A 68,180-nucleotide genomic window follows, 5' to 3' on the forward strand; every position below is an offset into this window, starting at 1 on the left:
CCCTTTAGTTAAACACTATATCAGGGGAATTCCCTAACTATAGATTGATAAATAAAAGAAAAAAGTCAGTTGATTTTCCCCTAATGTTCGTTGGGTAATTCCCTGTACTTAAGAAAAGTTTTGTGTTTAAATGATGTCACACTTATTGGTTTGATATTTGTATTTTTTTCTGCCTTGATTGAACGCTACATATTATGTTTATGTTTTTGGTTTACAGTGTTTCATTATTGTATCAATTGAGAAGTACTTCGTTATTTCAAACTCTTGTACATATATCGATGTACAGCGTTGTGTTAAAATAAAATTTTTGATTCATTTTAATTCATCATACCAAATCAATAACTGTTTCAAAACAATTTTGGGAACATGGTTTGACAAAAAGCAAATATCACACTCTCGTTTGATAGGTTTTAAGGGGTGGTCCTTAGTGAATTTCCTTTGAAATCACTTAGTATATTTCATACTAACTGTCAAAGGGTGGTGGTGTGGCCTCTTTCCTCCAAAGAATCACTTAGTAGGCATGATGTCTTGTACTAACTGCTTGACCCCCCCTGTTGTATGCATTAAACACTGGCTGAATGTCAATGTTGGCCTCCCATGCTAGGAGGCCTTCTGCAAAATAATTGTTGACAAAACAAGAATATGGGTCACGTTTTAGAAACAAATGCTGATCTTTGTCTGGTGAGATTGATAAGTAATATTCATATGTTTCATAATTTAATCCTAAAGAATCCAAAATTGTATCAATAGATCCAATTTCAATATACTCAGGCTTATCAGGATCCAAAATGTTTCTCTTTTTAGGATGCAAATTTGTGTCTATATACTCTTGAATAGTTTGGATCACATTATTTCTAGCAACTAAAATATCATGTTTTTCAGTTTCAGGCAAACCTTCAGGAAGCGGTTCAGACAAAATAGTACGCTTGCAGAAAAGTTTTCCAAATTGAAATCGGCATTCATTTTTGCGATATTTACTACACGTTCTTGAATGGGAGTGTATTTGATACTTAGTGACTAAATTCCATAATTCAGGACTTTCTTCTCTATCAGGAACATTAGCAGAAATAACACTATCTATGTGGTCAATATACTTTTCTTTTCCATCTTCAAGTTTTGGGACATCTTTAGCCCAAAGCAAACAATGATCATGTGGACTACCCCTGAAAGTAAATTCTACTCTGAGAGCATAGTATGTAATTTTTCCAAGTTGGCCATCCATTATAATCTCTTTGAAAAACAACTCTTTTCTATATTGATATTGACGCACAAGCACAATAGGATTGCTATTAAGTAGGGCACATCTAGATTGGTAATCAAGAAGTTCATGATCAGACCGTATCAGCATCCCCGCTTAATTGTCTGATAATGGTAACAAATTCCTCCCATCGTAAATCTGCACAAGAGAGAGTCATAAAGTATGTTGGGCATGGCATGGACCAGGGGTTTAGGTACCCCCTAAGAAAATAGGTACCCCCTGAATTTTAGGTACCCCCAAACAACAGACGTTAGTAGGTACCCCCTGTGATTGTTACCCCCTGTGACTTGAGTATATGTCAAGAAATGAAAAAAATTGTATATTTTTACAATTAAAAAGAAAAATGATAGTTAGATAAAAGCAAGATAAAATATAGTTCCCAAGCCCCCAGACCTTACTGCATAAAAGTTAGATACCCCCAGAAATCATAGGTACCCCCTGAAATTGAAAAAAAAACCAGCCCCCAGCCTTTTTCAGGAAGATTTTGGTTGTAGCCCCCCCCTGCGGGCTGGGGGGGGTTCATGCCATGTTGGGACACCAAGTTGTTTAACCATTGCAAGAACATCAGATAACATATGTTGCCAGTATGCAGGGGTTCCTTTTATAGTACTCATAAACTTGTATGCATTATCAGATGCTACGCAATTTTGAATTGTATCATTAAAATTATTTGCTAATAATCCCGCAGTCAAGTTGGAATTTGAAATTCTCATTGCGATATTGATTTTACTTCTAAGATTAAGCTGTAGTAAAGTTTTGTGAGCAAAAAAATGTAATCTGAATCCGAAGCAAACTTTTGAGTGTAATTTAAAAGACATTGATTAAAGTACTTTGTTGGGGACAATTTTATATCTCGCTCTACGTTATAACCAAATTTCCCAGTAGGAAAAAGATGAGGATGGGCTAGCTCTTCACAGAACTCATCTTGTGTTAATGAGTTGGGGGTTTGACCTTCACCTGGAGCTAAAATTGCATTTTCATCATCTAAAAATAATGTTTGGCACTTCTGATACAATAACTGTTTCACATGTTGGTGTCCGATACGCACTGAGTGGATCATCAGAATCAAATTCATTCTCTAATTGCTCTTCAAAAGGCTTGATTAAACTAACTGTTGTATCATCTACAAATCTTATATCATTGGAAGAAGCGTTTGATGTGGAATCATTATTTGATAAAACTCTTTCAACATATTCATCATTATTCATTTGGTCAATTATTGACATATCAATATCTATATCATGATACAAAGGATTATTATGCACTAAAAAGTCCAAAGTTTCAAAAACTTTTTGTCGTCTTACTTGCTGCGAAATAACAGGGTTTTTGTAGGATATCTTTCTTTTTAGTTCAACATTTATTACACCGCTACTATCACTTCCTCTAGGAAGTACTTTGCATACACCTGGTGTTTCAATTGGAATATTGCATATTGCACCTTGTAATTTAGGGAATTCTCCTTTACGCATTATCATGACTTTAGAAAATAAAATTCTTTGAGCCACTAAGATTCTTTCCAGTTTTCGTATATCATTTAGATTATCTGGGAGATCAAAAATTTGAAGCTTGTTAGTAACAGACTGACATGGGATTTCTCCCTTCGTTAATTTTCTATGACAGGTTGTGCATACATAGAAATTACCATCAAACGAGGTTACAGGATTAAAATTTTCTATTTCTTCAAAGTTGATCATAATGAGTACTTTTGTTCATCAAAACCAAACACAGATTTTTTAAACATACTGCGGTTACACATCACACAGATGTAAGAAGGACCCTCCTGTTTTTTCTGCCGGAAGTTTTCGACCCTTTTTCCTACATTAAGTTTCTTGTTAGCTTTGTAGACTTTGCGCTTTTTTCTTTTTTCTTTCTCGTGTTTTTCTGATCCTTTATTTAATTCCCGATGCTTACGTTTTAGTTCTTTTTCTTGCTCATGTTTTTCTGATCCTTTATTTAATTCCCGATGCTTACGTTTTAGATTTTTTTCTTGCTCATGTTTTTCTGATCCTTTATTTAATTCACGATGCTTACGTTTTAGTTCTTTTTCTTGCTCATGTTTTTCTGATCCTTTATTTAATTCCCTACGGTTACGTTGTTTTTCTTTTTCTTGCTCATATTTTTCTGATCCTTTATTAACCCGAAACATACGCTTGTTCTTCTTTACCTGTTCATGCTTATCCGTGCCTTGGATTTTTTCACGTGATCTTTTCTGAACAACGTTTTGTTTTTCCAATAAATCTTTATATTGATCAGTACCTTTATTTTTTTGTCTGCGTGATACTTGCCTTGATACAATACTTTTTATACTTTCCTGATCATGAAAATCAGTTTTGAGATAAATGATATTGAAAAGATTTATGTTCTTATACTCAGATCTTATATACTGTTTAATTTCTTGTAAGTTGTCAAACTTTAAAAGAACTGAAGTTCCAATACTGCCTTCAACTTGATGGCCTTCGGCGTCTCTGCTATGCGAGTCAAAAAAAAAGTAATTTTTGTTACAGTGCATCACAGCTAGGCAATTTCCAGCTATCACTAAAACTGCACCAGAATGTTGCAACAAGAGTTCCTCCTGAACAAAATTTACTGAAATGTTACCGGTCTCAAAATAGCCTTCAAAAATATTGAAATTAAAGTGCACAAGTGCTGTTTCCTATTTCAATTACCTTAGAAAACTCTTCAATATATGGGGACTGTCCTGTAATACCCAATTTTTTGAAATTCAGATCACCTTGATCTAAAACATAATCCAAATCATGAGTCTTCCATAGCGACAATTTTCTAAATTGAGCATAGCAAATAGCAAAAAAACAATTCGAGGAACATTGTATACCTGCCGTCTTGCCAAATTTACTGTTGCCCTGGTGAAATGAACCTTGAACAGTTGGGCCTGGGTTAAGTTCTACATCGCCTGATAATAAGAGTGTGTAATTAACTTTGAAAAAAGTAAGGTTTGGATCTCCCGCTACATTGGGATATTGAACGAAAATTCCATTTCTTGAAAGATTGAGAAATTCTAGAGGTGTGTAAAGCTCTGTTAGCTCAAACGATTTTGGAATTGCAAAACATAGGAGGGTAAAAAGTGCTATGAAACGTACAGGTTTAAAAAGTTTTGAGAATGCATTATTGGAAAGGTCGGAACCAACAATAATAGATTTAGCGACACATTTAACGTTTCTCTGAGCTGTAAAAGCAAAACTTCCTATGCGTGCACGATATAATGCAACAGATATCATCTTCAATTAAGTACAGAGTACAGTCACAGATAGAAAAACTAACTCTAACTAAATATATGACAAAGTATATCTGGTAAAATGAAATATTCTTGTTAGGATAAATTAAATATATACTAGTACTTGCTGACAATGCAGCTTTATGTATTTGATAACTGACAACGCAGTTGAATTATTTTTGAGCTGACAACGCAGTTGAATTCTTTATGAGCTGTCGATACGCACAAGCTCGATCGGTCGCAGGCACAGAATCCACACCTGTCCTGGCCACGGGTCAGATTCACAGGTGAGTCTCGACCTTGAATCTGAAGGGCGGGAAAAAAAACCACAATCAGATTCAGTGCAGTGAATGATGAATCTGAAAAAAAGTGGCAAAAAGAAAAGAAAAGACGCCTCAATCACTTTTTAGGTGAAGAGGGGCAAAAAAGGTGCTTTAAACAGATCCACTAGAAAAATAACTCTATGTGGAACTGGAAAAGCAAAGTTGAAAGTCTATATACTTACTATTTCTTTTGAGTTAATAATTTTTGCTTTGAGAAGAAGTGTAAACACAATGAATTTGCTAAAAATCGATGGATGCAAACCTGCAAACTGCAAACGCTTCTAAAAATGAAATTCCTCCTTGCCTTCCACAAGAGTATGGTGCCTTACGCGTCAGACTGTGGAGCTAATGACACAATAGAGAGAATGAACCGGAATGAACCTGATCATCTCATTACCTCCACAATTTTTTTTTAAATAGCAGTGTAGAGTCTTCTCTAATTAAAATTCTGACGTTAAATAATAACACTTTTTTAATCAAAATGATATACAACATGAGTCAAATATATTAACAAACATACTTTTGTATAAATTGTAAAAAAAGAGAACAATGAAATACCTGAAAAGACCAAAATGATGAAAAACTGAAAAGAAACCCTCGAAAAAGTAGCCTATGTAATCGTCTAACCCACAACACTCAAACATGCAAGGACGTCAAAATTTCCGTCAGTCTGGAGTCCTTCAGTGCCGCTTGTTCTGGGGTAAACGAACGACTCGATCGTTCACCTCTCAGGCAAGCAACCACTGATCGGATCAAAACGAAGGAAATTTTGCGTCGTATGCCATTCACAACCTCACTTTTCGAGCATTTTTGTTTTGCCGAGATTTTATCAGCTAACCTGCTCATAAAAATTGAGCATTCTCGGGCTACACCACCTGTAGCACCAAATACTAATGGGGTGAAAGTCCCTTTCTCAACTTGAAGAATCCGTTCGTTATATGCTCTCTTCTTTTGCTTTTCAAGGGAAGTGAATGTAGTGCCAATAGATTTTATGCGATAGCTCGGAGCTAAAAGGTTGCAAACCTTCACGTCAAAAAATGCTCTTTGATACCGCTGCCAAAATCCATTAGCACTAACATCCGCCCTAGCTTCATTCCCAGTAACAGATGAGCGTGGTAAATCGACCTGTTCACGAGACAAATCCATAAGCTGGGGCTCGATCGACACGTCGTGACAGACTTCATTCATCATGGTTGCCAGAGTATCGCGAACGTTGTTATGTCGATGGATAACGTAGCCGCCAAGATGGCAAGATAGCGCATGGTCGATTGTGAAGTTGGCTGAGCAGGCACATTTGATGGGCAGTCGCTTCATTTCCCAGCCATACCTCATGTGGAGTGCGTCAGCGAATTCACGTTTATTCAATACAAAATTCTCTTCTTTCAGTGGAAGAGTGGTCAGCCACGAGGAAGCACCTTGAGATGAAGCGATTTCCAAAGCTTTTTGGTTGATTGATGGGAGTTGTTGAACGATTTGATCGAGTGATCGTTTTTGTTCTCCAATTCGTTTAGCGGCTAGTGATTTCAACATCTTTTTCGATTGACTTGGATCAATTGATTCATTTGATTGTGTTATGATGCGCTCGACTAGCACTTTAGTTGCCAAACGACTTGTTTCGTTTTGAAATTTAGCCTCATCCTCGATGTTGATGATTCCAAGGCCTCCCATCTTGATCGGAAACGAGAGGATCTTCCTTTCAATATCGGAGCACTGTCTGCCATCACATATGGCTGGTATGAGGTGAAAACGGATGACATTTTCGATGGGTCGAAGCAATTCTGATATATCGTCTAGAGTTCGGATGATATAGTTGAATTTTTGCCGGTAGCCAATAACGAAGGCGACATACGCAGCTTGGGGTTGAGTTATTGCAATGTCTGACAAAGTTTTGATTTCTTTAACCCAGGTTTCGACTTTATTTGAAACGAATTCCTTCTTGTAGCTTTTTTCCCCAACAGAAGCACCGAGATGTTTATGCCCCTTTGCTGTGATCTTTATAGACGTACCTTCGAATGTGTCGAGTGCCGTTTGATACATTTCGGGTTTTACTATCAACCATGACTTAGAAGGTTCTGGGTAGTAGCCGATAGTTGGACCGAGTTGCGTTAGGTCATCCCACCACTTGCGTAGTGCAACAAGTTTACCAGCACCAGTGATGTCGTCAGCGTACGCGACTTGTTTGGTATCTGGTACGTTTCGGAGGGTGTCAGTCAAGGGAAGCAAACATATGCCGTAGAGAGCCATAGCGATCGGATCTCCTTGTGTTGTACCTTCAGAAGACGACAGCTCTGCTCCTCCAATCGCAAACAGACGGACGTGGTTCGAATAGCAGTTGGTAGCAAACATCGCCAAGGTTGGACAAAGGATGTTAATGTTGTGCATCATAACTTCACGATTTATGCTGTTAAATGCATTTGAAGCGTCGACCAGTAGAACACCGTCTGTGTTCTCGTCGTTGTAGATGTCTGCCATCGCGTGCACTGCAGCCTCACATCCACCCAGCTGACCAGCGCACAGTTGGAGATTGCCAGCTGCTTCTTGTATTTCATTCCTCAGGAATGTTGTAACAGTCTTTCCAACGATGCGTCTAAGAACTTCCCCGATGCCGATCGGTCGAATGCCGGGGTTCTTATCCAAAGGTATCAGGGTGCACGATAAGAACGCCTCCATGTCCCTACCGGATTCGTTGTTGCATTGTTCAGTGCACATGATTCTCGTCATCCTTGCAATCGCCTTGCATAAATCACTAGAACGATCACCGAAGTTTTTTGACAAAAGGATACGTTGCCACATTTGTGCATCGATCTTGGAGGGGCCGGAAGAACCTTTTGTTTTAGCTGCCATACTTTTTATGAGTTCTTCATCGATGGCTTCAAAAAGCGTGGGGTCGATTTTGTTGAATGGTCCCTGAACAATCAGCTCGTCAATCTTTGGTTGACCTCTAGGATGCTTTTGCTGAAGAATTTGCAACGTGGTATCGTTGATTGGTACAATTCCGTGTGAATTCGTTGAGTTAGATAAGAGTTTGATTGCTGCGTTTACTTTGCCTTGAAACATCAAATCACTAAATCGTTTCGATATTGATGTAACTCGATCAGCAGCAGACTTTGAAAATTTTGATTGTAGCATTCGGCTTTCGCGGATCAACGAGTCAAAATCGCCTTCTCTCCAAAGATCCAGACGTCGCTGTAGATGTTTCGTATGTTCTCTCGATTTCGATGTCTTTGATGGTTTCTGTAAAAGGAGCGATGGTAACACGGACAGGGCTTTCAAGGCGACATTCGACAAAGGTGACAGATTGTTCCATAAATTTATCAAGCGAGTGATTTCCTCAACAAAGCTTTTACCGACTGCACCACTTGGGACGTTGAAGATATTCTTCCGCCATTGACTGGTTTCATTGAACGCGGCAGAAAGGATCTGATCGATGTCATTCACTGTGTGATTGCCCCATACTTTTGGCTGGAAATCTTTCGGATTTATCGGTTCTGACGACGATTCTTTATTTAGGCTAAGTGATGTCACTTTAAGGTTGACAGTTTTTTTCGATACAGGATCTTCGAATTCTTTAGTGTGACTTTTAAGCGGACATTTTCTTTCGTGATTTGACCTTCCCGATGGCTTTGAAAATGACCTTTTGCAACCCCATTTACATTCGTATTGAAGTTCGTTCGGTGGTTCTTTAGGTGGTTCTTTCGGAGGTTGAGAGTCACGGTACACGGGCACGGTAGCTAGGTCAGGAACGGGTACATTCGCCACCAAAGATTCTGATTGTACAGCACCGGTTGAACTGTAATTTTCAGGAAAAAGTTTTCGCATCAATTCTTCCATCTTTGGTGTAAACTTTCTTCTGCTTTTAAGCACTGTTCACTAAGCAAAGAGTTAAAATTTCTGGAAAATCAGTACCGTAAGTTACAGATTGACGGTTTTGCGTCCGCCATCTTTGCCGTTGCGTACCTCCACAATACCGAACTAGTATGAGCTAATATGAAAGATATGACGTAATCTTTAAAAAACCCGCGAAAATTGCCGTGGTTAAACGGAGCGTGCACGTGCAACTAAAAATTAAACTTAGTGAGTTCATCCACCGTATCGAGTACTTTCGTTTTCTAATTTTTTTTCCGATGACACCAACACCGCCGCCGCGAAAGGCTATCGTAATACTTTCGCTAGGCGAAATTAAAAAATAAAGAAAATGAAAGCATATCTATTGAGAGAAACTATCAACACTATTGAAAAAGATTTTTGAAAAAGAAATAAAAAAGCTATTAAGCGCTTTTCGTTATAAAAACCACTCAGAAAAATGCACAGCTTAATAAATAAGGTTTCCAGAAAACTCAAACCGTCGCGCTCTACCGTGACATTTTCTTCTGTTAGAAAAAATATTAAAAAAATAATAATTTGGCTAAGAACATTGATCTATGCTTATAAATAGTGATTCTTATAGATAAAGATTCGTTTTTCAGCGAAAAAAATAATAAGTGTTTACAGAAAACTCAAATCATCGCGCTCTAAGGTGACATTTTCTTTGTTTAGAAAAAATAATAATAAAATAATAATTTGGCTAAGAAAATTGATCTAGCTTATACTTAGTGATTCTTATAGATAAAGATTCGTTTTTCAGCCAAAAAAATAATAAGTGTTTCTAGAAAACTCAAATCATTACCCTCCACCGTGACATTTTCATCTTAAAAAAACTAATAAAAATAATAATAATAATAATATGGCTAAGAACATTGATGTATTCTTATTAAAAGTGGTTCTTATAGATAAAAATGCGATTCTTGAGCCAAAACATTTTTTTTGCAAAAATCTGCGTGAGCCATCTTTTAACTATGATTGTACCCTACTTTCATGCTAAAAATCAGAAAAAACTAATGATCCAATTTTTTCACCCGTTTTTAAGCCGTTTTTTGGCCCAAATTTGCCCCCCAATTTTTTTTTTCGAAAATCGGGCTCCGTCACATTCGAGGGTTTAAGGTCATGCACCTTTGTGTCAAAAATCAGAAAAAACTAATGAGCCAATCTCGAGAAAAGCTGGTAACTAACTAACTAACGAACATGGGTTAATTTATAGGACCTCCACCCCACCGGGGTAGGTCCNACGTCAAAGGTCACTTTTAGAATTCTCAGCTAGAGTAATTTTCAGCCACGTGCTCAGTGGTTCTTGAAAGCCACATCAGGACTCGATTTGGATGTTCTCTACGGTGGAGAGAGCAGATAAACTCGATAATCCAAATTTATCTGGTCGCCGGTCGTGGTCGCTGGTCGTGGTCGCCATTTCTGGTCGATGTTTAGAAACTCCCACTTTATGGCTTCACTTTTAACAAGAGTGACGCAAAAGTATTTGAATAATAATATGACCTCCTCTTTGAAGTTGCCTTCCAAAATATTTCTTTCCATTCAAAAAAAAATTCTCAATTAAAGCACCCTCAGAATTTTTCACACAGTAGCACTTCATAGGGAAAAAAGTTGCCTAATAAATAAAATTTTATCAAAACTGTTGGTGAAAAAATACTTCCTTTTTTTTAGCAGAAAATGTTTTTCTTAAAATTTTATCATTGAGTATATGTATTTATCGTCACTTCATACAACATCAGTCACAATATTCCACATTCACTCAAGTTAACAACGTAAATAAAATGTAAACAGTTCTTCTTACAGCAGCATATCCATACCACTGTAAAAAATGCCGCTATGTCCATCCATCACGAAACAAACTGGTAGATGAAAAATATGTTCAACTGTTCCCAAATCATAGCATGTATGAGGACTTTCAAAAAGGGTGCAGAGATATGTAGCTTCAGAGTCGAACCATGCCAGAAGCACAAAAAGACAAAGTCCCTTGATCGATGGTTTGATCTTAATTTTCAATGATAGCCAGACGGTGTCAATCGAGCGAATCGAACGCCGAATCAATTGAACGCAATTGAACGCAATCGAATAATTGCAATTCGATTGTCGAACGCAATCGGATATTACCTAGGATTTGCTGTTCGATTGCTTCGATTGCTTCGATTACGTTCGATTGTATTCGATTACGTTCGATTGATTCAATTATATTAGATTTTATTCGCTTTGGTATACGGTACTTAAGCACTCGGCCGCCCGCTAAAAAGCCCTAACGGAGTGATCCAATTTAATTTAATCAAACTCATCAAACATAAACCAAATCGCACCAAATCGAAGATTATTCAACAATCGAACATACTCAACTATCAATCGAACCAATCTAACCTTACTCAAACACAATCGAACACAATCGAATATTACCCAGGATCGAATCGGCCGTTCGATTGAGATTCAATTACGTTGGACAATTGAATCGCAATTATTCGATCGCGTTCGATTACGTTCGATTGGTTCTATTGCGATTTTTGTTCGAAGTTGTTCGATTGACACCGTCTGGTGATAGTCACAGGATTTTAAATTTAATAAAATTAATGTGTCCTACTGCTACTTCTTCAACATTATTACCGTAAGTCCAGATGACTTCAGCCACTTTTGACCATTTTTACCTTCGTTTGCAATAAATATTGATCGTACGAGCATGAAACTCCTTATACATCATCTTGAAGTCCTTTAAATTAATGTGTTAAAATTTCACAACCTAAAAGTATTTCCTTCGAAAGGAATGACCCAAAGAAGCCCAAAAAGTAGCAAAAGATAACTTCGGCCAGCCTCAAAATCAAATATATGAAAATATATCTGTCTGTTAGTAATTACGGCTCGTTAATTGTTCATGTATATTTACGATTACTAGGCAGTAAACCGGTTTGGTGGGATCGTGTTAAGTAAAAACGTGCTTATTAATTAATCGTTTTTCCGATTTCATTTTTAGGCCCTGTCCTCTTTGGAATCAGGATGGATCAAGAAACAATATGATGCTCAGAACCAGAGTTTTTCGTTCATCGTAGAGTTACTTTTCACTTCATTCCAGACGCCCGCGCTCGATAGGATCGATCATCGGAACGGCTCGATGACGGATCAATATGTGATCGATGGATTACTTAACGATCCGGATAGGAGATCGATGGAAGATTCAGCCATTAAAAAGTCTTGAGTATCGATCCTTCCTTGATCCATTATCGAGCTAGTATTTCAATCGAGTATATCGATTCGTCATCGATCGTTAATCGATTCGTCATCGATCGTTAATCGATATTTGTTATCGGTCGTAAATCGAGTATGAGTCGATAGTGTCGATAAGATCGATAAAAGATCGATGATAGATCGATAAATAATCGATAACTAATCATAAGCTTAAAAAATCTTGAGTATCGATCCTCTATCGATCTCCTATCCGCATCGTTAAGTAATCCATCGATCACATATCGATCCGTCATCGAGCCGTTCCGATGATCGATCCTATCGAGCGCGGGCGTCTGGTTCATTTTACTTGGTTCGTGCAAAATCTCATGATACAGTGCTTTTGTCGAGAAAATAATATCCGCGTTCCATGATTCTATCGAAGTATTCTGAAGTTATGTCGACTACAGTCTCAAGAGTTGATTTTTCAAGTCATTGGATGAACAAAAATGTCCCATATTTTGAAGTACGAACCATGAAAATCTTCTTTGAAAAAGGCTTTCTTGTCTTGATGAGTTTCATTCACTTCTCAGATCCATATATGCACACTTTCGAGAGAAAATAGAAATCTCTTTCTCCTCTTGAGTGTTCAAAATTGACGACATTGTTATTTAACTGAAAGAAGCAAGAGAAGAGATAGTTCTGTATAAATTAGTTAGCAAAAGAATTCAGCCTTGTTGGAAATATCTTCTTGTATCTTCAGCATCATAGAAAAATAAACATTGAAACTTTGCACAAAGATGAATAAGAACACTTCATGATTTTGATAATATAAACATGCTATAGACACCTGAAAGTATATTTAATCAGTGGTAAAAATATAAACATTTCACTGATCAAATTATTTCGCTTCCATTTTGCTTCCACTTTTGTTCTTAGTATTATAGTATTTAGTTTATAGTATTCTGCGGAACGACATTTTAACTAATCTGATAAGCCCGATAAACCCGATAATCCGGCATTGTATCCCGGCAGTTTAACCCGGCAGTCTGGTTCGACGCTACGACCCGGCCGTTCGACATCACGACCCGACCCTTTGATATTACGACCTGATCTTTTGACATTACGACCCGACGGTTCGACCCGACGACCTGACTTTTTGAGATTACGACCCGGCGTTTCGACCCGACGATCTGACAGTTTGACATTACGACCCGACGGTTCGACCCGACGATCTGACAGTTTGACATTACGGCCTGACGGTTCGGCCCGACGATCTGACGGTTTGATATTACGACCCGACGTTTTGATTTTGACACCGATCTGACTTTATAGAGCATAATCGTAATTTTTTAATCGTAGGGCGAGCTTGGTTACAATAGCATACATCTCTTGTTTCTTTATACCTCCATGCTTTTAATAATAAAAAAAAAAAAAAGAACAAAAGCTCCTGTCGCTGTGATGTTTTTTCTAATGATCCTCGCAACGAAAACTGTCAAATTGAATCGCCAACTAATGGTCGAAACTACCCTGTTGATACAAATCTTTCGTGTTCCGACCGTGGTATATAGTATATAGTATCTCGTGTTCGTGTTTGTCCCTTTACGTTGGTAAAACTAACAACCAAATTCAATCAAAGATTTAAAGAACATTTTCATAAATCAAGGACTTATGGAGTCTTTAGAGCACTCTAAAATATGCAGTGCGGGAAAGGAGAAATCCGACTTTGCTGTCCAATATTTGCAAAGCATATATTCTAGAGGGAAATATTCCCCTATCTGAGAGAGAATATCTTTGGAATGAACGTTTAAGGGGTGTACTTAGCCTGGGAATCCAAGCGTTAAACTTTTTTCACAGTCTAGTTTATGATATTTTTGCTGCTGGTTTAACGCTTGGTGCAGGTAACTCGCCTGCAGGGAGATTTTTCCCTGCAATGCAGGTTCGGCCTGATTGGCCAGCTTTTGGCGTATTACTTAGCAGTACTTTCGCGCGCATTTTGATATTTTCGATGCGCACGCATAATTTATGGAAAAAGCTGACTCTGCAGAAAAAAGGAAAACAAATGAAAATGAAAACATATACTAATTTCAAAACAAAATGGCTGTTGGCTGGAAGTCTAAATACATGTGGCTGATGTTTTGATGTAGTTTTTAGTAGTTTTAAAAGTCTTTAGAGCTTGTGAAAGAGTTTTTATGGTAAGTTGATTATGTGTGTTTACCTGGGTTTCCAAAGTTCAGAAAGTCTGTCAACAAGGGTTCATACACAGACTGTTTATAACATTCTGTGTCAGACTAATCTACCTGCACCAAGCTCTATAATTTTAGAACTTTGTGAGGTGAGGTATTTTTTGTTTTTTCTAAAATTATGAGCTTGGATTCCCAGGCTAGGGTGTACTCAACATTCAGTTTGGTTTTATTTGATCGTATATTCTGTATTATATCTGATATCTGTTTTAATGATGCACATTTGATAACCAATTTTTATTATTTTTAGAAATAAATTACTGAAGATGATATAAAATATCGAAACATGTTTTAAAATAAAAATTGATATGCTTTGGTTAAGTTACCCGACTATGCTATATTATTGACTTTGTCTTGAACAAAAATGTATGAAGAGATCGTGTTATTCGTAGGCGGTGCTGCAATGGTTGGAGCAGCTATTTACTTTATTCCCGCAGGCGGTGTAATTTGCTTACAAAATATTGTAATGACAGAAGGTGTATCGATTATGTATGACTCTGCGAAAGGGCTGATAACAGGGAAACCAAAAACAAAGGAAGAATATCTAAGTGACTTGGTGTGGACAGGTCTTACGGCAGCTGCTACTGGTGGACTTGGTACATTCATGCCCAAAATTTTGAAACGATGGGGTGTTTCTAGAAAAATTATCCCTGCCATAGGCACTGGGACAAAAGCGATTGCTTTAAAGTCATTACAAGAATTGAAATCTTATGGTGGTAAAAAAGTTGATATTGACACAATACAAGTCGATATTGACACATTACAAGAAACATTTTACAAAGAAATGGGAGGCTCTTTTTACGCCATTTCCTTAAATATACAACGTCGTTGTGAAAATCAAGGAAGTTTTGATAATTCTGCTGCTATTATGGAGCTCGTCATTGGTTTATGGTTAGAAAAAGTTAAATCAAAGTTTGCTGAAATTAAATACAAACCGAGTGTTGATCAAAACGATGTAGAAAAAACCTCCTGAAGACAGGAAAACACGAAGGATACAATTTATGTACGTTCAAATGGTCATTCTTCATGTAAATTTTATTCTAAACAATATTTCGACCTCCTTAGTAGAGGTCTTCATCAGGTTTACAAACGTTCAGTTGAGATCATTAGCGAGATTATGTCGGATGACATCAATGCAATGACCTCAACCTGATATGCGAGAGCATTGGTTTCCAGAACCTAGACGAAGGATACAAATAAGTTAGATGCAATTTTTCGTGAATTTAGACTAAAGTTCAGACCATATTCAGACGTTACGGTTCCGCTCCAAAACGGTTCTGAAACAAGTGTGAACGTCAAAATTCGAAACGTCAAAAAAGAAGACGTTACAAAGCAAAACAGATCAAAACGGTTTCGCTCCACTTTTTTCATCGGAACAGAACTGCTAGGTTTTCTTGCTCCGAAACGTTCCGAAACCAATATGAACACACTCGATCCGTAACGAAAATCATACCGGAGCGAAACGGAACGGTAACGTGTGAACATGGTCTCAGACGTTACGGTTTCGTATCGCTCCGGTGTGGTATTTGTTACAGATAGGAAGTGTTTATACTCATTTCGGAACGTTTCGGAGCAACGAAACGGAGCAGTTCCGCCCCGATGAAATAATACCGAGTTTATGTATGTGTGTTATTCAGCGACGGAGGCGGTAAGGTTCTAATTTGAGTACATCGTGACTGACTGAGGACAACGGTAAATAAGCACTTTTACTGTCCTCGATTTTGCGGGTCATAACTCCGGGTTTTTCCAAATCGCTTCAGTTACTTTACCGTCCACTCAAAAGTGTAAATACATAAACTCGCTAATGAAGTGAAACTGTTTCGATTCGTGTAAGTGCTTTGACGCAAATTCGATGTTTTTGCTACTGCAGGAGCCTCGAAAGTTTAAAGTGACGTCAAAAAATCTCAATCTAGAGCCCGAAAACCTGGGCTCAAAACATTCGAAAAAGTCGCAAAGTGGAATAGACATAAATTGCGTAGAAAAAACGCGGGTGACGTCTAATATAGATTATTCACACAGTGTTTGGACACCGTTTTGTTTTGGAACGATACGGAACCGTAATGTCTGAACATGATCATTCTTGACATATTTCCCAGCTGCTGAAATCTCTATATACTAAAAGAAATTCATATTTTGTGTCTGTCACGCTAAAATGGTAGACCATTCAGACTGAGATTTCTAATGATTTGTCATAAATACTAAAGTGAGAATCTCAAAAAGAGTCAAATAATCAAGTAATTCACTGAAAAATACCTCTGCCCGGGTGGCTCTGGAATGATAACAGAAATTGAAAGAATCGAGCTGGTAAAATATAAAATTGCATTTCTATGATCTTATATATCTTATTAAAAAGATAATAACAACAGCAGCCGCGCCTTAAAAAATTATTATTATACTGGTTGTTTATCTTAGAAGCCACTCTCACAGTGAGTTCGACTGAAAATTTCTACATTGATAACATGCATGCGTAATTTATCGTTCTCCAAAACCATAAGTCGTCAATCTTCGCATTAAACAAAGAGAAATCAATCATAAGGGTAGACAAGCTTTCCAGGCCTAGTTTGTGGATGGCGAAATTTGTCGTTCTTTCTTTTGATCTATTTTTAGCAAATGCAGGAATCGTAACGTTTAAGCCCTCCTCGGGTACCCCGGTTAGGAATAATCGGGATGATTGGAAAAATAGCCTGACAATTACCTTAAGGGAACCTATTTTGAAGGGAACTAATTTTGGCGAATTCGGCAAATTTAACAAAATTTATTCTCGCCAAAATTAAATGTTTTGGTATTTTGCCTAAATAACTTCTTGAGTTCACAAAAAAAAAGCTTCAAATAAGGCAAAATAGAACAAATTTATACGCTGTCATTCGCCGAAATTAGTTCCCGCCAAAATAAGTTCCTTAACTAAAAGCCACTAAACCCCTAGGCTGCGCACATTCCCAGAATTGATTTTGATATATCAAAACATATCAGAGAGGATGCTTGCAGCCTTACTACTAAACCCCTCCCAAATCGGAATATCCAATGAAATCGAGTGAAAGTACTGAAACCGCCGTTCTCGCCCAAACTTTAAACTCTGAAAAACATTAACATACCTAAACGTATCATTAAATCATGAACCTGGTTGTAGATAATCGAACGTGCACAACGCACTTGGCTTAGCTTCAGTAGTTCAAATACACCTTTTCGACCTTAGCCACCAATATTTACCATGCGGGCAATTTTTTGTCCGTTTTATCCTACTAAAACCGTCCCAGTCCTTATTTCGCACCAATAGACAATAGAAAAATGCGTCAAAAAAAGATTGGGATGGTTTTAGTGGGATAAAGTGGACGAAAAAAATCCCGAGCGACTACGGTCGAGAAGGGTGTATTATTCAAAGGCCTAATTGTAGCAAATCTAACAAAAAACTACCCTTTATAGGGAAGAAATCTTCGCGGAATTTAATTTCAAAATGGCAAATTTCGCGATTGAGAAATTTCAAAATAATTTTTTTAACAGAGAAAATGTTTTTCATCTTTTTCATCGATTTAAAGACATATTTTATTTCCTGTTTCCGTTTATATGCTACGAACTCTGAAGAATAAAGAAATTATCGACATTTATAAAGATTTTATCGATGCACATTACACAAAACCTGATGAAACAGCAGTTGTAGGATACCATTACGTTGCCTCTCCCAAAGAGCAAAGAGAATCGCAAAAGGAAACAAAAAGAGACAGAGTGCAACCACAAATATATGTAAAGCCCGAAGGGCTAGATAGGCAACTTTAAGCTTTCTTCAGCAAAAAAAAGTGAATATCAGAAAAAATATTGTTGCTATTGTTTTCCAAAACCCGCGAAGCTTCTGATTGGTCAATCGCTGAAATTCTATTGTAATGTCACGTGACTCTGGTAGGAAATCCTTCCAAAGATGAGCTTCACTTTTTGACCAAGGCTGCTTATCTAGCCCTTCGGGCTATACTATATCATTGACTGCAACGAAGTCGTCAGAAGTACTTAAAATCAGAGATATTCGTGTTTATATTTGTTTATATTGAATAAAAAATACACGTTTATATGCTTAAAAATCAATTGTGTCCATCTTTTTTGGTAATACCTGGTCAAAAACAACAAAATAAAAGAAGAAAAAAAAAGGCAAACTTTACGGAATTTAATTTCGCGAATTACGCCCAAATTCGCGAAATTAAATTCCGCGAAAACTTCTTCCGCGAAAATTTCTTCCCTTAAGGAGCCAAGGCCCTAAAAATCAAAATTTTTTGAAAAATGAAAAAAGATACCCCCAGATATTCACCCAAGGAAAAAGTGTGCCTAAATTTCAGGCACATCCGACCATTTTTGAAGTCACCAGCCTGCCCCGACGTTTTCGGACATACATACATACATGCAGGCATTGTCAGATTCTAGCTCAGCTTAAGTTGAGAACACGATAATAGACCTTATCGGAGTTTTTGATTTTTCTAAAAAAGCGATGCATTGTGGGATTGTTTCCCTCGAGGAATTCCTAAGAGATTTCTATTGTAATGCACTCAAAACAATCCCACAATGCATCGCTTTTTAAGAAAAATCAAAAACCCCGATAAGATCTACACGTTTTTTTTTCTATAAGAATACACCTTATAAGAATGTCCATGATGAAAATGGCCAAAAAATTAAGAATACGGTAAGAATATCACCATCATGGAATTTAGCAACTGAACCTAAGAATGGTGCCATTTTTAATGCATTTTAACCGGTAGATTGCCAATTTCGATCTTAACCTAAGAATACCGTAAGAATTATTTTTGGATGATTTTCGCCAAAAAGTTAAGAATATCCATGATGAAATGAAAAAACACCATTCTTGTAAAAAAAGAGAAGCGTGTATTGGAGAGATTTAAAATTGCACCTTGCCATCCAATGATGTACCAGGTCACCAGAATCACAAAGTCATTTGGTTGTTGAGGTTGTTTGTCAACATGGAGTTATTTGGTCTTCTCTTAATTGTACACGTGACTGAACTGCAAATGGACTTTTTTCAATTGCGTTTTCATTCAGATTTAACGTTCATCTGTCATCCACGCTCGACATTCCGTTGATATTGCAAAAGAGATTCTTCTGTATCGAAGAACTTCAAGATTATCCTCTTTCTGTGTTTTTCTTTCATTAAAAAAACAGATAAAAAAATTCACTCCATTAAGAATTAGTGAATAAGTTGTTCTTATAGATATACAACTAAAAAGAAGGTGTGGTGGTGAAAGAAAATCCCCCATCACAACTGGGTGATTGGGGGTGATCCACCACACCAAGCATCAATCAACAACACATGATGTAAAGAGCAACACAATGTGGTGAAAGAAGAGCTGTTCGTCTCAACGGAGGATTCGATCGCTGGACTACGTCTGCCACTTTTCCCCAGAGAAGAACATTCAAGCTCCCGGACTCTTTGGTGTCGCGAGCCAATAAGACCGAATGCCACAAAAAGCGAACAAAACTAAAACAACTGATATAATTTCACAAAATGTCAGAGGACTGAAGTCAAAAGTTAAAACCAAGGAACTGTGTAAGCAAATCAATAAATATCGTATCTTTGCTGCATGTATTCAAGAGACATGGCTTAACAGCCATTCTATTGTTGAGCACGATAACTGTACTTTCATTCACCATGGTCTTGATGCAAATGTTGATAAAAGTAAACGCGGAAAAGAAGGTGTTGCTATTGTTCTGAGCAAAGAAGCAACGAAAGCATGGAATGCTTCTGGTAGAACAGTATTTAATAACTTTGGTAGTCGGAGGATTGTGGCTGTTCGTTTAATTTGTCAAGACGCACGAGGAAAAACGTTAGCATTTTATTTGATCTCTGCTTATGCTCCAATTGGCGTTGCAAAAGACAATGTTTGGAGAGAATTCCTTGATAATCTTGAACAATGTATACGTAACAAAGCAAAGGAGGATATCTTGTTGATAGGATGTGACTGTAACTCATCTCTCGGTATTAGCTATGAGAGAAAACCTGAGGAGGAAAAACCATCAATCGGAAAATTTGGCTTACCGCATCGCAATGAAGCCGGTGTTCGCTTTTCTCACCTTCCTCGAAACGTTGAACCTTGTCGCAATAACAACATATTTCCGAAAACGAAATTATGCAACTTGGACTCATCCACGTTCAAAGCTACCACATCAAATCGATCATCTTATATCCGAAAAATCAGACTTTTGCCGTTTTACCGATGCATCAGTAAGACAACCGTTAGTTGATAGCGATCACCTTGCGATTCGATGTAGATTGAAAATTATGTTGAACTTTAGAAAATCCCGACAATGTAATCCTCTGAGAAAGCTCGATAGTAATGTTTTACTGAATGACATTGATGCTAGTAAAGATTTCAATCGAATAGTTCATGATGGAATACAACACTCGAATCCGCTTGTTGATAAATACGAAGTTCTCACTACTGCTATGACTTCTGCTGCTTCAACTGTATTGCCACAAAAAGCTCGTGTTAGTCCAGACTGGTTCACCGAAAATGAAACTGAATTGTCAAATCTGATTGAAAAGAGAAACCTTGCTATACTATGTAAAATGAATCGTGTTACAAGAAGGACCACTGAAAACCTTCGTGTCGCTCGGAAGCAGTTGAAATCTGCCATCTCAAGGGCAAAGAACAATTGGGTTAAAAGTGTCTGTGATAAAGTAAATCAAAGAGACACTATTCGTACCGGTACTCAGGCATATTGGGACAGCATTAAACTTTTAAAAAGGGGAATGGAAAAACCTCCCCCAAGCAAGCAAACGATGATGATGAAACCGAACGGTGACAGATGTACCAGCCCTGAAGAAAATGCTAATGTGTTCCGTGACCATTTTGAGAATCTCTACGACAGACCAGCTACTTTCGATCCATCTGTGTTAGACCTATTAGAACAACGACCGATTTTTCCGAATATTGATTATATCCCAGATGACAATGAGATACGTAAAGCCATCGGTCGCCTCAAGAACAAAGCACCGGGAGATTCGTCTCTTACACCTCAAATGTTCAAAACTCTACTTGAGGACAACGTATGTTTTAATCTACTTAAAGATATTATCGTTGATATATGCGAGGATATATGGGTGAACGAAATTTGCCCTACCGATTGGAACACTGGTCTCCTCAGGATATTACCTAAAAAGGGGGATTTAAGAAAGCCCGGGAACTATCGAGGCATTATGCTCTTAGAATCCTCTTATAAAGTAATTGCTATCCTGATTCACAGTCGACTTCAACCACTTATCGAGAGCCTAGATCATGAAACCATAGTATAAGAAAGCCGCGGCTGGAATGATAACATCTGAATTTCTGTTGTTCTATCTCTGTCGTATTTGATGACTATTTGTTGATCAAGAAATCAGTAATTTAGCATATTTAATAATAAATTTTATTGGTTTGTCGTTAATAATTACTTCGCAGTGCGTTTTAGACGTTAATGATATGCCCTTGATAATACACTTGCATTATAATATCATTGTGCAGGAAAGATCAACAATAAGAAATTTAAACAAGCACAAAATGGCTTGGCTGAAAGAACTCAAAAATTAATAAGGTGCCTCGAAATGCCTTCACAATATTTCAGTGAAATCTTTCTAGAAATCAATGAAATAGTACATCAAGATAATTCTGTGAAGATTTCAAGCCAGCACCTTCAAAATTTTTCATTCAAACTGACAGGAAAGTTGTTATCTTAAATATAGTTCTTATAATTTTAATTTTGGCGAAAAACTATCGTTTCCACAAAATATGTCCAAAATCAGTTAAAGTGTTTCATTGGGTACAGATTCAAAGATATCTAGAAATAAAAAATCTTCTTGTGAAGGAAAATAAGAGAAAAATTTCAAAAACTATCTACCAATAATAAACTGACAATCTTGATGTTCTTATAAAGCTCGGAGACAGAGATGGAACAGCAATTAACTGAAAAGACAATGCGGTACATATTCCAGCCGCGGCTTTCTTATACTATGATGAAACTCAATGCGGTTTTCGAAAAGATAGGGGTTGCGTAGATGCGGTGTTTTCTGTCAAGCTGGCAATAAAGAAACGCAGAGAGCATAATCAAGAGACTTGGATACTGTTTCTAGACCTTGTCAAAGCCTTTGATAGGGTCCCTCGCCAACTTCTATGGATGGTCCTTGAGAAATTCGGTACGCCAAAGAAGCTCGTTTCGCTGCTCAAATCACTTCATTCATCCTTCCAAGTGAAATTCGTAGTCGACGAAGTATCCCACACGCTGAAATGCACAATAGGCGTCAAACAAGGAGACATATTAGGACCGGCCCTGTTCACCATCTTCATCGCTGCAATCATGATCACCTGGAGAAAGAAAACGAACCGACCACTCTGTCTTTTCCACACAAAAAATGATTTCCAGATGACGGGTCGTCGTTACAATGCCAAAGGTTCCGAATTCCCAGTCGAAGACTCCGAATATGCAGACGACACTGCAGTACTTTTCGAATCTCGCGAGATTTGGCTGAGTACTCACCGCTACTTATTGAACATTTCGATCTTTTCGGTATGGAAATCCATAAAGGTGACCTAGAACATCCAGACAAACCTGCGAAAAACGGAAGTTCTATTCGTATCCGCTCCTGAGAAATCTTACCGAAACGCTGCCACTTTTGATGATACTGATCTTTCAAATATCAATTTTGGTGGAAGTTATTTCTTCCCTGTAGTTGAAAAGTTCTGTTACCTCGGCACCATGATTACCCGCGACTGTAAAGATAGCGAAGATGTATGTTGTCGAATCAAAAAAGCAGGTAATGCCTTTGGTGCATTACGTCGTAGTTCTTTATTCTCAAACCCATCGATAACGTATGAAGCCAAAGGTGCTGCCTATTGTATCCTCATCCTTCCCATTCTTCTATATGGTGCAGAATCTTGGTGTTTAACGGAAAATCTTTATAATCAATTACGAACATTTCATCATAGATGTGCTCGTTCAATGCACCGAATAAATCGTCGACACGTTTATTTACACCGGATAAGTAGTAATGAGTTGCTTGAAAATTTAAATATCCATTCGATTGATGTTTATATTACAAAAAGGCAATTGTCGTGGCTCGGCCACGTGTCTAGAATGTCTTTTGAAAGAATGCCGAGGAAATTGTTATCTTCGTGGGTCAAAAATCGTAGACCAAGGGGCGCACCTGAATTTACTTTTGGGCGTGGAATATATAAAGCACTTCGTCGTGCTAATATCAGTAAAGATAATTGGTTTGTTTTGGCGCAAGATCGTTGTGAATGGCGTAGAATGATTAATAGTTTTTCATAATGTCTATTTTTTAGTGCTATATTGTTTTGCTTTATTCCGCGTAGTAATTTCCTAGAGATATTTTATTTAATATTTAATTTTTCTAGGCCAATTCCTAATGATCTAGGATGGTTCACTCTCTCTCTCTCTCTCTCTTTCATTATTTTGTTGTTTTTTTGTTCTAAAATAGTTTAAAATTTTTTAGCTTTAATTCATGATATTGCACCATTGCGATGTCTTCCACCAGAGGAATGTAAAGAGATGGAAAAACAGCTTTTCTGATTACTCAAAGTTCAACGATCACTTCTATTGAAAATTCTATTGTAAAAACGTTGATTAGGTCATTAAATGAAAGTCTAGAAAAGACGGCTTGCCATACAAATCGGACGGTTTCTACATGATTTGACGATAAAAATGAAAATTAGTTTTCCTTTTTTGCCGATTACTAGTTCAATTTTTAAGAAGAAGGAGCAATATTTTTACCAATGTATAACAAAAGAAATTCTTAACGCAATGATATTAAATTGGTTCTTGTAAAACTGTCAGAAGTCGAGTAAAATCAAGATGAAGTTATAATTTTCTCGAGCTCTAGCTTTCCATATTATGGTGCGGTCATGATGCGGTTATATCAGTAGAATCGCTAGGAAATTCTGAGCAAGAAGATATAGGTACATTTTCGTATAGGAAAGGTGTACCCAAAATATAAGCCCTAAAAGTTTGCGCATAATCATGCAGGCTTGAAACAAAATAATTTTGTCACAACCCGCTAATTATGCAGATTTTTTATAGCGACAACAAAAGAAACCTATAAACTCCCTTAAGGTCAAGAGACCTGGTATATGACGAGCCGTTTTTCCATTGTTTTCAAGAAGCTGTTTTTCCATCTCTTTACATTCCTCTGCTTCCACGGACCTAACAGTGAAGGTTTAACTGATTTTACGTCACTTACGATCAATCAGCTGTTGGACCCGTGATGTAATGTCAGAAGACATTGGATTACAATGGAGCATATCATGAATATCTAGGTAAATCACTGTTATCGAGGAAGACAGGCCATTCTCAAATTGTCTCTTATTCATGATATGCACCACTGGAGAGTCTTCTGAGAACTTTAAAAATTTTCCACCCAATACGTCACTTAAACAATAGAAAAAGTAACGTATTGGGTGGAAATTTTTGAAAATTCTTGAAAACCTCTCTACTGTTGCATATCATGGATACTATCGTGTAATACGATGAGGATGTTTTTATTTGGCTAACCTTAAATTTTGAAATCCCTCCTTTTTTCAATATTCTCAAAATTAAACGCTCAGCTATAAGGATATCATAAGATACTCAGCTTTCTCCGTCGGGCACTAATTTTATAAGAATAACTCTTTTGTCTCAACAACAGCGACATGCAACTTTTCCTGCTGAAGGCTCAAACGACTTTAAGGTTCAATCTCATCATTGATTATTACCTTACAAAATATAATATTGTTTAAGTCTGTGTCAAAAAGGTATACAGTGTTTTCATTTTTAACTATAACTTATCTCATAAATATCATTCCAACGACAATAAACTTTCTTTTTACGACAACTGATTGCAAAAAGTTATGGCCAAAAATGAAAACGTTGTGCACCTTTTCGACACCAATTTTAAGAGGTTCAGACTAGCAACTTTTCATACACAGTAAAGAAAGAATCAAAAGCCAAAGCCAAAGAAAATTGCATTGGGCTCTTCCAGAAAATGTCCGTACATGGGGGTGGAGGGTATATTGTCCGGGGGTAGCAAAAAATCATCAAAATTTGCCTTGCCCGGGGGGTAATTTGGGTTGTCCGGAGGGTCAACTCATGCTTGTCCGGGGGGTAAATCACTGAAAATTGTTATATCCTCCACCCCCCCCCCAATATTCAATTTTTTTCCATTGACTACTTTACAAAATGTAATATTGTTTTGAGTCTGTCAAAAAGGCCTACAGTATTTTCATTTTTGACCATAATAGAGAGAGATGAGAGAGATGAACCATCCTATCAGGGGAACTGGCCTAGGAAATAAACTAAAAATATTAGAATATTCTAGGAAATCACCACAAAGGAAACACATCACAGCAAAGGAAGAATCAAAGTTTTCGTATGATAATAAGCCAAAGAAAATTGCACTTTCCAAGGAAACTTTAATACAAGCTTTTTTTTATAAGCATGGTGTAAATCCATTTCATCATGGATATTCTTAACTTTTATGGGAAAATCATCCTAAAATATTCTTACAACACTCTTAGGTTAGGATTCTAATTGACAATTTATAATTTAAAATGGTCTAAAAATGGCATTCTTAGCTTGACTTGCAAAATTCTATGATGGTGATATTCTTAGCATATTCTTAATGTTTTGGCCATTTTCATCATGGACATTCTTATAAAGTGTATTCTTATAAAAAAAGCGTGTATCGAACCACCAATCAAGTGAATGTCCAATTTATAAGATTCCCTTGTTCTATTTCAAACTCTCGGTCTAAAATATGTAAATGCAAACACCAAAGCTACAATTAACTCTCACTAATCTAAACTCTAATATAAAATCTAAGTTCTTAAATTACATGCAGATACAAACTATGTAGAGAATTACTTGAAAATTTGAAAATATTAGAATAAAGGTTTTTTGATAATGAGAGCTTAAGTATACTGAGAGTCAGCTGTATTGCTGCACACACTTTATTCATGACCCAATAAAACCATCGCACACTGTCCAACTTAAAGAACAGAGATCTGATACAAGCTTTTTTTATGAGAATAACTGCTATAAGAATATCAGGGTGAGAATTCGTAGTTAGAACAATAGGGCTATTTTTTAAAACAAAAGAAAAATAAGAACAATGCTCACCCTCCAAAAGACATTATTCTTATAAAAAAAATGTGTAGCCCCTGAAAATAATCTCCATTGATATTACCGGATCATTAGAGTCTTGGATTCCCAATGACAAACAGATACAAAAAATATACACGTTTTTTTATAAGAACATCCAAAATTTTTGAAGCCTTCGGATGTTCTTAACTTTTTGAGTTTTAAGCCTAAAAATGTTCTTAACATGTTCTTATTTTGACCATTTTCCTAAGAAATAGGGTGTTTGTGAGTCCACAAAGCCTTAAAATGATCTTAACTTAACTTGTTCTTAACATTTTGGCCAGCGAAACCTTATGTTCTTATATAGTTTGTTTCCTCTTGGTTTCTCCAAGATTTTTCTAAATGTGGACGTTAGGAAACAACTAGTCTTTTATTTAAAACATATAATAAGGGGTATAAGGAAAATGTCTTCGAAATTATCCTCTTTTTAAGTTTACAAAAAAATGTTACCAACCTAACTAATAATCTGTAAAATTATAAAAACATTAATTTTGAAGCCTCGCTCTTTCAAAGTAATGTAACCTATATATTGGATCTATTTGGTCATATTGGTTTTATTTTTACATAAGTGCTCCCGTTTCATATCAGACACATATTTCATATCAGGACAGTGTCTGCTTATTGTTATGTTGTGCTGATTAAAGCAAAAAATGTTTTTCTTTTCCTCTTTCTGACCAATATTACTCCACATTCTTGTCAACTCTATGTGAAAAAGCTTGTTAATTAAAATTGATGAGTAAGCAAACGATATCAATCTTATTTAAAAACAAAACCTTCAATATTTTGATGAGCTTGAAACTTTTGACATTTTCACTGGACAGGAAGATTTTTCAGCTAATATAAATTATCCAGAAAGTAAAGACATGAGCGAGGCCCAGGTTCGATGCTACTTTACAAAAAAAAAATGGTGTGATTTGTTAAAAAATAATAAAATTAGTTTTTAAAACGAGTTGTAAATACAAAAAAAAGTTATTTTTTGGAATTTATAATTATAACAAAAAAGTTGCTTAAGTACATAAAATCAAAAAGTTACCTCCAAATTTTTTTATTTATAGAAATTTTAGAAAAAAATAACATAGAATACAAAAAAAAACCTATAGAATTAGAGAATTAAAAAACCGGCGTCCATTTTCTGAAGGTTTTAGTATTCAAAAGATAAGTCTGGACAATTAAAGCGATGTTTTTTTTAGAGTTAAATCGATTTTTGAAATCGATAATAATCGAATCGAAAAATTGTCCGAAATCTTGCAAATCTATATAGAGTCGAGTCTCTATGACTTGAACCAACACGGGAACACAAAATGTTCGAGTTAAAGAAATTTCGAGTTATGGAGGTTTGAGTTAAAGAGACTCTACTGTAAAATTAAACCTATATATAAAGACCAGCACATCACATTAGAATCAAAATCCCTGGATTATAATGTTTTTATAAACAAGAAAAAAAGTAGAATATAAAAATATTGTTTTGTAAATGTAAAAAAAATGCATCTGCCAAAAAAAATCTAATGGGAATCAATATATTTTTCTTGACAAAGTGTAAATAGGGTATTATCCAGTATTATCCAACACCATTCATTTAGGGTATATACACACGAAGAAGTCTCTTTTTAGTCAATGTCACTAGGTAACCTATTTCATTGATCTGAGATTTTTGTTTTGAAAATGCAATCCAGATATTTCATTCACCAATCCACCAATCGGATAACATTAGCCCATTAATCCCAGTCTCATGTCCTTTTTAATCAACAAATGCCATATAAACATCAATTGCATCCATCTTTTTTTTTATGAAAACTTTGCTTATTATGTTGAGATGGTAGTGTGGATATCAATCATTGCTATTCATTTGTCAACATCCATAAAAAACATTGAGTCATTCGAAGATTTGTAGATTCGTTTTCTTTTTCGCCTTCTAAACGAAAGTGGAAGTATCTTCCTCGTCCCCTGTTTCTTCTTCGCTGTCCGATCTTTTCTTTTCTTCGTCCGAATAATATGATCCGTCTTCATCCGAATAATCCGATCCGGTTTCCGAACCGGTATCACTGTAATCCGATCCGGTTTCACTACCCGTTTCGGAACCGGTTTCGGATCCAGAATAGGGTTCTTTCTTCTCCATTGAGCTTTGACTTGAATAACGTGGTGGTGGAGCATCATGATCTTCAGGCTCGCTGGCTCTGTTCAAAGAAAAAAAATTGCAGTGTCAATAAACGAGGCCTGGAATCTTCGCGTTAGCAATTTTCGAGTAAGTTAACTTAAGGGCTCTGACCATAGTCGGAAAATTGATTTTAGTATTTGAACTTAAAAGTTATGTTTTAGGTTCTTTTACACTTTCAACAAAGAATTGCCTTTATAAATTGCTTTTTAATGAAACCCCTTAAGAGTAATTAAGAATTTAATTGCAAGAATGACGTTATGAACTTTAAAAAGACGTTAATAATATGTTGCATTACCTTCTTTTATAAAAAGTGCTAAGTTTTAATGGGTAATTGACGTTTTTGTTTCGAATTTTTTTCAAACTGTCCGCAAAGAATTGAACTGTTTTAAATTCTTCGGAAAATTTTTCTAAATTAATGCATAAAAAATTATGGCTGTTTTTCTATGAAAAATTGGAATGGAAAATTGGTCAAAAAGCACTATTTTGAAGCAAATAAGCTTTTAGAAAAAATTTTCCGAAAAAATAATTCTAGTTCGATAAAAAAATACACCATCTACCACATAAAACTTTTCAAAATGTTTTTTCTTCGCCGAAACTAAACTCTTCAAAGTTGAAATACTCTTCTTCGCAAAAGTCTTCATTTACTTTTTCATCAAATTTTTTCATTGCGATTCTTAAATTTTCAGACTCACGGATAATTGGCCTAACAGAAAATGTATATAACATGCCACAGTTTTGTGGGCTAAATCAAGTAGAACTTTATATTTTGTGAGTGGCAAATATAAAAATTCACTACGGTCAGAGCCCTTGAAATAATTAATTTTAACTCGAAATTCCTTTTACGAAAATGAAAAATTGACTTAGAGTTGAGTGTGTTTAGTGAGTCAAAAATTCGCAACTCGGAAATTGCTAAGATTTCGGGACTCCAAACGAAAGTTTTTACAAGAATCAGTAAATTTTGGCTCGGCCCTTCTCATTTCTTCGTGATTTTCAATGCAAAATGTTCTTAATACGCTTATTAACTCAGCACTTCCAGATTTCCGAAATCTAACGCTGGGATTGTTTTTATATTTTTTAAACTTAGAACTTTTAAAAAATGATACTATAACTCAAAACTGATCAGAAACGAGCATCTTTCAACTTACGAGACGTTTCGGTCATAACGATCGTTGGAGACTGCAGCAGCAGCACCAGCACCGTACGCCACACCGGCGCCCGACGGTTGAGGTGGTTTCGATTGCATTGGCATCGAGGAGCCGTTGTATCCACTGCCGCCAGTATTGTAGCCGTTGTTGTATTTATCTTGTTTCGTCTCTGCAAGACCTGAGAATAAAGAAAAGATTTCCGCTTATGAGAAGTACAATACATGAAATGATGATAAGGACTGCAGGCAAATTTCCAGGTCTTTTCTGCTACCGGATAACGGTGCCCGAAACTTGATCTTTGCTTGAATTTTGAAACTCAATCCTAATTCTTGTACATGAGTAGCCATGAGAATCAATGCCATAGGCCCTTATTAACAGAAAAAAGCCCACTTTGAGGGCAATTCTTTGTGTTTTAATAGTTCCCAACAAATTAAACAGAGCCTGGGTTGATTATTTTGTTCTTAGAACTGAATTCACACTCAATCTTTCAAATAAAAACCCTGAAAATTTGCCAAACATTTGAAGCCATGCGAGTCTCTCTAGACCGTTGTTTGGTTATTTAGTTCTTATTTCATTTTTGTTTTCCGCTTTCCCTTGTTTGTCTGTATCAGACCTTTTTGTTATTCGTTACAATGTATTGTTTTTTTAGCGATAAGCTAAAACCTTTATTCTTATGTTTATATATTTGTTCCGTTAAAAACCTCTTATAACCAAAGAATTCTTTGTTATAACTTATTGGCCCTTTTTACGTAAATGGCATCATTGACGTAACAAAGGCTGGCGTAACAAAGGCTGGCGTAACAAAGGCTGGCGTAACAAGGAAGGCGTAAGGAATCGGAATCGGAATCGGAATCAAATTAGGAGTGGGCTAAAAATGGAAAATGATTGAGCTTTGGCATAACAAGGGCCGGTGCTAAGTTAGGGCCAATATAGTAGATAATGTGGATAAGTTAGAGTTTTTACGAGCTCTTGTTTGATTTGGTTGGTCGCTAACCTGCAATAAAAAAATTGTGTTACTTTTTCTAAAGAACGCGTCATCTCTATTACTTAAAATGACCAATTAGTATCTCATAAAAACTCCAGCTCATCCCGATAAATGAAGACAGTGTCCACACTTACGTCTGTAGGTCTTAGGACCACCTTTGAGGAGAAGGATGACAGTGATCATGGTGATGAGGATGAAAAGGGTACAGAGAGTGATGGCCACAAACCAGTTGCTTCTCCACCATGGAAAATCTGATGCGTGCGCTTGCGGTTCTATACGAATGAGAGGAAAGAAAAATAGAAATTACAGTGAAAACTCATTGATTCGAGCTACTATTGGGCCATTCCATTTCATATCCATACAGGGGGTGGATGAACATTTCTAGAGGGTAATCGGAGAAGAAATTTTCAATCTTTTAAGGGGTTAAAAGCTTGATCAAAAATTTCCAAAGGGTGAAAGACTGATTTTAGTGAGCCAACCTCACTTTAAAGGTAGGAAAAGAATTCTTTCAGAGGATATTTTTGCAAATTTTGCCATTTTCCAGACACATTTTCAATAATTTTTTTGTGCCTTGAAAGGGTTCGTCTACCCCCTTGTATGATGTTTTGGAATGGAACAGCCCATTATTCGAACCTTTCTATAAGTCGATCAAATTCTCAGTCCCTGTCAAGGGAAAACATCCATAATTTCTTTGGAATTCGAATCTCTCAGTACTTTGAACAAATCATATTTCCCTTACGAGTTCGAATAAGCATCCTTATTTAGGCCTTATTCAGGATATGCGTGAGGTATTAGCGAGATTAAGAATAGTTAGATAATGCCAGGCGAATTACCTCTAGCCTTCATTCACGTTAAAGAGCTTTTCTACAGGCTAAAATTTGTGGAAATTTGTTCTAGGAGCAAGGTTGATTCCTTTGCGGGGTGAGTCTATCTTAGCCTCTTTTGGTTTGGTTTCTTTTAATTTCTAAGATTTTAAATTGGAAAAAAATTCAATTTTGAGACACAATAAAGTGTGCAATGCGTTTGATTCAGTGGACATTAAGTTATATTCCAAAGAAACAACAAAAAGTGTCTCTTTTCGCAGAAGTGCGTTCGTGTTGGACAACGCGTCAACTTACTCAGTTTGCGTAATGGTTGTTGTTCAGTGACGTCACTGGTCTCACTCTGCCCCATATCGTTCACGCCAACTGTCCAGAAGTCGTACACCAAAAAGTCTAGACCTGTCACCAAGATCCATGCTCGTTTAGGGAACTCTTGTTTTAAGATTTTAGGGACTTGGTAGTATTGTCCTAAAAAAAAAAGTTTCAATAAAATATCACTTAGAATTCTTCTATATGAACATATACAGTTGACACTCTCTAATTCGATCTTCAAGGGGAATTGGATTTTCATCGAATAAGGGAGCTTCTCGAATAAGGGCCTATCGAATAGTAGAAAGTCGAATTAGAGAGCGTCAAATGTATATATTATAGCCCAATACCTCGTTTTATAAAAATCTAAATTGTCACGTCAGATTTTGAACAACGAAATAGCTTTTTCTTCATCTCTGTTTTCTTCAACAGAGGCAGTCGCAGTGCACACTTAAGAAACTGATTTTTAAGAGCAGGCTCGCTTTATTCAGTGATCCAAGCAAGACGGAAACTGCCTAGAAAGGCGGAAAATGGATTCTACACAGCTAATTAGCAGATTAAAATTTTGGCGAATTACCTCTAACATCGTAATTTCTACTTTCATAGCGAATTTAACTCCTCATTCAAATAATTAATTTTCAAGTGCTTTTTCATAGCCAAATTCAATACGTTCGTAAACTATGCCAGCATGCCTTTTATTTAACTTATAATTTATTTATTATTTTAGATTTATAACAGGACCAAAGGTAATATCAGATACTTGTAACTGTTTGCGTAATCCTGTATAAATATTCAATAAAAACTAAAACTAAAAACTAAAAAACCTTTTCATAAATTACGTCATAAACATCACTTGCCTCGTATTCAAACAAAATCCAAGTTGATTATGTCTCTTGAGACATTAAATGAATTTTTATGAATAGGAAGTAGTTTAATAATAAATCCGCTGGGAGTTAATCACCATGGTAATAAATTCAAAATGGGGCAAGTGGTGTTCGTAACGTAAGAATTTCGAGACGAAAAAGTCTCTCTTTAAGAACTTTTAAACACTGTTTATTTTGCAAAATATATGAATTGTTCGATTACCTCTTGGTCGGTAGTAGACTTCGAAGTATTTCGGCAATCCTCCGTACGTTGGTCGCTGGAAAGTGATATTGATTGCTGTGTCATCGAAAGGTTTAGCTCGTGGTGCTCCTGGCTTGCCAGGGACTGAAATATTGAAGAAAAAACAATAAAAATCGTACCATCTTTTTTTTTTTTGAAAATAGTTTTTGGAAACATCAATTTTTCAAAGTATGGTTCACATTGGGCTTTTCCAGAAAAAATCGTGCACCCCCTTTTAAAAAATAAGCGGAATTCTAAAGGGGGTAATGAATTTGTAAAAATTCGGAATTCGGAATTCCAGAGGGGTATGATCCTAAAACTGCCTGGAATTCCAAGGGGGTAGGTCAAAAAAGGTTGGACCTCCTCAACAGGATGTGCACGGTTTTTTTCTGGAAAAGCCCATTACATGACAATATGAACGTATTCAAAGTATTGAAAAATAAAATCTTTCGAAGACTACTGTAAGATTTAAAAAAGTTAAAATCTGAACATTGGAATATGAGTGGAATTTAGATTAACGCATGTAAAAACCTACGATCGACAATGGCTATAAATCAAACGTGTGGCAAGAATAAGCTACTCTGTACCAGAGTGGACCTCGGGTTTATCGCTTCGTAGTACACTCTGTGCGCATTGTCTGTTTGATAAAAAATTCCCCCTCTCTCACCAACACTTCATCGCAGCGGTCGGTTTGAAAAATCTCAAATGAAAAAAGACAATGACAACAGACCCTCTATGGCAATGAATTTTAAAATTAGCATAGATACTGGGTCTATGTACAGACAAAAAATAAGCTGGTAGCGTAATAGATACAGGGATAAAGACTTTATTAAAACTGTTGAGAGAACTTACTGTCCGGGTCACTAACAGTGAACAGGATACGTTCCCATCGTTCACCGTCACCGACGCGATTACGGGCGGACAGCTGTAGATCGTAATACGTGTACGGTTGGAAAATATCGATCAGGTAAGCTTCGCGGGAACGTCTGTCTTTGGTAATACGGGTTCTGCCTTGCGTTTGACTAACACCAGCATCTTGGTTATATTGCCATGAAACCTCGTATTGTTCAATATAGCCGTTAGGGTGGATTGGCGGTTGCCAGTTGATATGGGCGGATCGCCCGTACACTGAGACATGAACGTTGGACGGGATTCCGGGGATACGGGGCTCCGTTTTGAATGAAACAACATTCGATTCTTCCTCATTCATACCGCCGGAGTTGATAGCGGTAACGGATGCAAGAAATTCGACTTGAGCGGTCATGTTGATCAGAACGCCGAAGTTTGGTTGGTCTGAGTACTGGTATTGGTAAACGATAGGATCGTTGGCACCACGGCGAGATCGGCCCCGAAGAGCCTCGGCATCAGTGACATTCCAATATTTGATCTGAAAAAATAAGCGTCAAAATGTCAAATATCAGAATAGAATTCAAATATGAAATCTAGAGAATTAAAGCCCAATTGATCTCCCATTGTACAAAATAATTCCGTTGCTTACATTAATCTCGTATTTGATAAGAAAAATATAATCTATATAGTTTCGCGTTTACCCTGTATGATGTAGCTCTTTCGACGGGATCCCAGTTCAGTTGGACGGAGAAACGCGAAATATCTGTAACGCGAACGTTCCTTGGTGGATTATCCGGTCCTAAAGTAAAACAGAGAAATAGTGAGTGAATGTAAACGCAGTCTTAAGCTATAAAGGCCGGTCTCCATTTTCGCGCGACATGAGCGAAAACTTTTTGACGTTTTTGTAAGAACATTGGTCGGTTGAAAAATGAATTTTCCATTGGTCAAAATTGACGTAACGGTTGAAAAAAGTTGAACTTCCTTCAACTTATTTTTTGTTCGCGCGAAACGACGTAATCTTTTCTTTTGGCAAAAAATGTTGAGAAAAAAACTGTCGCCCATTTCGCACGAAAGTGGATACCGGCCTTAAGTAAATGAACGTCAGAAAAAATGTTTATCTTCCATTTTCTTCAATTTTTTCTTTTTTGATAATATTCCACACTCCGGAATCTTTTTAACGAGCACAGAACCGCTAACTAATTCAAATTCTATCAAAAATTATTGAAGTTTGAAAAAACACTGCCAGCTAATTTGAAATAGACTTTAAAAAGCTTTTACTTTAGGAGAAAGTAAAAAATATGGCTGGTTTCAGGGCTCGAGGCTTAGCAACCTGGTTGCTTATAAAGAAAAAAATGTCCACCCGTCCCCACAACTGTTCATTCAATTTGGTATTGGATCCTTGATTCACCAACATTTAGTTTACTCAATAAATTAGCTCTGGAATGTTTTTGCATAGTTTCATAAGGGGCGATAGGTTAAATATACAAATAAAGAATTTGAGAAGGTATGATAAACAAAACTAGATAATCTGACCATGATGAACGGTAGCCCTTGACCCAATAAGTAAATAAATTATGGTACAATATAAGGGGCGGTCAAAACAAATTTCTCAGAAATTGAGCTAGAATGCTAAGCAAAGTCAGCCCTGAGCAGAAGATTGGGGTTGCTTATCTAAAAAATTTGTGTAAGGTGATTCGGAAGGCCGCACACAACTGATACAATACGGGAAACTCAAAGTGTCAAGATGAAAACGGAGAATTCTTCCACAAGTGGAAAAAAATAAGAAAGAATGAAATAATACGACTTACTTTTGTCACCGGATTTCGCTGAGCGAATGGCGGGTTCGACTTTCGACAATCCTTTCTCATTACCAGATTGAACGTAAAATTCGTATTCGACGTTCGGCGACGTTGACGGAATTTCGAACTCGCTTGCGTACGTCAAGTTTTTGTCTACTCGTTCTTTCGCGAAATCAGGGGGTGTGGTGCCAGCTTCCGCTTTTTGACGGTAGCCAACAATGTAATAGAAATTGGGCGCGCCGTAATAGACGTCTGCGATTGGCTAATGAAAAACGAAAAGATTAATTAAAACAAGCACAATGTATATTGGGCCTACCTGAATCGGACTAATTTATATCTTTGTGCAAAAATCCAGAAAAATCTAATGACAAAATCTCCAAACACCAGTTTTCCCGGCATATTTAGCCGGAATTTTTTTCTCCAAAAATCAGGCTCCGTCACATTTTAGATATTGCCATTTCGCAAAATTTCATGAAAAGTATAAAGTACAGCTCCAGAAATTCAAGAGAAACCGTTTTTCCAGAGATTCTCGGCTGTTCAGGCGATTTTTAGAAAGTTCCAGCTTCAGAAATCAGTTTTATTGACAATTGAACCATGCTTGATGGTGGGCATTGTTATCAATAATATTTTTATGTGAAAAAACTACGAAATATAAGGAAAAAATCACTGCAATAAGCGGACACTAGTGACCCCCACCGGGAATTCGCTTTTTAATAGGTTTAAACATAATAGAAAACTTGAAAAAAAAGATGTTTATCAAAAGAGATTTCAAATAAAAGAATGTTGTTGATTGGCTTAGGTTTCGAAACTCTCTATTGTTCCTTTAAAAAAACTTTGCATTGCGCATGCGATGTATCCAGAGAAATTCAAAATTTAAAACAAGAGCAGTGCGCATATCCCGAAGAGTAGGAGTTTTACGCTCGAAACGAAGGAAGATATATGACGTAGCCTTAAAAAAACATTACAGTTGTTTTAAATCGAACCGTCTCGAGAAACACGATGACAAACATGACTTACTCTCCAATGAACGTAGAGTTTTCCTTCCTGTCCTTTAGAAGTACCTGTGACGTTTACCGGGTTCATTGTGGGTGCTAGAAAAAGATTGAAAGTCAAAAATTATCGTATTTTCATCACTGATCTTTATATATCCCTGGACCAAGCTATATCTGCCATCTTTGATCGAAGTTTTTTTTGCGTTGGTACCCGTAAAGAAGCCATTGCAGTGCTCAAAATTAACGTCTACCGGCGCTACATCATCGAAAGTTTTCGAGGTAAAGTAGGTCTAGCGATCTCGACGCATTTCCATTAGGGTACCACTATTTAAGAAACTCTGATCAAAGATTTTGCTTGGCCGGGATTGGAAACTTGGTCCAGGGTATATATAGCACAGGAAAAAATCCGTGAATCACATGCGTGTGAAAACCAATTTCCGAGCATGTGATCCTGCAAAAAATCACATGCGTGTGAAAATGTAATTCACAATCCATCTTTTCTTACTTGTTAAATAGAATATAAGTCAATTACTTTTAGGGTATTAAACCTCTCTCTCTAAGAAAGACAAACAATCCTATTTGTGATTTTAGATCTAGTCACACCCCATTTAATAAGTCGAGAAAAGATGGCTTGTGAATTGTATTTTCACACGCTTGTGATTTTTTGCAGGATCAAATGCTCGGAAATCAGTTTTACCAAGCATGTGATTTCCATACTTTTTCCTGTGTAGGTCAGTGATTTTCATAGAACACCTAATGTCTTCTGCGAAATTTAATCACAGAGAAGATTTAATCACATTAAAGTATTACTATATATAACACAGATAATAAACGACTCCATCGTAACCAAATCATGAAAAGACTTCGGTGTTGGGTAAGCTATATACAACATGTGAAGGCAAGGAAAGAATCACCAGAACGGCACTTTTTACTATTTTTTACCAACCTTTTTTTTTTTTTACCTTTGACATGTGTCCAGTAGTAAGAGAACTTAAACGTTTAATAGTTAATTACTTTTTTAAAAAAAGTCACACACTTTCAATATATCAATAGAATATAGCTAAAGTCTCTACAACTCGAACACGCACGCGGAACACGATACTTTCTGTAATCAACATGAAAGGGGGTGCGGAACGAGCGTTTCGTTTTTGCAAAGAGAAGTATCGTTAACTCACTGCACCCGCTTCTTTCAAAAGTTAACGCTCGCTGCGCTGGCTTCTATCAGTACAATTGGAGTACGTTTTATTAGGCCATGTCACAGCTCAATTCCTAGTTTCCTGATTTTTTGTTTAAACCGCCGAGCAGAATGTTGTTGAACATATCAAAAGCCCTTTGGATAGTGCATTATTATATCATTCATATACCAGAAATATTTAGCTAAAAAGGGCAATTATCTGAAATGAAAGAATGACAAAAAAGAGAATATTTTACAATAAGAAAACCAAAGGAAATTTTATATTTTCAAAAAGGGATGAAATACTTTGGGACAAGCTGGAGTTTTTACAAGCTCTTATTTGATTTGGTTGGTCGTTAACCAGTAATAAAACAATTTTGTTGCTTTTTCTAAAGAACGCGTCATCTCTATCACTTCAAATGACCAATTAGTAAAGTATCTTGTAAAAACTCCAGCTCATCCCAAAACTTTGCATACTTTCATGTATAAAATATTGGAAAAGGGTCAAAAATCAAAGTATCTTACTCTTAGGTTCCAAATAAACGCCCCCCGCTTGTTAATTTTCCACCCCCTGGATCTTATTAGGACTCCCCGTTTATCAATTTTTAAGAATATTTTCAGCTGTCGAAGAGAAGGCACCTTATTTTGCTCTAAATAGCCAGATTTTTGCCTATATTTACCTTTTTTGGGTTTTCAGCAGTACAATTTAAGCCCCCCACATCCCGGTAATATGCCCCCCCCCCGTTTATTCGAACCCCCCCCCCCCCCTCCTCGCCCGTTTATTTGGAACCTAAGAGTCGATCCACATTTCAAACGTGCGTTGAAGAAAATCTCAAATGTCCTGTTTTTCAAGAGATTGCATCTCTCATTCCAAACCAACAAAATGGAAACAAAACATCAAATCCATTAAGGAATAATAAGACCATTTTTTGTGGCGGTCAATAAAAATACCACAGTAATTCGATTCATGACTTTTGGCTTTCGTTTAGCAAAAGTGATATTATACGCGTTCGTTTAGCAAAAGCGATATTTCACTTGTAACCTTGCTAATTTTTCGATCGGATCAAGTATATACAACAAAATTTTTCGCATATCTAGGCAAAGGATGCTCCGCTCGCTATTCGCGCGCTTCGTGCGCTCAAACGCTCGTTCCGCAATTAGGAAAAGAAATGAGTTTTTTTTTGAATCAGTAAATATTACTTACTATCCGGCGAAGTGATGCATTTTCCGATTTCAGATGGGCGGGACGGGCGGCCATCCAAATGATCAGAGTAGCCAAAAACACGGAAAATCAAGTTGGCGCCTGGTACTAAATACTGTGTCACATCATAACTGTCTTGAGTCCCTGGTGTAGCCCTGATCTCAGAGTTGGGCATCAGAGGATCTCCCTTTCCCCCAAACCATCGGCCCAACGATGATGATGAATTGGTTGAAAATTCGATGAAAAACCCTCTGGTCTCTGCAGCCAATTCTTCACCTTTCTTCCAAGTAATGACGACTTCTGAACGTATCTTACAGTTTCCTGACACTTTGACCGCTGCGGGCGGTTCGGGTGGACCCTTGATCTTTAACAAATTGGACGCCCATGCTTCAGAGATGACGTTACCGACCTGTTAATTTTGAAGGAGAAACGAGAAGGCTTCATTAAAGCCCATGAATGTTTTCTTTTTTACTATTAATGGTGGGGGGAGGCGAACAAGTTATCTTTAAACTCTTATTTTCAAAGAAAATTTAAAAGCCCCTTGGTTGAAAAATGGGATGATGGTGTTTCGTTGTTGTTTCAGAGATTCCAATAATTATAGTCACAAACAGCTCACTGTCAGAGGCTGCTTGATGATGAGGGGGTGAATTGAGAAAAAGAAACCGCTATACTCAATGTGGGATTTCAAGAAAAATAACGATTGCAAACCTTAGTGTAGGCATGGCAAGAGTAATTTCCGGCGTCTTGGATGGTCAGGTCCGTAATATACAGGAGCCGTGGTGGTCCAGTTGCACGGTCCTCAAGATAAATGCGGTCGTCGAATTTGGCCATGCGGATTCCCTCTTTATACCATTCAACGCGAAGATCAAGACGCGGATCCCATTCACAACCACAGTAGAAAACGGCGTATTTCCATCCGACCTCGTGAGATTGAGCAATGATAGGACGGTTGATGATTGTTTTATCTATTGTAAGTAAGTGAGTATATTCATCTGGTGGCTGTCGGCGGAGCCGGGAGTGAGGGAGTCTATCCCCTTTTCTATTTACGCTAGACCTGGGAGATCGAATGCTGAAGTGGAGCGCTACACCTACTCTCAGCTCCCAGTAACTTACCGCCTGGATCAGATTACCCAATCTAAGCTACTCGTCCGCTGAGTTTGCGGTGACCAGGGATCGAACCCACAAACCTTAGATTGTAAGGCGAATGCTCTACCGACTGAGCTACCCGACCGCCTTATCTGTTGACGAGGAAAAAAAAAAGGTTCTGAATTCATGATATGCACCACTGCAATGACTTCACGATATTATGCAACTTCTTTGTTTTTGTTCCACCCAATACGTCACTTTTTCTATTGTTTAAGTGACGTATTGGGTGGAAAAATTTGAAAGTTCTCAGATGACTCTCCCATGGTGCATATCACGAATATGAAGGTTGATAAAGTCGACTGTGCTTTTACTCTTTAAAGTTATACAGAAACTTTTGGATAGAAAAATGCAGATTTTCCCCTTTCTTATCCCGGCCAAAGGGTTTAAAAAGACGACAAATATTACAGATGTACCAGTTTGCAGAGTGTGGCACGTTTGCTCGAGATCTCGAGTGCGGATGCTATTAGACAAATTACGCTGACTTGATTTTCACATGCAAAAAAGAGTGCACACTAAAAAACGTATGGACTTTAGTGGATGATTTTCCGTTCATTTTTTGGCTTAACTTGCAAGTTATTAATTGATGTAATTCTAATTTTGAGCTTGGTGTGATAAGCGAGGTTTCTTACCTAAGACAACAGCTGTTCCAGTACTTTGTGCTGGCGATCCGATCGCGTTATCAGCAATGCACGTGTATTTGCCTTTATCTGTTTCACTGACATCCTCGATCTCCAATGAGCCGTCCTAGATAATAAACACAACGATATTAAGGGCTGCGATTAAGTAGGAAAGTCAAACTTTAACATTAAAATAATGGGGGGGTCCAGGGGGGGGTCATAATTCACTATGTCCGGGGGGAGAGGTAAATTTCCAAAAAACGTGATATCCTCCACCCCCTTATTCAATTTTTTTCTGGAAACACCCAGTCTTCGAAAGTGTGAGATTTCTATGAAACTAAAGCCTTGCATTATGGGATATTTTTAGAGGCGAGGCAGAGTTATGAAAGAAAGAAATTAGCTCGTGACAAGGGGGGGAGACCTAACGTTAAAATCTTAATCTACCAAATGTTAAGGCTTGCATGAGGATGCTGGCAAAGAAATTAAGAATCTCCCTAAAAATGAAGAATGTAAAAATAAACCTTTAGTAATTTGTGTCGACCAGATCCGGTCGTATCGAGATCTTGTCCGTCTTTCTGCCACTTCTTGGTGGGGATCGGACCACCGGACGGTTTACAGGCGATCTGCATTTTCGTGTTCTTGAACAAGTAGATGGGGTCGTCCAAGGGAACGTCGAAACGTGGCGCTTCCTCTATATATAAAAAAATAAATTTGTTAAAAAAGGTTACATACAGGTCTCCACTTTCGCGCGAAATGGGCTACAGTTTTTTTCTCAACCTTTTTTGCCTGAAGAAAGATTACGTCATAAAAAAGTTGAAGGAAGTTCTACTTTTTTCATCCGTTACGTCAATTTCGACCAATGGAATTGCTTCATTTTTCAACCGACCAATGAGCTTACAAAAACGTCAAAAAGTTTTCGCTCATGTCGCACGAAAGTGGAGATCGGCCTTTATATACAGGTAAAAGCTATATCAGTGTGTATTCATGATATGCACCATTGCAATGTCTTCCATGGACCCAACAGCTGATTGGTTACAAGCGACTATTGGGTGAGTGGAAGACATTGCAATGTTGCATATTATGAATACTTACTCAGAAATACCTCTTTCCTGAAAAATTTCGATTGCGGTGTTAACCCTCAGCAGCCTTAATCCTACTATGATAAGGCGTTCTCTTTTGAAAAAGTTTATGTACCAGGTGTTTCAAAAAAGAGAGAGTATATTTTCGAATATTTTTCATAACTTTTGAACACGTGAAGCAAATTGTATGTATGATAGCTCAATTTAATTTAGCCTTTCCCCTTTCTGATAATGAAAAGTTTAGATTTATGACATTTTATAGTTTTCTCACAATTTTAATTCAAACTTGTGCACTTTTTTTTTGAAACACACAGTACTAGAATGAGATCGCGTTTACATGCTACACGGTTCCGTGTCGGTCCGCAACGAGATGAAGCCATTCTATTGGTTTAATTTATCTTTTACGTCACTGCAATGCCGACTTTAATAAAATTTTGAAAGGCTCATTGGTCACTGATAACCAAAAGAATGGCTTTATTTCCCGTTTCCGAGCTAAATAAGCTACTTAGGAACATGGTCTGAGTTAGCCCGGGGCCACTTATATCTTTTTAATAGACTGGATGGCCCTGATAAGTGGCCCGGTGTAATTTGGCCGACTTGATTTTTTGGCTTTGCTTGAGGTGGTATCAAATACATGCCACTAGATCCAGTCCCTTTTTAGAGAAAAACAAACATAAAACCATGACCAATGAACCAATCTTTTTCAAATTTTGGAGGTATTTTCATGTTTTTCTTATATATCATAAAATTTGATGGGGATTTAGAATATATTTTATTGTTTTGTTGTTTTCTTATGATTTTTGAAAACGAAAGTGAAAAAATCCAAGATGGCGATATCCTCTAGTCTACTTCACTGGATTCAGCGCCATCAAAATCATCAGAAAGCAAAGTTCAGTCAGAAGTTGACTCTAGTCTAGGTCTGAGTAGGCTACGTGATATCTTCCTTCGTTTCGAGCGCAAAACTCCTACTCTTCGTAAGAGTAAGGCCTGAAAGCCTTGAGCTGTCTATTGTGTAGACTAGGTATTATGAGTGATCGAACCTTCTTTCAATTGGTGGTTTTAAAGGAATCTTAAGAAACAATAAAACATGCAAAGGGATTCTATAAGATCGTCAGATAAATTCGTCATTTTTATAAACCACATTTAGATCCCTAGGCTTAGATAACCTTGTATTCTCTTCAATCTTACAAAAACTGGGCGAAGTAAAAATATATGCAATCAGTTGGTAACATTCACTGTGTTGGAGAAAAGATGTGATGTATAACGTCAGTTTTAAGGTTTGTAAACTTTGTCCTTGTTTTCTAATGCTACATTGGGCCTATCCATTTTATATCCATACAGGTGCAGAGGGTGGACGGACATTTCCAGAGGGTTATACGAGAAGAATTTCCAGAGGGTATAAAGGAGTTGGTTTTCATTTTTACAGGGGGTAAAAGACTGATTTTAGTTTGTCTTTCAAGGTATGAAAATAATTTTTTCCAAGGGTTCTTTTGCAAATTTTGCGTTTTTCCAGGGGGTATACCAGGGTATACATACATTTCTAAGAATCTTTTGTTTGTCTTGAAAAGGTTCGGCCACCCCCCTGTATGGAAATTTAATGAAACAACCCATTATACTTTAATAAAATTGCAAAAAGCTTCCCAATCAAAATTTCTTCATCTGGACTCTCTCAACGACTTGTGTTAAAAAAAACCCTACCGGGTGCGTCAGAAAAAACTTTGGACGTTTGGTGAGCCACTGGGACCGAGCAAAGTCTTTTTGAAACTCAAAACCACTTTTATTAGAAAGAGGATAGTCTAACTTAAATTTTGAGGTATAGCTTTTTAAGTTGGGTAAAGTATTTCTCAAGTTATAAGCTTTTGTAGTTAAAATTCACTTTTCGAAAAGTGTAAAAAAACGTCAAAAATGGGTAATTAAATGTTGTGACAATAGACAGTGTTGTCGCGGCATTTTGAGAAAGAGAGATTTTTTTCCATACATCACACTCTTCACAGATAGATTCTCTCAAAAATTCACCAAAATAAAATTTTTAATTGTTGTTTTACAAATTCCCGCTCTGGTATGTTTTATTACCCAGTGGAAACATTAATGACATTGTTAAAAACGTGCACATCAGAACAAAAGAGAAAGAGAGAGATAGAAAAAAAGAGATCAAATTTAATTACCTGTTTTTGATGCATTTTTGCTCTTTTTGATAAGTAATTTTGAGCTTCAAATAACAATATCTCAAAAAGTTTTGTTTCAAATTTAATGAATGATACCTCAAAATTTAAGTTAGACTATCCTCTTTCTAATAAAAGTGGTTTCGAGTTTCAAAAAGACTTTGCTCGGTCCCAGTGGCTCACCAAACGTCCAAAGTTTTTTCTGACGCACCCGGTAGACTAACTATATACACAAATATGCAATTCAATGTTATTTTCCGTTTCAATTGTCTTGACCTACATCGAGTGGTCGAACCATTTGGGTGCCACTTTCCAAAAAAATAGGTTTTCGTTGGCCAGGATTAAAAGCTAGCGTACAAACTGTAGAGAAATTCATTCTGAAGAGTGACTTTAAAACTTTGTCCATGCCAGCTAAAAGTTGTCATTGTTGCTCTGTTAAGTTTTACAGGTCTTGCTTACTTTGTAATGTCTTAACTTCAATACAAAAAGTGATAATTGATATCCATATCGCCAATGATCTCTGGGGGAATATTATGTAACAAGTAAAGGGACATGATTTATAAAGCTTGAAGGGCTAGATATCATCGCAAGCAAAAAAAATTGAATATCTGAAAAAACATTGTTGCTATTGTTTTCGAAAACCCGCGAAGCTTCTGATTGATCAAGCGCTGAAATTTTATATTGTAATGTCACGTGACCTAGGCAGGACTTCCTACCTAACCACGACAAACTTTTCAGCCGAAGCACGACATCTAGCCCTCCGGGCTTTATAGATATATGTTAAGTGACGGAACAGTGCTTGGTGTACTTTATACGAGACAGGGTATTGATAAAAGTCCGTATCAATCTGACAGAGGCTACAAAAAATGACCACCACGCTATTCGTTCGTTTGTATACCTTTAACTCTGATGTAGACAGATTGCGTGATGGTGTTGAGGTCGTTCTTGGCAACACAAATGTAGATTCCATCGTCTTCTTTGGCTTCGGCTGCCGTGATGACGAGAGAACCTTCCGTGGCATCGTCCTCACTTCCTGTGATCTTCTTTCTGGGCTTGGTTGGACTGAAAATCATAATAGCCATCGTCATATTATATCCCAAAATCAATTCATGATATGCACCACTGGAATGACTTCAACGTTACACCATTGACCCAACAGCTGATTGGTTGTAGGTGACGTAAAATAAGTCAATACGTCACTTGTAACCAATCAGCTGTTGGCAGGTCCACGGTGTAATGTTAGAAGACATTGCAATGGTGCATATCATGAATAAGCAAGGAAAAAAGACACAAGTAAGAATCAAAAAGGGAGTTTTTTCCTTTTTTGAAAGTAACGGGAGAAGTGAGTTCACCTTAAAATGCAGCTATTTTGGATAAAGTCAGTAAGCGAATTTGGTAAAAATTAAAAGCTGGCCCTTGGTTCTCGTGCAAAATATGGCAGAGAACTCATTGTCCATTTTATTAAGCTTCAAAAATGGGCTTGAATAATTTTCTTCCTTTATTGAATAATAATGAATTCAATTTACTGGTACTACTAACTACCGATTTAAAAAAATCTTAAACTCAACATACTCATTCTCAAGAGGTGCTCCATTTTGATACCAATAGAATTTGGGTGTGGGTGTTCCAGAAGCTTGGCATTTGATTTCCAACGGATTTCCAATGGGCAAGTCGATCACATCTGGGAAACTCTTCAAAAATTTCGGTGGGACTGAGAAGAAAAGAAGAGTTCAAATAGAAAAAAATGAAAAGAAATGTGTTATCTCAGATCAAGCCAATAATTTCCTGGGTGGTTCAAACCCCCTCCTATATAATCAATCCCCCCTAAAGGCCAATCACCTATTAATTGAGGCTTTTTTCAACCCCCCCCCTTGCAGGGTTGTCTGAGAATTTGAAGACCCCCCTAAATTTAGGGCAGAAAACAACTCCTAAACCTAAGTGCTTCTTTTAATATTGGGCAGCTCAAAACCCGCTCTCCATTTCCAGAGCCAAAAAAATATAGAAAAATAACAAAGGTTTGGCATGATAACTTTTGACAAAATCTAAATTTTCTAAAACTGTATTGTAGTTTATAGCTCACCAAGAAACAGACAAATAGTTACAGGTCCTTAAAAAAATGGGGAGACATGATATACTTACAATATACAGTCAATTGACCTTCCTTGAAGGAAGCACCACCACCGAAAGAATTGTAAGCTGTGCACCGGAACGTACCACCAGAATACTCGGTGATTCTTGTGATGTACAGCTCTTGTCTCATAATACCACGGAACCGAAAGAATTCAAAATTCAATTCATCTGATCCAGGAGTTCTTGATTTGATTTCAATACCCTGGTACGTCCAAGTGAATGAAGGGTTTGGGCTGTTGTTAGTGAAAGCATAAGAATTTCATTATGATAGTCACAAATACAATATATTGAAACAAACATCTTATCTTATTTTGCCCTAGCGAACGACAAATTTTGCTGGTTCAAAGAACAAAAAAAATTACAAATTGCCAGTCTATATATTTGGTACTCCACCCCAAGTGCATAATAATTTTAATCAATGCACACTGGGCCTGCTAAGAGTTTGCCGGCCTAAGAACCTAATTATTTTTCATTTGCCAGCCAACTAAAAACAAAGAAGAAGGGAACTATTCTGAAGATGGCATAGTTAAAACTCCTAATAAAGTTGGCATGATTCTTACTCTCTAAAAAGTATGGGATTATAATTTGGAGCAACTTTAAAATCTACTTACTTTCCTTGAGCACCACAAAACATAGAGAAAGCAGAATCAACAGGGGCCGTCATTTTGGCTGGCATGTTAACCACAAAATTTGGTTTTTCTTGGTATCCTACTAACGCTGAAAAAGTAGGGATAATACTTTAAATTAATTAACAGGGGCCAACATAAAATAAGTAGTGTAACTATAAGTAAGTAAGTATGGGACCACAGTTGGAGGTGCAGGGAGGTGATTCAAAGGCTCTTCTTTCAATAACTATCTATCCAAAGGTAGGGGAAGGCGCCACTCTTTCCTCCTGTATTTCTCAACTTACCCTTGATCCATCTCTTAATTGTCGAGCATCAAGCAGAGAGGCATCAAGTACCATTTTGAGAATCCTTGGTAGACCCGGCTAGGGGTTGAACCCACAACCTTGCCAACCGTAGCCGGATGCTCTACCACTGCACCACGGTTCTGCAGAGTAACTATGGCAACCTCAGTGAACTGGTTAACCATTCAGTCTTGGGTTCAATCCATGACTGGGTCGTACCAAAGATATCAAATCGATGCTTATACTTGATACTTTGTATTATAATTAAAGAGAAGGACCAAGTGTAATTGGAGCAATTGAGGAATATGGGAAGATGGTTATCTAAAATGGAACCTTTTGGTCATCTTCATTCCAACTGCAGTCGCAAGAAATACTACTGAATACTAGAGCAAATTGAATGTGACAGATCAATTAAGTTAAGTGAATCTTTTTTTATTTGAATTACAAAATTTGAAGGCACAAAAAATATTTAATTTAGAGACCCTTGAGAGTGCTCCTTGAAACTTCTCAAATTCACTTTCAGTACAAACAGGTACAAATGAAGAGTAAAGCTTACTTTCATATGCGTTCCAGAACAGTTGCTGGTTGGACATAATTCTTGATCGATGATTTACCAAGATACAACGTAAACCTCCAATATCCCGTGATTCTTTGATGTCATCTTTGTCAACAAAACTGTAATGCAAGCTACCAGTTTCGTAGTTGATAAAGACACGCGGATTTGGGTTTCCAGGTCGCCAGTATTGTGGTGTGTCTTGACCCTTTGGGATATAACCCCACTGATATGAGAGACCATACCCGTCTTTGCGCTCATGCGGTGGACAATCAATTCTAAAATTTTTGTTAACCGTTGGTTTTAACTTTGATGCAGCTTTTGTCTCTTGGTTTTGAGCCGTAAAGGAACCTAACACACGAATCTTGATTTCTTTTTCAAGAAACACTGTTCCAAATTTATTTTCTGCCAGACACCTATATGGCCCACTGTCACGCATGTTGCTACCTAGTTGACCCTGAGGTTTAATGACTTCAAGGCGGTTTCCTGAAATGATGAGAGAAAATAACAGAAATATACATATGAATAACATAGTGGGGAAAGGGGCCTGATCAACTTCTTTAATTTCTGAGCTGAACAAGCTTGAATACCCTAACACCTTAAAACTATTGACTTCCTGAGAGGGTTTCAAGAACAAAATCATCAAAATTAAAATATATTGCTTGTGTAAATTCTGTTCAATTCTTAATAATGTTTTAGAATTTTTGTCATGTTTGTTTTAACTAGCACTATGTAAATATTTTTGTGGCACCTTTAAAGAAGGGAAGAAAACAAACATAAAAACAAAACAAAAATCTTTAATATGCTTAATATGTTGACTATTACCTGCTACTCTATATTTTGCAGCATCAAAATCAGGGCCATTTGGATTCAATGTTATCTTGTTAAATTGCCAGATTATGTTTGGGGCAGGGTTTCCAGATGCAATACATTCTAACACCAATGCTTCTTCGCCAACAGCTTGTGCTTGACTCGTAAGTTCAATTGGTACTGTCAATTGTAGCAATTGATGCACTTTAGGTGGAACCTCATCTAAAATTGAATATGGAACATGATAGAACTGAGAATAGGATAAATTTATAATTGTGATAAAAACGTTATTGAATTTAAAGAAAATTGAAACTACTTCTCTTTTGAAATCAAAGAAAGCAATAAGTTCACCATGTATTTAAGCAAACTTATTGAACTTTTCCAGTTTGAAACAACTTCTTAAGGAGTCAGAAATTACATACAAATATTATAAAGGAAATTTGCGCATACATCATAATTATTGCTTTTAACTTGTTTGACATTTGTATGAGTTGCAATCCCACAGTTCAATGTAGCTCAATTAAAGATATATGTGCAAGTTGTTATATATCTTTGGTCAAATGATGCAATTAATGTGCAAAAGAAATTAATGCAAAAGTTGATGGGATTAGAACTCGTACAAACACATCGAGAGTAATATTTATAGATTCAGCGCGGTGCGCTAATAGGGTGAATGATAAGTTCAGAATTTTTAAGCAATCTTACCATCACTGTTTGATCCTGTTCCACCTTCCTGGCCTTTAATAGAACTGCAGAAAGCCAGAAGCAAAAGCAACTTTATCATTTTTTATTTGATATTTTTTTATCTGTATTTTAGTCTTTGTTCATCTAAAAGAGAAAACAATATTTCATTTTTGTTAAAAATTATGTTTAAAATTCCATTATCCCAGATTATCCTTATATACCTAATTTACTATGTGATGTGCCAAATGGTAAATGGACTGGAAAGTAAGTTTGAAAAGGGAATTTATAGATATACTTCATTAGCCATTAAAGTAAAATACCTCTTAGGACTGAATATAATACAAATTTGGAAAATGTATGGAATAATTAAAATTTTTGCAGCTGAGACAAAAAAGGCTGTAACATTTGATAAAATTCGAATTAGATAGCGGTTTTATGCTTGTTGAAAAGACAATCCAGAGTTGAATATTATGATATGGTAAAGAAAAAACTCAATCAGAAAATCAAGATTGAAAATGAAGTTGAGAAGAAAACCAACTTCTTCAATAATTATGCCATGATTATCATTTTAGCACGAGTGATTCCTGGTGATTCTTTAATCTTAGAGCATCATTTATGTGAAAAACTTTTTCAAATTAATTTATTGCATTGAAAGATATAGTCCAAAAGTTTATCACTTATTGACTTCAAAAGCTATCAAAATCTATAAATTTTTTAATTATTGATAATGACATCAATATGTGTAAATGATCAGTTTTATCAAATTTTGGAAATTTCAATTTTAACTTTTACATCATACAAAATCATAAAATCTTTCAGAAAATTGACAACTTTCATTACAATCAGCTATGTCCTAGTGTGATATGTACGCAAATCGACCTTTTGTCCCGTTTAACGCTCGTATCCCTCTGTTTGTTCCACATTTTCAAATATTCTTTAGAATTTCTACCTTTTTTGTGCCCACGATAGAATGGTCCAAATAGGAGAGTGTTAAATGGTATAACCATCTCCTTTTCTAAGTGTTTAATTTCTGAGAGATATGTAAATAGTATATTGAATATTATTAACTTATAGCTATTTAAAGTATTTTTGAGCGCAAATTTAAGTATATGGCTGAGTAAAAAGTTAATGATGGCAGCTCTGCCGGAAAAGTTTTTTTGCCGACTTAGCTATTTTACAAATCTTGGAAAAGAACTCCCATACAGTATAGACCTAACTCTTCATACAAAAATTACGGGAAACCCATATTTGGATTTTGTACCCTATGCTGCACGCTAAAGTCCCGCAAAAACTGGACAAAAATCAGTCTTTTTAAGGTTGCAAAAAAACGCCACATAGAAGATCTTTCAAACTCAGTATGTGAAAAATACAACTTTTCTATTTTTCCTTTTTATTGCAAAAGTTCTAGAAATGAAAATAAAGGAATAATGATAATTGAATACTATTCACTGATGATCCGCGGCACTACCATAAAGCTAGAATTGCTTCGAGTCTTTTGGCTTGAGAATATGATTTCACAGATTAAAGTTTTTCACCATATTCTGGTTTTCATGTTATTATAAAGTTAGTCACACTAGTATCCCGTCAAGATTTAATGCTGTGAAAACGCTATATCGTTTGCTTTTGACTCTCAATCAAAAAAATGCGCCGCAAAACTTCTAAAGGGATTCATGAAAAAATAACCCAGCGCTTTTTAATGAAATTAACGTTCTCAAAAACTATGAGAAATTGCCTAAAATTTGAGCCATAGATAAAAAAATTTGAGCCAAGCCAACCTTGAAAATTAATTTGAAGACCAACTTCCCAAGATAAAGATAGAGACAGAACTTCCACCTAGATCCGCGCACTGCCGGATAGGCTATTTCCCAGAAATGTTGCCGGACCTCAAACACTGACCCATTTACATGTGCAAAATTGTTTTTACTTTAGTGTATAAACAAAGCCTTAAAAATTGAAGCGCTGTCTCGGGAATTGAATGACAAATTTTGGTTGGTTGATTTTGGTTGCTGCACGTTTTCTTTTGTTTCACGTTTTCTTTTGTTTCAAACTTTCAAGTTTTTTATTAATTGTCTTGCGAACTTGATTCAGGTAACTCTTATCCTTGTTGTTGCAAATACATCTTGTAGATGACTGATGTTGTATTTTCTGAAAGCTTGATTTCCTAGTAGTGTGACTAACTGTTAGATACTGTTTTAGAGTTTTAGAGCTTTAGAGCTAGCCTGCCATAGGAATTTCGGAACGGCTTCAAAAAAGTCATATTGGCAGATAGTTTAAAAGTTTCTGCGAAGGAAATGTGTGGAATTTGTTGATCTTGATGTCTTGTTGATTCTGTCAAGAGAAAAGAAAACAGGTATATCCAGGAGGGGGGGGCACGCAGTTACTACAAGACAGTATGACACTTACTACCGTGGTGGTACTGTATTCAGAAGTTATGAAAACAGTTACTACACAGTGTAGTAACTGCTGTTTGGGGGTGGTGCCAAACACTAACGCTAGCACTTTTGGTGTAGTAAGTGCTTATATTTTAATTCTTTTTAAAGAACTTTCAAAATTTTTCACCAAATATGAATTTTTTTGTGAAAAAATTCTTTGTTAAAATAAATATTTTTGTTATAAATGGACGAAAAAAATTTTGAACTCAACCCAACCCAACTTTGAAATTATGCTTTCCCTAATTATCATTAAAATGTTCTTAACAGCTGTTAACCAAGTAAATTAAAAGAAAATCTAGCACAAAAATGGCTTTAGGTTGAAAAATAATCGCAATTTAGGGTAATTTCGAGCATGTTTTTGATGATATCACTCAAAAACAGGGGTGGTACCTGGAAATCTTTTCTGAAAACAGTTACTACCAAGGTTAGTAACTGCAAAGGGTGGTGGTCCTGAAAAAAAGTGTTGAAAAAGCACTTACTACACATCATGTCTTGTAGTAACTGCGTGCCCCCCCTGGTATATCTTTTTTTAACCAAGGAATATCGAAGTTCCAGCAAGCATTGTAGTTAATTCCTGTGATAAACAAAGAGGCAGTTAGGCTGAGTTAGGAACATTTGGAAGTTCCCCTACGCGGCTGCAATAAAAAAAATCATAACATCACTCATTAAAAAGAACTGTTACAATGAAAATTATCCAGCGCATTTTTTATCTTCTTACCTTCTTCATTTTCAATGAAGCACTCAACGTTTACTGAAGGTAAGCATATAAGATATTCTCATAATTTATGATATTCATTGAAACAAGTTTTGTCGTGCGCTGCGGTGGAATGCATGGCGTAACAAACTTGCCTTCTGTTGGAAGATCATATTGGGCGTTTTGGCGTTACCAACCTCGAAGCGGAGGGCGCCTTTGTCTTTCTGCAACTCTTTCCACCATTTTAGATGGCCTTAACAATAGATCCAAAAGTGCACCATAATCTTGGAAGATAATTTGTTTTGGTCTCCGGCTTTGGGATGTAGCAATGTTTTTGGTTGTTTTCGAAGGAAAATAGTCGGAAACTTAAGTTGACAAATGTCATTTAGTGTTTGCTGGCTTATAGAATGGCAGGATCCTGGATGGTTTCCCTTAACTGAAGAGGAATGAATTTGAACGAGTGGACAACTAAGGTGGCAATCACAAATCTTCATTTCGCGTCCTCGTTGGGTCTAAAAAGTTGGTCGGTCGGTCGTAAAAATTTTCGGGTTTCCATTTTTCTATCCATTTTTAAGATTTTTGGAGATAACTGCCAGCCAGCCAGCAGCCAAAACAACCGCCTGTAATGGGTGGTTTAAAATTATCACCTTTGAACACTGTGACCTCCGACCCCAAAATGGCGCATGTAATGATAAACAAAGTCAAAATGCTGCGAATGCACTAGAAATCACTCACAAAAAATTGACAATAATAAAATTTTTGAACGAAGGAAAGGTCATTGACAGAAAAAGTCTGACAAATTTACCGACTCACCGACTCAATTATACTAAATTTTCGAGAGTGGGTCGGGCGACGCGAAACGAAGATATTTGTGATTGTCGCCTAACCAGTCAGGGTTGTGGATAACCAAATTTGTCTTTATTTACGAAATTTGCGTGTTCTCCAAGCGGTGTCAACCGAACCCTATCGGACTGATTTTCGTTATCGAACCATCGAACTTTATCGAACAAAATCGAACGATAGCTATTCGATTACCGAACCCGATCGAAGAGCTATCGAACTTTACGAAAATTTCTTGATAAGTTCGATTTAGTTCGATGAGTGTTCTTTGTTTGATGAAGTTCGATTGATGTTCGATGAGTTCGATCTAAGTTTGATGTGGTTCGATGATTGTGTCGGATTGATTCTACTTTTCTTTACCTTTCAGAAAATTACGAGGTTTTTTAATCAAAACACAGGCACCGTATGCTTCACTCATTATTGTTCATTTGAAATAATAGAGATGACACTTTCTTTAAAGAAAGTAATAAAAATTAAAATCTTTTTTTTACAAATTAACGACCAAAGAGCCTGTAAAAGATCCAGCTTGTCCCATCCGATGGGATAGATATAGGATGGCCCGCGAGAATGGCCCTCGGAATATAAATAAAAAATTCTGCGGCAAGGTAATAAATCCATTTAATCGAACTTCATCGATCTTAATCGAACTGATCGAACCTCACGTATTCATCGAACTGCGATCGAACTATATATAATCATTATAATCGAACAGTCATCGAACTTTACGAAAGTTTTCCCGGTTCGATAGGTGTTCAATTGGGTTCGGTAATCAAACAGCTATCGTTCGATAGGGTTCGATGAAGTTCGATTAGTTCGATCATCGAACAGTTCGATTGACACCGCCTGGTGTTCTTTTTGTCTATTCATTTTTAGTAAAAGTAGGATTCTTTAGATTGATCCCCCCTCTGGCTCTGGCTGATAGACATTTAGAACCCACTGGTGCTGGGGGCTTAAAGAAAAAATCTGACTTTGACAGTTTGAATAAGAAAAGGACAAGTTAAGGTATGTTTACATCCACACAAAGCGGTCGTGGCTTCTTCGTAAAGACGAAAGACAGATCTGGACTTATTTCGTACTTTCCAGTCTCTTGTTCGTAGTTTTTCTGACTTTCTGGTTCTATGTGAGTTAATTTCTATGTTTTCTAACTTACTGAATGACTTACCGACAGATCGCCACCTGTGGGATTCGAACCCACTAAATGCAAAGTTCCGATGATTTGAAACCCAATGCCTTGTCCACTGCGCCACGGATTCATGTCGAAAGAGTGTTTCTGACGGCTATTTATATTGTACAAACTGCAGACCAGACTATATTTAGAGAAAATCACAAAAGAGTGCTTGTTTCGAGCTCCAACCCTAACCCTAACTGATAATAACCAAATTCCTAGCCAATCTGATATGTAACTACACCCAAACCACACCCATACCCAACCCTACCAGGTCGCCTGCAGGTCCTGACACTATTCCCGCATGCTGGATCCGAAAAATAGCTACATGTCTTTCGCTTTTACGAAGAAGCCTTCACCACACAAAGCTGCTACGATAGTGAAATGGAAATAATTTTATAAACACTTTGCAGCTTTGTTTTAAAGATCTAACACTATTGAAGTGAGGAACACAAATTCATTTTTAAGGAGAAATTGATTAAAGTATACTAATATCATGTTTAAAAACGTTTATAGATTTGTTTATGTTTTCATTTGAGAAATCACATCTAGCTAGAGAAATCCAAAACTGGTTTAAAGTTTAGTCTGAATAAAAAAAGAATTCCTACCATCAAAATTACTATAAAAAAGGCTCTCAATATAAGCCAAACATAAAAGAATGTTATAAATTGAATAGTAACAGATTAACCAATTTGTCATACTGTAAACTTTTACATGTCCTGCCCACCGCCATTTCTTTAACCTTCCATTGATTCAAATACTCATAAACCACAAACAAGGATTTTACAGACCATTTTATAATAGCGACATTCAATTAAGTCTGTTTTACTGACCACTTGCTGATAACATCTACCTCTAAATTCACAACTTTTGTTGTATAGACTAATAATAGAAAACTGCATTATACCTAAAAACATCCCTTTTAAAGCAACTCCAATAGTATATATACTCTAAATTTTCAGAATCATGCTCAAAATTGGCATTACCTTCGAGTCTGCATAAAACAAAACTCAGAAGAATGTTCCGGTCTGCAAATTTCAGTCGACGGTGACTCATTTTGATGAACATGCAAGGGCGGAAATTCCGCTTGACGCCCTCAAAATAATTTGAAAAGGGGCGGTGTAAAATTCTTGTCACTTTTCCACCAGAGACTTTCCGCCAGTTTCCGCTAATATTTTCCTACCTTGTGGGGGGGGGGTGTTAGTGTAAGATGGGTTACGGGGATGCTCCGCTGGTCAGGGTTTTCGCAAATTTCGAGTCCCACGTAGGGTGCATTTTTCGAACCTCCTCAGCGGAGCACCCCTGTCGGTCGACAAGGGTAGAACCCCCCCGGGTGTTTCTATAAAAAGGTAGGGAAAATCTTGTGATGTTTCCTTCCCACAGATTTCTGTAGTTATTGTAATTGTAAAGTCCGAAGGGGCTAGTTTGGTGCTTTATGATGCTTTTCCAAGTAAAAAAAGAGCGTCGAAATCTTTATAATCTCTTGTGACCTCTATAGGATTTCCAACAAAAATAGGCTCACTTTCATGAAAAGCACGCCATCTAGCCCGGCTTTATTATAATTATATAAATCTTTGGTCTTATTTTTCAACTATCTACGTAGAAGAAAAGTGGCAAAAGAAATCTTATAGTTCAGAGGGAGAATTATACAAAACGACGTACGGTAGGATAGACTGTCCCCGCCCTCTGACATGATTAATAGGTAGGTAGGTAGGGGAGTTTTTTCTAGGTACGTTTTTCATGAATGCGCGCGCGCTTTTCCCAAGTAAAAATAGCAATAATGAGCTGAGAAGTGGGGGCAGTCTCACTTCTCGTAGACCTCTTACACCAGTGGCGGCCTGGCAGGGGATGCAGGGTGTGCAGTGCACCACCCAGAAAGATTTGAGAGGGGCGCCAAAAGAGCTTTTCAAGGGGGCGCCAAAATTTTGTTGATGTTTAATAGACGATATCGGCTTTACCAAATTCTCCCCGAATGATTACCCATGATGCATTGCGCAAAAAAATTCACGGACGAGAACCACAGATATCTAAGCCCGAAGGGCTAGATTTGCAACTTTAAGCTTTCTCCAGCAAAAAAAAGTGAAGCAAAAATTTGACTTTTTAAATTTCGTGCCGATGGATAGGATCTAGCATTTTAATTGTTTTCGGAGCGCGAGATCAAAAAACGTAGGCGACAAACGCTATTTCACATCTCTCAAACCGGTGAAATTGCATATTTTAGTCACGTGACTCTGGTAGGAAATCCTTCCAAAGATGAGCTTCACTTTTTGATAAAAGCCGCAAATCTAGCCCTTCGGGCTTTACAGATATCTGTGACGAGAACCCAAACCCTAACAATGCATCATGGGTAATCATTCGGGGAGAATTCAGAAAGCCGATATCGTCTATTGGGTGAATTGGCGCCCTTTGACAAGTTTATAACGCCTTCTATAAGTGCAATGTTGATTTTTTCGCCTGCGGCGCTTCGTTTTATTTTACGCCCTTGCATCCTTTCTCTTGACTTTTTTAAAAACTACTCTCAAAATTGAATCGCGAAATGTCAAAGCAAAAGAAGTGTTGTGAATCCACTAGGGGTTAAGGGCTCTGACCATAGTGAATTTTTCATAATTGCCGTGTTTAAAATGTGTTTTCTGACTGATGTAACCAACAAAACTATGGCATGTTATACATTTTCTGTTAGACAAACTATTCCTAAATCTGAAAATTCAAAAATTGCATTGAAATCTTCTTTGTCTCGAAATCTTCAAAATAGTGGTTTTTCATCAATTTTTCATCTGGATTTTGCTTAAAAAAACAGTCATAACTTTTGACACATCTTTTTAGAAAAATTTCCGCAGAATTTAAAATAGTTCAATTCTTTGCAGAAAGTTTGAAAAAAGTTCGAAACAAAAAGGTTAATTACCCATTAAAACTAAGCACTTTTTCTAAAGGAGGGTGATGCAACATATTATTAACATCTTTTTAAATTTCATAACTTCATTTTTGCAATTAAATTCTTAAATACGCATAAGGGATTCGATTAAAAAGCAATTTATAAAGGCAATTCTTTGTTAAAAGTGTTAAGGAACCTGAAATATAACTTTTATGTTCAAATACCAAAATCAATTTTTGGACTATGGTCAGAGCCCTTAAAGAGGATGCTCACCTTCAAAATGAGAGATCGAAACTTGATGACTGACTTTCTCCTTTTTAGAAGATCTTTTAAGCTGTTTGACGTTTCTTACATCAAATTTTTTTGCCTGCGGCGCCTAAATTAAAAAGCACCCTTATTCCTGCCAACTTTCAAATTTTGGGGGGCTTTTTTAGCCATATTTCTTTAATGGAGAGTAAAGTAAGACCAGCGGCGCAAAAGTTTTAACATTATCAGGTAATTTTTCTGATAAAGTTTTAGAAAACAAAAATATAGACCAAATCGATACTTGCTAGGTATAAAATTTCCATTTCAAGTATCAACAGCTCATGTTTTTTATTTGAAGAGCTTTATTTTTGGTGCTAAATATAAGATAAATTGAGGCATTTTTAGACATTTTAAAAGTTGAAAATATAAATTTTTTTCCTTGTTTAGAAAACTATGACATTTAAAATTATAACAAGAAAATAGATATCAAGTTATCATTACCACCACCTTCGTATAAATAAAAGTTTTTTAACTCAAAGATTCTGGGCGTTACTTTCAACCAGTCACTGCTCTTACAGTTTAGTATTTCCACTTAATGATGGAGGGCGCAAGTAAGGACAAAAGTACCAGGGGCGCCAATTTCATAGTTTGCACCACCAAGAAAATTAAGCCAGGCCGCTACTGTCTTACACTACAGTGGACATAGGCCCAACACAAAAATCCAACGAATCATAAATAAAACTCATGACGGCCACATATTAATACCGCTTCCCTGGGCCAAAAATTCTGTTTCAGCCATTTTGGGATATTTAAATTAAAGCAAAACACTTTTTGCTGACGTCAGCAAAAATTTGAAATACTAATATTTCCTATGGAGTATTTATTGAAATGAGCTCAAATTTTGTACGAAGGTAGGGTGGATAAATGTCTTTCATTTCGAAAAAAAATTTTTAAAAAAATTGATGACGTCAGCAAAAATCAGCAATTTTCGTTTTTCCTAAAAAAAATGCTGACGTCATCAATTTTTTGGAAATAAAAGATATTTATAAACTCTACCTTCGTACCAAATTTCAGTTCATTTGGATAAATATTGACGTCCGCAAAAAGTATTTTTCCTTAATTTTACCAAAATGGCTGAAATTGAAAAGGCATTTATATGACGAGTGAGAAAAAGCAAAAAATTTTCCCAAAAAGGAGGTAAACAACTGACCGTCACGCATTATTTGATTCGTTAATTTTTTGCACAGGCCTTAACTTGTCCGAGCGCAAGCTTGTAAATTAAAATTGGTGAGTAAGCAAACGATATCACTCTTATCTAAAAACAAAACTTTTAAGGCAAATCCAAAACACATACCACAAATCATATGTAGAGCTTTAAAGAAGCATATTAACGAGAGAATTTCTAAAATTCATTTAACCCTCTCTCGAATTATCGGCTAAAAATTGATATTGACGTTACAAAATAGGTCGAAAAAACACGTCACAAAGACGGTTTCATTTCAATAACGTAATCATAGAAAAACGGCGATATTTTCATATTTTCAATACACTTTTCTCAAGATGCATAAATTTATTGTTGTCCTCGTTTTCAAACAAATTTCATTGCTATGAAATTATACATTCAAACCAATTTTAATTCCCAAAAGGCAAACATTAACTCTAAAACAAAAGTACTTGAAATTCAAAATGTCTCACGAGGTGTAAACAACACAATTATCATTGTGAATATGTAATTTTATAGCAATGAAATCTGTTTGAAAATGAGGACAACAATAAATTTATGCAACTCGAGAAAAGTGTATTCCTTTTTACCCCGAGTACTATGAACACCAAATTTAATTAATGAAAAATCCAAAGACTTTGGTGTTATCCCATAACCTCGTAAAACTTATAATTTAAATCATCCTAAAAAGTGATAATCAAAATATGATGAATAGACCGATTCCATGCAACGCCATTTTTACCCAACGATCAGCCTTTTTTTTTAAAAATGGCATAAAGAATAATATATACAGGATGATTTAGCAATACCTTGCTTAGCACCAAGGCTTTAAATGTTCTTGTTTGACTTGCGCATAGTTTTCTGTTTGTTTTTTTATTTCGTGGACGAAAATTAGTCAGTTAGGAACAGCGCAGCTTGCTTGAGATTTGGTTGAACTTTAAGATAGTGCCCAACTGGATTTTGCCGAACCAGTCTATATAATCAATCTTTGGTAAAAATTACGGAAAAATAAGGACAAAGACACACAGAAAGGTTTACAATTGTTTTGATTATTTTTATTTCTATATTATACTTTCACCTGTTCCTTTCAAATGTACAAAACATGCTTAATGCGCATGCCTAAAAATGGAAAAAATTATATAGAAAACCAACGCTGGAAATCTGCCCCATGATTATTGCAGTTTTTTAAAAGTCTTTCGATTCTCCTGGGCAGTATACCGTAATTAGTTGGTCTAATGTCGACATCTCTCATTTTAATACTGACATCCTTTCAAGGGATAGGAAAAATAGGAAGGTCGGAATCACTGGTTGAAAAAAAAAAGTTTCCCCCCTCTGACCACTAAGCAAAGATATGAACTTTCAATCAGGGATTCCGACCTTCGTATTAATCCCAGCTCTAAAGATGGGTGTCCGAATTAGTAAAGTCATGTCGACATTAGACAGACTTAAAGTATCTTCCAAATTTACTGATTTCATCTGCTTAGGTAAAGTAAAGTAACGTAATAGAAAATTTATACTCAAAGTCAAGTCAGTACACATAAGAACAAACTATATAAGAACATAAGGCTTCGATGGCCAAAATGTTAAGAACAAGTTAAGAACATTTTAAGGCTTTGGGTACTCCAAACACCTGATTTCTTAGTAAAACGCACAAAGCGGGCTACCCACTAAAATGGCGAAAATAAGAACACGTTAAAAACATTTTAAGGCTCAAATTTGAAAAAGTTAAAAACATACGAAGGCTTCAAAAATTTTGGATGTTCTTATAAAAAAAACAAAAAACGTGTATTCAATTTTTTGGTTTCTTAAGCAGCATACACACTTTTCTACAATGCTTTTTCGACGTTTTCAATTTTACTTTTTAATATAATTCAATATTTATAGAAATGATAAACTATTAAAAAACAAATTTTACCAGGAAAAATATTAAAAATTAAATATTGTATTCATAGACTACAAGATACATTACATTATAAAAGTTCCCGGGGGGGGGGGTCAAAATGAGCAAAGATGAGAAAAATTGCACTCTAAGGGTGGTAAAATTTGGAAAAGCTGACCATACTTTGCTCTCAAAAATTTTCAAGAAAAAGCACCATAAAGCTTTTTTCACATGCACGTAAAATTTTACTTTAGACCTTGCGGAAAATCGTTCGTAAGGCTGTCTTTTGGGAATTTCCCTGACATTATGTAGAGTTTTTGTTGATTAAGAGGGTCTTACGTGACTTTTCCTTTCGTTCAAAACTTTTTGAACGTAAGCAAACTCTACATAAGGCCTTAAAACACTACGCGAGCTTAGGGGAATTCCCGCCCTTCAAGGTCATAAGTAAAATTTTACGTACATGTGAAAAAAGCTTAAGGGTTATTTTGGGCCACACGTACGGTCATTTTTTGAGTCTACTCTTTCATACCAAGTTTATACGAAAGCATATAGAAAACATCAGGCGTTTGTTGCTAGTTTTATTTTTCGCCTTAAAATGTGCAACTCAAAATTTTATCATTTTCGTAACAAAATACGAATGTTCAATTTTTTTGAGTGATATCGTTAAAATGAGGCAATCTTGATTTACAGATGTGCCAGGACATACAATTTCAACTGTTTCATATTCAAAAAACATCCATCTTGTCACCTCGAAAGAGTTATATCTTATTTCATTTTTGTAAATTACTGAGATATATAATTCAATATCAACATAAGAGAGGTCTAGTAAAGATCGATTTCCAACGTGAAATCTAAATATATACCAACCAACCCAGCAGAAGGTTTTGAAGCGGAAAACCTTTTGGATGCCTGAGAGAAAGATTTCAGGTCTCGAATTGCCGTTGACCAATCAAAAGGGTCAATCACAAAATTAGTGTCTGGGAAAGCTAGGAGTTTTTCTGTCTAGCTAGCCTAAAATTTGAGATTGGCCTATTTTGAATAGTGAGGAGGGTCCTTTCTACATGAAACAGGGTCAATCTCAAAATTTGTGCTCAGACAAACAGAAAAATTCTTAGTTTTCTCAAGCAATAATCTAATGGTTGGACCTTTTGATTTGTCAACAGCGAAATAGAACTTTGCTGTCCTATCATTGCTATATTGCTCGAATATTTATCTCAATCTTTCAATGGTCTGAAGTAAAAATCAGAACATAAGTTGAAATATTCGCCCGTACTAGTCTCACTACTGAATTATTTATGATATCCTTGGCCAAAACTTTGACATTAAAACTGTCAATCATTATCCATCTCCATGCCTCATTCAGTCAAACCATTATTCAAGCTTGAAACAAGCAAAACATCAGGCTATCAAGACCAATTTGTATCTTACTAAATGATATGGCGACTGGTTCGTCTCGCCTAGCCAAGAAACTAAGCACACATGGTAAATTATGTTGCTTTAATATGTCCAGTAACACAAGGGCGTCTCGGAAACGGGAGCAAGTTTCCATGACAACAAAGTCTTCTCCTTCTTCTTCTTCCAATAACCACGTGATTTGCTTTTCAAAAAAATCTCTCAATTCTTCAGAATCGAACGAGGGCGTCCTTAAAATATCTACTGAACTCGTCGAGCCGCCCGGGGCGTTCCCGCTACTGTTCTGTCGTATCCGTACTAACGGGATACCGTCTTTCAGTATTTCTTCACGTTCTTTCTCCGTGCTTTTTGTTATGCTGTCCGTAATATTAGAAGTGTAGTTGGGTAATTTGATGTTATCTTTGGGGAAGTAATCCAATTCGAAATTCGTTTCGTCCTTTTTGGCGAGTTTCTCCAACTTCATTTTGAGCTGTAGATAAAAAAAAAGAAAGAACTTCATATAATAATTCAGTTTTTGCATCAGAGGGTCAGCATGGGACAATAAAAAAGACCTTGATTTAAATAGACTGGATACACATCAATGAAGATTTCAGTCAAAACTTTGTCATAACTCGTTCCAATAAAAACGTACAAGAGTTAGATTGCCTTATCAGACCGATTTCTGAAGAATTCTTTGAAAGTGGTTTCCAACTGGCCGGCTTATTTTTTGCAGTTTAGTACATCCGTACATCTTAAGGCCGGTCTCAACTTGCGCGCGCTTCGATCGTACCGAGCGCGCGCTACATTTTTATGACGTAATCTTTTTTCCAAGCAAAAAGGATTGAGGCCAAAAGGTGCAATCACAGCGCGCACAAGTGGAGACTGGCCTTTAGGGACCTCTGAATGTTTTAACCACATACATAAAGCGAGTTAAAGACTGTTCTTAGCTACCATGTGAAAAACATGTCAGCGTGACAAGCCTGATTCCCTTTTGATCGTTCAGCATATGGTAGCAATGAAGAGGGGGATACTTAAAGCGAATGGCCTTTAGTTACGACACCACTTTAAAGGAAGTCTACCCAGATCTAAAACCTAAATTCCCTTCCTGTCCTTAAAGTACAAAAATAATTATACATCAAACAGTAATCGATTTCCACAAAAAAACATAGCTTGAAAATGGGTCAAAGCTTTTATTCAACAAAATACAGATTGCTGATGATATTTTCGAGATTATTGAGCCGTGGTGCAGTGGTAGAGCATCAGGCTACGGTTCAACCCCCAGCCGGGTCATACCAAAGATTCTCAAAATGGTACTTGATGCCTCTCTGCTTGGTGCTTAGCAATTAAGAGAAGGATCAAGGGTAAGTGGAGAAATCCAGGGCGAATAAGTGGTGCCCTCCCCTACATTCGGGTAGACAGCTATCGAAAGAGGAGACTTCGGGTCGCCTCCGACTGCGGTCGCAGACTTACTACTTAAGAGATCAGTAAAGGACTAACGGTGGTAATTGAACGAAAAAAAGAAAAATCAAACTTACAGCAAAATCATCAACCAAGTCAGATCCTGATTTGAAAAGCTCTCCATTTAAGATACTACATAGATCTTGCTGACTCAGCCCTTCTTCAGGTATAAATTTCCCATCTTCAAGAGTGCAAGGGGCGAACAACCCCTCAGCATAAATGATCGGGCGGGCGCACGCGATACCCGTTAGACTGTTATGTTCCATACGTAGTTCCAATTACGTAATGTTAAGTCATCAATAAGTTTGATTACGCCATTGTAAGGGTGATAACCATTTACGTATATATAAGTTCCAAATATGTATTGTATTTTTTTTTTTGATAATTTGTATATTAGTAATCTCTGAAAAATATAAAAATATGAAAATATACAGTAGGTGCTTGGTAAGGGGACACATAATTTTATGAATGTAAGTCAACATACAGTAGTAACCGACTCAGCATCACAGATATCGCATTCTTTTACACACTAGATGGGCTAACTACTCACAGATTTCCTGCGGAAGTCTGTCCAGTTTTGAAGTCCGCCATGTTGTTTTCTATTTTAACTTAGATTTTCGGACGTTAGGATTTCAAAACATTACTAATGAATTAGAAAAGTGCTGTTGATGACCAGAAATCAGTGACAAGAAATCAGGACACACTATACGACTTACCAGATCATAAGAATACACTTTATAAGAATGTCCATGATGAAAATGGCCAAAAAATTCAAAATAATGCTAAGAATATCACCATCATGGAATTTTGATACTCAAGCTAAGAATGCCATTTTTAGAGCATTCTCAATAATAAGTCGCCAATTACCCCCAAGTAAGACTCACTCCTTTCACAAAAATGTCATTTTATGCTTGAGAGGGGGCCTTGAGACGTATGTACTAAATGCTAAATCTAGTCTGAATTCGGATCCTAACTTAAGAATGCTGTAAGAATATTTTAGGATGATTTTCCCAAAAAAAGTTAAGAATATCCATGATGAAATCAGATGAAATGGATTTACACCATTCTTATAAAAAAGAAGCTTGTAGACATAAGCACACACAAACTTTTCTACTTGCAGTCGTGTTCTGACACAGGACTTTTTCAGGACACACACTCTGTAATGTAAATACATACCCCCAAAACTACCCCTTAAAGAGGTTCGAGTTGAAGACTATACTACTGCAAACACCAAGACCACCCTTGTACACTAAACTTTGCTCGCTGCTCGCAGTTTGAGCACTCTTGTGACTCCACAATGCAATCCACAAAATGTGTAACCGTACATCCTGTACCCAAGTTCAGGAGTTGCCATAAAGCCATTATGGTAATAACCGGGAGGGCACATTGCTATACATTGTACACTAAACTTATAAAGAAGTAACGTGAGATTGACTGGTCTCCAAAACATCGTTCCACTCAAACTGCAAAATAAAAACAAAGCAATCTCAAGTTCACTATACCACTATATACACGTTTTTTCATAAGAACAAACTATATATAATAACATAAGGTTACGATAGCCAAAATGTTAAGAACAAGTTAATAATATTATAAGGCTTTGCAGACTCTAAACATCCAGTTTCTTCAAAAATTGGATAAAAATACTCAGAAAGTGTTGAGATTAAGAACATCTTAAGAACATTTTTAAGCTTAAGACTCAAATAATTAACACCATCCAAAGAGTTGAAAACTTTTGGATGTTCTTATTAAAAAAACGTGTATATACGATATAAGCATACCTATAGAGATCTATATCACTTTCAAAAGGAGAAAGAAAGAATGTTGGTTTTATAACCTTATTTTGTGGCTTAAGCTCTATTTAATCGATGTATGGATTTTATTGAGCTGGCTATCCTAAGGAATGCAAAAAATGTTTTTAAAGTAATCTTGGTGAGAATAGACAGGTAGTTTTATGAGGCTCCCCCAGGCGGTAACTCTTATCACGATATCACACAACTTTTTTGTCTTCAATCACAGATCACACGAAATCAGCAAAAAACTTGGATAATCACGCATTTCTTTGAAAAAATTCCAAATCACACATCATTTTTTAAATCACGACCACGTCTTGACCTCTGATCAAGCAATCACAAAGAAAGAAATTTCCAAATCACGGAATCACGCTAGAAAAAACTCCCGATCCCAACGCCAAACAAACGGCTTGGGGGCCTCTTTTATGGAGGTTAACGATATCATTGATTAAGTCATTCCTTTTTTGTTGATAGCTGATATTGATTAGCCTCGAGCTAAGTACACATTGTACTTTAAAGAAAAGAAACATTCATTCATTCATTCATTCATTCATTCATTCATCCATTCACTCACTCACTCACTCACTGTACAATATCAACAAGTATAAAAAAGACACCAAAAAAACCGTTTTCTTGAATTGAGTAAAATTTGCAAAAGAATTTTTTGTCGTCCAATTGTAGCAGTAGTGAAAAACTCGTCTCAGGCCCAAAGAATCAAACTATTTGAAAGAATACATCACTAACCACATTGCAACCAACAAAGTCTCCAGAGTGTCTACACTTTACACAAAGACATCCTCAGATTCTAGTTTAACTCATCAAACACTCAAATATTATCACAAGAGGCATCAAGGTATCTTCTTTTAAAAAAAATGGTAAAAATGTTATCCCCCAAAATTGACATTTTATCGTATTTAAAATGAATTTTTTCTTGTATGGTATCAGGAACTATCTATAATGCGACCTTTAAGAACCCAAGAAAAACATTACACCGTCCAGAGTAAAGAAAAGGTGCTAAGAGAAGAAAATCAATGTTATCAATTAAAACAAGGATTACAACTTTCAAAAAATGCCTAAGATTGATGATACGGTAGTAAAAATACGAGAAAAAAGTAAACAAAGCTTTCGGGCTGCTACATTTTATCATTACTAAAAACAGATCAACAGATCTTAAAGCAAAGATGTTTAAAGGTATCCCATCCTGCCTCTTGGATAGACTTCAAAAGGTAATTGAAAAAGAAAAAAAAAAATATGTAAAAACCCTCTACACGTTTTTTTATAAGGAACTTGAGGTTAAAAATGCTCCTAAAAATTAGGAATTGTTAAGGAACTGCCCCACGCTGAGAGTAAAAAAATACCAATTTAAGGAACAGAGAGTTAAACTTGAACTTGCTCACATTTAAAAAGGCCTAAACAAAAAAAATGAAATATTGACGAAACAACATTCATTAAACGTCTTTTTCTGTACTGTAGTCCATTGTTATAATGCAATAGTTATATACTTAGCAAATCCAGTCTTAGCAACCAAGTCAATAAGGAACTCGATAAAGAACTTTGAGGCTGAAATTATCTGGAAAAATAAGGTTCCTTATAAAAAAAAACGTGTATTCTGCAAAAATATGCACAATATGCACAAGAATCCATATAGACTCCGAATGCTTTAGAAGGGTGATGTTTTGGAGCCAAAGATGAAGTTTGCATGAACTCAAGGGTGGCCTTCACATTTGTGATATTGGTCACACATTTTCAATTCTGATTCGATTCATGAAACAGCCCTAAGATTTTTTTTCAGTTCAGTCTGGCATTGTACATTCAATACATACTACACATCATCTAGGTAATTTGAGTTGAGATCAATGTTTTCACATTATCTGGCAAGACGATCCGGCACCATCAACACTTCCAGTACTACATTCCTCCAAGACGAAATATTTCCGAAGAGTTATTGGTGGATTTTGATCAATATCTTTCATGATACGTTCAAGACGTCCCTTCATATTCGAGATAGTGGAGCGGTTTAAATCTTGCAATAAATTACATTCCTGATCATGGAACAATGGAATTTTACCGTCACTCAAATATTGAAGTAACCTTTTTAGACATTGAATGAAAAGAGTATAAAGATTTCTATCCAGCCAGCGTTGGTTATCCAAAACAAGCATAACCAGTGTTTTCAGATAATAACTGGAGAGCTTTTTCCATGGTGCACCTTGCATGTCTCGAAACCTCTTAAGAAGCTTGAGAACTTTCTTAGCACAGCTTTGGTCATGAAAAATCCGTCGTTCCCTGTCTGGATAAGATAATCGCCATAGATATTTAGATTGACGAGGGTACGGTTTTGGAACTAAAACCACTGATGATGAACTGAGTTGAAACACAGGGACAAGATCCACATCAATAAACATACCAGAATCAGATACAACCTTCAACGTATAAGCAGGACCAGCTTTATGATAACTAAAGGAAACCTTTTCTCCATTTCCAACAGAGATCTTACTACTCCACCAAGACGTGTATTTCGCATTAACTTTATCAGTAGTTTTATACACAATCCCCTGAAACCAACTGCTCAATTGTTGCGGTAAAAGGACGTACCTGTATTCGCGAAATCCAGGTATTACACCAGAATAGTGGAAAGATTCGAAGAACGATCTCAAAAATTTGTAATCGCTATACCGGGGATGTGTGCTCGGCATGAGTTGGTCAAACGTCTTTTTAGTGCAGTAAACAGCGGACCCAGGGACAACATTGAAGATAAGGGCATCCTCGTGAGAAGTTGTAACGAGATCAAAATCACCTCGGTAAAATGGTAACTTAAAAACGACGTTCAAATCAAACTCTGTCGCAGCTCCAACTCTTAAAGCCATTGACCTTTTACATAGTCATAATGTATGTTGATTCAGCAGATTGAGATAAATAGAATCTTTTGTAATGAATAAAGAAAAATGTGGAGCAAGATTTTTTTCTTCCTTTTATTTACAAATTTGAAAGGACTCTTTTATTAAAATTTAGCTGACATCAGTTTCAGACGAGTCGGGTGTATATAACACTGTATAATCCCTTTAAACCATCATAAAATGAGCCTGAATAATAGATGTCTTGGTAAATAGCTTCACTCAATTCACGCATTTCAGGGAAAAACTTGTTTCCAACGAAATCCGTTAAGATCCCTTTGGCGCGTGCGGTGGCTGCGTCATCCATGGCAATTGTTTCAACATAAACGTCGTTCAAAACTCTCATCATTGAATAATATTCCGCCATTTCAAGGAATAATTTTTGACAAGTGCGTGGTTTACAGTTAGGTGTGTATGATTAGTTCCTCTA

General features: G+C 36.5%; 3 protein-coding genes across 3 annotated transcripts; all 3 read right to left on the minus strand.

Moving 5' to 3' along the window:
• Nucleotides 1–26,628: 26,628 nt before the first annotated feature.
• On the minus strand, nucleotides 26,629–49,007 carry LOC136800950 (fibronectin type III domain-containing protein-like). Its single transcript, XM_067057562.1, has 20 exons — nucleotides 48,885–49,007; nucleotides 48,195–48,401; nucleotides 47,373–47,855; nucleotides 46,521–46,626; nucleotides 45,919–46,142; nucleotides 45,352–45,490; nucleotides 44,678–44,841; nucleotides 41,060–41,229; nucleotides 40,551–40,665; nucleotides 39,484–39,740; nucleotides 38,779–39,184; nucleotides 36,426–36,499; nucleotides 35,418–35,670; nucleotides 34,311–34,408; nucleotides 33,613–34,147; nucleotides 32,743–32,865; nucleotides 31,645–31,815; nucleotides 30,661–30,798; nucleotides 29,542–29,719; nucleotides 26,629–28,415 (listed from the first exon to the last, which is right to left on the minus strand). Exons 1-20 carry the CDS (start codon nucleotides 48,961–48,963, stop codon nucleotides 28,154–28,156), a joined length of 4,182 nt encoding a protein of 1,393 aa, XP_066913663.1. The 5' UTR covers nucleotides 48,964–49,007; the 3' UTR covers nucleotides 26,629–28,153.
• Nucleotides 49,008–59,367: 10,360 nt separating this feature from the next.
• Nucleotides 59,368–63,497, minus strand: LOC136800915 (uncharacterized). The gene is made up of 2 exons (XM_067057524.1): nucleotides 63,141–63,497; nucleotides 59,368–62,095 (listed from the first exon to the last, which is right to left on the minus strand). The coding sequence occupies exons 1-2, from the start codon at nucleotides 63,327–63,329 to the stop codon at nucleotides 61,589–61,591; spliced, it is 696 nt and encodes a 231-aa protein (XP_066913625.1). The 5' UTR covers nucleotides 63,330–63,497; the 3' UTR covers nucleotides 59,368–61,588.
• A 3,221-nt stretch (nucleotides 63,498–66,718) lies between these two features.
• Nucleotides 66,719–67,723, minus strand: LOC136800888 (cyclic GMP-AMP synthase-like receptor). The gene has a single exon (XM_067057498.1). The coding sequence runs from the start codon at nucleotides 67,721–67,723 to the stop codon at nucleotides 66,719–66,721; it is 1,005 nt and encodes a 334-aa protein (XP_066913599.1).
• Nucleotides 67,724–68,180: the final 457 nt, after the last annotated feature.

The sequence above is a fragment of the Clytia hemisphaerica genome, unplaced genomic scaffold, assembly GCF_902728285.1.
Source record: "Clytia hemisphaerica strain Z4C2 unplaced genomic scaffold, Clytia hemisphaerica genome assembly, whole genome shotgun sequence".
Taxonomy (NCBI): domain Eukaryota; kingdom Metazoa; phylum Cnidaria; class Hydrozoa; order Leptothecata; family Clytiidae; genus Clytia; species Clytia hemisphaerica.

Bases quoted from the DNA above. Each gene is read 5' to 3' on its own strand.
- LOC136800950 (XM_067057562.1), bottom strand. From the start codon at position 48,963: ATGATAAAGTTGCTTTTGCTTCTGGCTTTCTGCAGTTCTATTAAAGGC. The intron at 48,402-48,884 runs GTAAGATTGCTT...ATTCAATTTTAG, and splicing joins AACAGGATCAAACAGTGATG to ATGAGGTTCCACCTAAAGTG. The intron at 35,671-36,425 runs GTAAGTCATGTT...GTTTTTCATTAG, and splicing joins AACTCTACGTTCATTGGAGA to CCAATCGCAGACGTCTATTA.
- LOC136800915 (XM_067057524.1), bottom strand. From the start codon at position 63,329: ATGGAACATAACAGTCTAACGGGTATCGCGTGCGCCCGCCCGATCATT. The intron at 62,096-63,140 runs GTAAGTTTGATT...TTTTATCTACAG, and splicing joins ACTTGGTTGATGATTTTGCT to CTCAAAATGAAGTTGGAGAA.
- LOC136800888 (XM_067057498.1), bottom strand. From the start codon at position 67,723: ATGGCTTTAAGAGTTGGAGCTGCGACAGAGTTTGATTTGAACGTCGTT.